The sequence below is a fragment of the Sceloporus occidentalis genome, unplaced genomic scaffold (assembly GCF_023333645.1).
Source record: "Sceloporus occidentalis isolate IW3139 unplaced genomic scaffold, rSceOcc1.0.p SCAF_133, whole genome shotgun sequence".
NCBI classification, from domain to species: Eukaryota; Metazoa; Chordata; class Lepidosauria; order Squamata; family Phrynosomatidae; genus Sceloporus; species Sceloporus occidentalis.
In genome coordinates, this window is record NW_028317113.1 from 1,956,751 (window position 1) to 2,028,839 (window position 72,089).

General features: G+C 40.0%; 4 protein-coding genes across 4 annotated transcripts; 1 reads left to right on the forward strand and 3 right to left on the reverse strand.

The window, feature by feature from the left end:
- Positions 1–6,242: 6,242 nt before the first annotated feature.
- On the reverse strand, positions 6,243–8,361 carry LOC149281395 (ciliary microtubule associated protein 1A-like). Its single transcript, XM_089499347.1, has 6 exons — positions 8,253–8,361; positions 7,924–8,124; positions 7,391–7,492; positions 7,056–7,177; positions 6,784–6,924; positions 6,243–6,353 (listed from the first exon to the last, which is right to left on the reverse strand). Exons 1-6 carry the CDS (start codon positions 8,359–8,361, stop codon positions 6,243–6,245), a joined length of 786 nt encoding a protein of 261 aa, XP_089355473.1.
- An 8,800-nt stretch (positions 8,362–17,161) lies between these two features.
- On the reverse strand, positions 17,162–19,280 carry LOC149281396 (ciliary microtubule associated protein 1A-like). Its single transcript, XM_089499348.1, has 6 exons — positions 19,172–19,280; positions 18,843–19,043; positions 18,310–18,411; positions 17,975–18,096; positions 17,703–17,843; positions 17,162–17,272 (listed from the first exon to the last, which is right to left on the reverse strand). The coding sequence occupies exons 1-6, from the start codon at positions 19,278–19,280 to the stop codon at positions 17,162–17,164; spliced, it is 786 nt and encodes a 261-aa protein (XP_089355474.1).
- Positions 19,281–23,660: 4,380 nt separating this feature from the next.
- Positions 23,661–31,464, forward strand: LOC149281397 (lethal(3)malignant brain tumor-like protein 3). Its single transcript, XM_089499350.1, has 18 exons — positions 23,661–23,808; positions 24,636–24,692; positions 25,752–25,840; positions 26,008–26,112; positions 26,935–27,070; positions 27,149–27,240; positions 27,401–27,552; positions 27,791–27,867; positions 28,563–28,648; positions 28,805–28,915; positions 29,061–29,175; positions 29,484–29,583; positions 29,671–29,835; positions 29,963–30,064; positions 30,294–30,349; positions 30,594–30,760; positions 31,135–31,197; positions 31,336–31,464. The coding sequence occupies exons 1-18, from the start codon at positions 23,661–23,663 to the stop codon at positions 31,462–31,464; spliced, it is 1,950 nt and encodes a 649-aa protein (XP_089355476.1).
- Positions 31,465–32,810: 1,346 nt separating this feature from the next.
- LOC149281398 (ultra-long-chain fatty acid omega-hydroxylase-like) lies at positions 32,811–54,523 on the reverse strand. The gene is made up of 12 exons (XM_089499351.1): positions 54,302–54,523; positions 47,917–48,061; positions 43,199–43,252; positions 41,511–41,638; positions 40,547–40,668; positions 39,657–39,924; positions 38,597–38,663; positions 37,526–37,655; positions 35,559–35,692; positions 34,383–34,447; positions 34,203–34,285; positions 32,811–32,976 (listed from the first exon to the last, which is right to left on the reverse strand). Exons 1-12 carry the CDS (start codon positions 54,521–54,523, stop codon positions 32,811–32,813), a joined length of 1,584 nt encoding a protein of 527 aa, XP_089355477.1.
- Positions 54,524–72,089: the final 17,566 nt, after the last annotated feature.

Here is a 72,089-nt window from a genome sequence, read left to right on the forward strand (position 1 = left end):
ACTGCCCATAAAAACACACCTGCCCGTACACACACATTTACACTACCTTTCACACACCTGCCCATATACACACACATATACACTGCCTAACACATGTCTGCCCATTCACACACATATATGCTGCCCATATACACACGTTGCCCATACACACACACACATATGCCCATACACTGCCCATATACACATGCCTGGCCATACTCAAACATATACACATGCACTTACACATACACTGCCCTTACACATGTCTCCCAATACACACACATATACATAGGTCTAAAGTGACTTCCACCTCTTTCAGTCTGCTGATGTCTATGTCTCATCAGCATCTCTACTAATACTTCTGTATGGGATGTTTTGTACACATTTGTCTAGTTCCTTTTAGGAGTTATCATCTCACTTTCTTTCGCGGTTGGGTCAGTGGAGCGTAGCGCAAAGATTACAAAAAGAAAAGCCACAAACTTTCCTAGGGTTCAAAGCAGGCAGTGGTTTTAATGAAGCAAATAACACCAAGGTAAGGTAGTTAAAGAAGAAAGCAGAGTCCAAGTGTTAGCGGAGGTCAGGATAACAGAGTAACACAAAGTCCAGGTACTTAGCTAAGGTCGGGTCAACAGAGAATCACAGAGTGCAGGGAGAAGCAAGGTCAGAAGCCAGGAGGTCAAAAAGGTAAATAGGGATCCAACAAGTACTATAGCTTTAAGGGAACAAACTGGTAGGAGTACACAAGGTAAATCACACAGCATGCAAAAAGCAAACACTGAAGGTGCAAGCTACATCAGTGCGAGCGGTAGATGGAGGACTCCCCTGGAAGGTAGAAGTAGATTTGTTTTAGTGAAAGTTGCTACAAACTTGTTTTTATTTTACATATTTTTATCTTGGGCTATAGAAAAGCCATTCTTATTCATTTACTATTCTACCATTGTTGTGTTAGTTGTGTTAGATATGTTTATATTGTATTCATGTTGCCCCAGACTGTGTTATACTGTTCTTAATAATGCTTTAATACAAGTGTTACTTGCTTACTGATGTTTAGTGTCATTTTTCTATAGTCTCTGTTCCTGTATAATTCCTTATCTCAGATAACATTGGTTGGCCATATTCATAGCTGTTTCCTTATATTCTTGATGCTATATGGGTGTTATATTAAGTTGTTAAGTAGTATCTTATATTTGTTAACATTGTTATTTCCCATGGGCACTCCAACTTTATCTGGAGACATTTCCTTTGTATGTATGTGAACACATTTGATTGAATACATTTGATTGATATTATAACCTTTTTTATATCCACCCCTCCCCCCCTTAAATTTCAGTACATGGAGTAATAGGTCAATATAGGCCATGTTTTATGAACTCTTTCAGAAGCATTTATCCATTGCAGTTATATTTCTTCATATATTTTATTCACTTTTATTTGTAATCATTTTAGATATAATTCCCTATTCTGGTTGAAATTTGTAAAAAACAAGAAGATAAAAATCCAGTCTACAGTGCAAAACTTTAACTGATAGGCATTATGTCCTTATTCAGGAAAGTGCGTGAAATGGATTTATTGAATGAAATGGAAGATGAATGAAAAGGAGGACAAGATAGATATGAAAATTTTTGTTATCTTTATACCTCTGCCTAGAATGTATTGCTTATTGTTGATCGCCTCCTAAGCCCTTTAAAATCAGTCATATTTTGCCATATTATATATGGTGCACCTTGATTTCCGGGGAGGGGCCACACAGGGCTTCTGCTGAGGCTTTCACATCAAGGCATTACAGCAACACCATTTGGGTGAACAAAGCGATTGTAGATCGCTTTCTACACCTATTTATAGTCATGACGTGTCTGGCACATCCATCCTGGATTGTTGTGAAAGGGTTGATACTTTGTTAAAAGACCCTTTGCAGGCAACGACTACTTGTAATATGGAATGCATGGACATCATCAAACACTGGGTTTCCTCCTGTGCTTTGCCAGGCCTTTAGTGCAGCTGTCTTTGGTTGTTGTTTGTGGGTCTTTCTGCCTTAAGTTTTGTCTTCAGCAAGTGCTGCTCGATCAGGTTGAGAACTTTAATGAACCCACTATTAAAAATAACGGTACAGGCCTGGAAACTGGCAAGGTTCTGTTTCTTATAAAACTGGAGGGTTTCCCCCTTTCAGCCCTGGATCAATAACCCAGATTGTCAGGGAGGAAGGGCATGGGCGTAGGAACCGGGGGGGGGCGGGGGGAACAGATGATCAGATCCCCCCCAGTAACTCATGTGGGGGGGAGCGATAATGAAGAAATCCCCCCCCAGGGCCATAGGAACCCGCCCCAATAGAAACGCCGCAGGAGGAGAGAGAGGGGTGCCGAGCGGTCGTTTTCCCCGACTGCAGCGCTGCCCCGACTGCAGTGGTGGGAGCGTGAGGCGTCTGTCTCGGTGCCGGCGCTTCACGCTGAGCGCCGGCATATGACGTCATTTGCCGGCGCTCAGCAGTGAAGCCGTGCTCCCACCACAGGACTGCAGGGTAAGTGAACCTACAAAGGGCTGTAGGGAGAGGGTAGCTAGTGAGAAGGGGGGTAGGGTAGCTAGTGAGAAGGGGGTAGGGAGAGGGTAGCTAGTGAGAAGGAGGTGGGGAGAGGGTAGCTAGTGAGGAGGGACAGTAGGGAGAGGGTAGCTAGTGAGAAGGGAGGGTAGGGAGAGTGTAGCTAGTGAGAAGGGAGGGTAGGGAAGGGGTAGATAGTGTGAGAAGGGGGGGTAGATAGTGTGAGAAGGGAGGGTAGGGAGGGGCAGATAGTGTGAGAAGGGGGGTATATAGTAAGAAAGTGTGAGAAGGGGAGAGGGGGTAGATAGTGTGAGAAGGAGGAGAGGGGGTAGATAGTGTGAGAGGGCTTAGATAGTGTGAGAAGGGGGAGAGGGGGCAGATAGTGTGAGAGATGGGGAGAAAGTGGGGATCTGATGGGGAAAATGCTGTCCCCCCAGATTTTTAGGGGTTCCTACACCCATGTATGCAATGTTAAATTGATATCTGTTACATTCTGAGATATTCATTGTATTTTATAAGTGTATTTTCATATGGTTTGCTTTAAATTGTGTACTAGACAAATAAATATGTATTATTACAAGCATGGGCGTAGGAACGGGGGGGGAGAGAGAGGGGTGCTGAGCGGTTGTTTTCAGCAACTGCTCGGCGTCCTTCTGTCTCCTCTGTCGTCGTCGCCGCCTGCCTCAGCACTGCCCCGACTGCAGTGGTGGGAGCGTGAGGCGTCTGTCTCGGTGCTGGCGCTTCACGCTGAGCGCCGACATATGACGTCATAGAGGCCTCGCGCTCCCAGCACAGGACTGCAGGGTAAGTGAACTACAAAGGGCGGTAGGGAGAGGGTAGCTAGTGAGAAGGGGGTAGGGAGAGGGTAGCTAGTGATAAGGGGGGTAGGGAGAGGGTAGATAGTGAGAAGTGGGGGAAGGGAGAGGGTAGCTAGTGAGAAGGGGGCGGTAGGGAGAAGGTAGCTAGTGAAAAGGGGAGCGGTAGGGAGAGGGTAGCTAGTGAGAAGGGAGGGTAGGGAGAGGATAGCTTGTGAGAAGGGAGGGTAGGGAGAGGGTAGCTAGTGAGAAGGGGGGTAGGGAGAGGGTAGATAGTGTGAGAAGGGAGGGTAGGGAGGGGGTAGATAGTGTGAGAAGGGAGGGTAGGGAGGGGGTAGATAGTGTGAAAAGGGAGGGTGGGGAGGGGGTAGATAGTAAGAGACTGTGAGAAGGGGGAGAGGGGTAGATAGTGTGAGAAGGAGGAGAGGGGCTAGATAGTGTGAGAGGGCTTAGATAGTGTGAGAGTGCTTAGATAGTGTGAGAAGGGGGAGAGGGGGTAGATAGTGTGAGCGATGGGGAGAAAGTGGGGATCTGATGGGGGAAAATGCTGTCCCCCCAGATTTTTAGGGGTTCCTATGCCCATGAGGAAGGGCTCCTTATCCATATTAACTGTGACATACGATGAATGTATACTCAATATCTCTTGAACAGAGTCACCAAACCATCTTTTCCTTTATAGCATTTAGGGAGATCTTTTCTGAACATTTGTGATGTAGTATATATATACCTAATGTCAAGCTATGACTTCCACTACATATAGTGACATGTTCCTCAAAATTACCCATTATACGTATTATTCCCCCACCCAGTTATACAAATAACCTATGTAGTAAGTGCAGAACACAGGGAACATATCCATTTCATTGTCTGTGGCAGTGTTCCATGATCAAAACCTTTTGGACTGCCACATGTACATTGGACTGGGTCTATACAGACGACTGTAAAGACCCAGAGTGCCCAAAGATGGAGTTCAGGAGTTGTTGTGCAGTAGCGGAGATGGAAAGGGCCTGGTGCAGGGCAACTGCACTCACCCGGGTGGGCATCTAGGGTTGAGCAGCCACATACCAGCAATCTGACATAGCGGCTGATGTTGTCCAGAAGGTGGAGATATCCTGCAGGGACCCTGGAGTAGGCATGAAACATAGCACTGGAATCATGTGCAGGATGCTACAGGCTGGGACTACGGAAGCTAAGCAGAGTATCAACAGAAACGTAGCAAGCAAGGGGGACAGAGCAAGCAAGGGATAGGGAGACCAAGCAAGGAACATAACCAGACAAGACATACATGATTCAGGGCACAACAAAGGACAAGGAACAAGGCAAGGAACACAGGGGAAGGAGTGAAGAGCCGGAATCCACGGACACTTCTCCATTAAGCAAGGATAGGACATCTTAACTGGGACATAGGGAGAGGAGAGAGGAACCGAAATCCTCAGAAGATACAGGGTAGGAGGGCAAAGGTACACAAAATACTGACACACATGGATACAGGACTAGCCTAGGACTATAAGATAACTATTGGAGATTCCGTCACATCATATGGCCATAGCATGCTTAGCCCACCACTACGCCAAAATACTCCAATATTCGGTGGGTCCTAACGCTAAACCCTGCTTACAGAGGTACTAAACAAACAAAACAAGAAATCTAAACACATAGCAATGAGACATACGTTTAGACTGCAGACTGAGACAAACATAACATGTGGGGCACACCTTATAAAGGAAACAGAGCTGAAGCAAAGAGCAAGACTGGAATCAAGGAATCAAAAGCACAGAACAGAGCATATGGAAATCCAGGAACGGACCACAGCAAACCATGGGAACTGAGGCAGGGAAAAACAGAGATATGCAGCTCTGCAGCCTGGATGGCCTGGATACCGTAGACTCATAGACATCTCCAAAACAAATATGACATCAACTATCTATCTTAGGGGTTATTGAAAATACCTATAGAGGGTGCGATTCTCACCTCCAACAAATTGCTGTACATAATGCAGATGGATTATTTTGGAAGCCAGTCTTGACAAGAGATTCTTCCAAATCTGCAAGGACTTTATTGACAAATTAGATAATGCCCTAAAATTAAAGATCCAGTAAACATTCCAATACTCTTTCTGGTACTGCAACACATCAGTTGTGCACCATCCACCTACAAAGTCATCTAGCTGATCTGGTGGCTCCTCAATGCCTCAGGCTTACATAGGGCCGGATCCTTAAGCAGCCCTAAGGTTAGAGACTTACTTTAATAAAGTGAGTGAAAAGAGATGCTGTGCAGTTGGTTTTCACAAGTTTTATTTTTTATTGTTTACTGTTTTTGGAACGTATTAATACATGTCAAAGAATATATACAATTTTTGCACTTTTCTAACACTCAGTTTACGTTACAACTTTTGTAAAAATTATGACAGGGAAAGCTGGATTCCATAGCCTTTCAATCATATAATCATAAATGTTATAGATTTATATAGAAAATATATATATGTATGATGAAGATATTGGACAGTTTGTTCCATGCACAAATGCTTCTATTTTATGTACATGCAGATATCATGTTTGTATTTGCAGAAACTGTCTGTATACATATTTGATGAAATTCCTTCTCTCAATAAAATGAGTATTTAAAAATAATAATAATAATAATAATCATAATAATAATAATAATACAACCATTGAAAAAGAGCAGAAAGGCTTTTCCTTACTAGGAGGAAATGAGTTTGTTGTGTCAGTTACGATCACATTCACACAATTAGTCAGTCATCATTTTAAACATAGGATTAATTAAATGCACACAAAGTTGTAGGATAACATTCCATTTATTGAATCAATGCATTAGACATCAAGATAACATCATCTCTTCTACTTGGCCCTCGCTCTAAATCCCAGGATAAAAAAAAGGGAGAGCTGCCAAGTTGATCAGTTATACTTTTTTGGCTTATCTGCCAGATCCACTATAAGTGACACAACATGTGGTGAGTGGCGGATTCCAAAGGAGAATTTAGGCGCTTGAGGCCGGGTCAGGACAACCTACAGGGAACACAGGAAGACTTCTGATAACGAGGACACAGATTACAACCACACTCTGTATCAACAATACACAAATGAACTCTAGCAACTACAATCTTTCAATAATCAAGCAGCAGGTATATCCCTACAATATCCCCCACAAAAAACAGTAACCCCCAAAATAATTTTTTCTAGCTCTCATTACTTACTTACTATGACTAACCACCAAAACTGCTGGCTATACCACACAATAGCAAACCCAAAATACAACTCTAGTGCAATATATGTTAATGCCCAGTATTTGGGCTTTTTATTAATCATGCTCTAACTGTAGCTACCATTACCCAACATTAAATCTCTTGAATGTTTTCTTCATCTATACCCAGCCATTGTAGGCAACTGATTGGTTTCCAATCATTACTCCCCTGAATTTATTCCCCCCTTCTCTTACCTTCTCAGGTTTGTAGGATGCCGGGCTGGGTTTTTTTGCTGAGTCCCCAGGCATGGCGTTTCTGGAATGCATGCTGTACTGAGGAGGCCTATATTGATATTTATTTGGATCCACAGAGCCATAGGTTCCTGGGCCAGGTGTCTAAAGAAATTAAAGATGAGGAGAGAATGACTAATATAAGGACACTTTGGATTAACATGTCAGTTAAAAAAAAATCCAGAAGATGGAACTAAAGGATTGAAGGATAGAGTTTGGTATAGTCAAATACTCACTTTCCTCAGGTCTTCATAGATGCTTCCAATTTCCCTCCTGCCACCCACAGACAGGTTTGGTACAGCATATCTACTAACCAAGTTTGAACCCACTATAGGGGGAAGCTTATATGCCGCTGGACCTGGGGGAAGACATGTGGTATAAAATTGGTAATTATAAAGTTGGTGGTTCATGAAATAGAGGACAATTCACAGCTGCAGAAATGTATAAAACAAATAATGCAGCTAAAAATGAAGCTGTAAAAAACAATGTGGAGGATGCTTAATGTTTGAAAAAGCATCACTATATATATATACACAGCAATCACTATGATTTATGATGATATGATTTATACCCGGTGTCTGGTCATTGCTGAACATCTTTGTTCTTGCTCCAAATGAAACCGCTGGAGCAGAGCGGTAAGGTAATTTCTTAGCAAGCTCAGGGGCGTAATATCCTGTGAAAAGAGAACACATTGGTGGGATTTACAAAATGTGATTTAGAAATGTGAAAATGAGGAAAAAAAAACGCAAAACTGCTTTTATCTTAAAATTTTCAACAATATGGCACAGGAAACACAGACTTGTGAATGAGAAGGCACACAATAAACATTAATTTTTTGCCCAAAACAACAAAACCACCACATCTCTAGTGCTGGTACCACATTCACAGCAGAAATATACATAAAGTTTGGTAATTCCCTTATGAAAGATATGGACTGTAGGGGCCTATGGGAAAGCTTGGTTAAGAGGCCATATTTCTTGGGGTTCCACCAATCAGTAATCTTCCTACAATAAAAGCCAGTAGTTTTCTATGTGAACATAAAGGAGCAAGTAAGGGTGACTAAACATTAGGCCAACATTCTCTTATGTATTTTTCTCACTATACCTGGGCCAGGAGTTTGGAAGCTACTAAGGTCCTTGGTTCTTCCATAGATGGAGTAAGACGGGGTGCCATCTTTGCCCTTTGCCGTTATGTTGGATGGAATAAAATGTACTGGCCCTGGAGAGCCATTCATGATCTTAAAACGGCGTGAGCCAAAGCTGAATGCAGGAGCTTGAGGTTGGCACGGGTCATGGTTAATATAGCCTTTGAAGGAAACAAAAACAGACAGAGACATTAAATACATAGACATGTTTCTTACATCAACAGAGCGTGGATGAAAAAAGAACAGCAAATATGAAGCAAATATATATCTAGAGTTATACACAACTCACCTGTACTCCCAGGCAAGCCATACTTGGGTCCTGGGCTGTTGTACGTGGCTGAAAGTGGGCCTCTGGGTCTGTGAGGTTTCCATCTTCCAATTGGTACCTCGGTACTCATGATGAGATTAGGCCTGGCACAAAAGTGACCAGCCTGACTGCGTAATCCAAACCAGATCAAAGCACACCTGTCAATAGATATATGACTTGTTGTCCCATGTTCTCTAACTTTGAGCATAGTGCTTGTGGAAAGTATTATCTGTCATTTATTACTACTGCTCTTAAAAGTACATCAGCTTGTCATGATTCTGCTGAACGTCAGTACCGGATATCAGAAATAAATAATAAAAATAACAATGATAGATCGCTGCAAATATAATTAATATTTTCCAAGACAAAACTACAGTAATTCTGGGACAAAATGCTTAATTCTTAACTGATGAAACAAAGATAAATGGAATCTGTCTGATGAGTTTTACCTGTCAGGTTTGGTGCTGTGAATCCAATGAATTTCCCAGATTCCTGAAGCACTGTTTTCACTGCAGTGTAAACACTATCACAGTTCATACAGAAAATACCTAAACTTGTAATGCCTGAACCTTTAGAATCCAGCTTATGGCATCACAGGATTGTGACGTCATACTCCTCCACTCACACACATAACGTCTGTCCCCCTCCTTCCTTGTAAATCTCTGTTCTTATTAAATGTACTACTACCCTTTAATTTAACGCACACTGCTGGGTGTTTCACATTTCCACGTGTCTGATATATTTAAAAATGAGACATGGCTGTGGTATAGGTTAAATAAGCCATGGCCATTGCTTACTTGTGAAAAGGACTTGTTTGCACCATAGAATAGATCCTAGTGTTTATTTGCAGAAAAACAATCACATAGATAATATTTCTCATATAGACGGTTTAGAAGGACAAGTCACACTCGAACTGAATTTGTTACCATAATTATAAATATTCCTGTGTATTTATAATCATGGAGAGCATACAAACAGGAAGTGAAGGTGGCTGCTTCCATCATATATAAGCCTGGTTGGTAATGAATATATGTTGCTAGGAGATAAGTGTACTTTAATACCAATATTCACAAGACAAGGACTAAGTACTAATACAGTAATATAGTAATAATGTATTTGATTTACATAAGTTGGTTTCCAAGCATTGTGTCTTGTCGAGCCGCTGAACACTGGGATACACTCATGCCCAGAAAAAAAGACATTGGGGAGGAATTTGGGTCTCAAAGAGGAACCCTTGGGAGAGCAATTTGAATATGCCTTATGAGAGCCTTACAAATTGCCCTGTGGCATGGCGGATCACGGATAACACATAGTTAAATCCAACACCAACCTACAACCATACTCGTGGACACTTAGTTTAACCCTGGATATTAGGGATCTTATTCCAACTACAGGATAATTCTACAGTCATTTTATAAACACATTGACATCATGTTTTCTTTTACAGCACAACAAAAGTATTTATTTCATGCTAATCTTTGATATGATTTTGTATCGATCTTTATTTAATTTACATCATCTTCAATTCCTGACATTTGTTAAACTGACCTTTATTTTAACCATTTGCGTGCCACCATTAGAAAGCCAACCAAACAGTCTTTGTTACAGAACAATTTCTTTATAATACAGAGAATAATCTCGTGGCCATCTTATAAAGTTTCCGAATATGCTTACGCTCATTGGTGTGAAAAGCCTAATTGTTTAACCACGCAAGAGTAATTATTATGTATTTATATAGCACCATCATAATCCGCAGCGCTGTACAATGGATCAAAAATGATATGGATAAGTGTATATATATATATATATATCAGATATTGCTGTTGTGACTGTTGACAAATAAGGTAAAAATGCAAGGTCTAAAGGGAAAAAAAGTTTAATAAATGTGCTCTTGTAAAGCCCAATCCCTTGTCCGTTCTGGGACCACGTGATACAGCAGAAGGAGGTTGGATAGATAGATTTAACAGGGAAATCTTCTCAGAGGCTCAGGCTAACTCTTATTGCGTGCAAGTAATTCATTCCAGATCATAAATCGATTGTCAAATGATGTTTTGCATTAAAAGTTAGTATAATAAATTAAAGTTATTCGTGGGGAACAAAACACACACAAAACTTACATCAATTAGTGATGCATGTTGTAAAAGCAGCAATAAGTATTGCATTATTGTAATAAAGCACTTAGTATACTAAGCCACATAATTCGATTTATTTAGACATTTATTTGAACGTGTCGATGACCTGTTGGATTGGCTTATTTACATCACGGTCATCATCATAATCCTCCCCACCATGAATCCCCCCCCCCTATAATTATCACCCCATATTGCACCCGAATTATCCCTTTCTATCTCTACTCTCAGAGATTATTTCCCCTTCATACCCACCCCAGCATGTCACAATTCATATTTCTGTATATGTGTCGATTTACTTACCTCCCTGTCCCTGGCCTATGAATCTGCCCATCAGTGCCACAACAGATATGTCATGTCCAGTATGGTGCTAACTGGCAAATATGCGGTGGATTGAAGATCTGTGCCACAATCAACGCAGATCTCTTTACGACTACTGCTGCAGCACAGCCCCACATATTTTCAGATGGCCGGTCTTGATACATGTACACTGCCCTTACATACATTTACACTTCACATATACACTGCCCATAAAAACACACCTGCCCGTACACACACATTTACACTACCTTTCACACACCTGCCCATATACACACACATATACACTGCCTAACACATGTCTGCCCATTCACACACATATATGCTGCCCATATACACACGTTGCCCATACACACACACACATATGCCCATACACTGCCCATATACACATGCCTGGCCATACTCAAACATATACACATGCACTTACACATACACTGCCCTTACACATGTCTCCCAATACACACACATATACATAGGTCTAAAGTGACTTCCACCTCTTTCAGTCTGCTGATGTCTATGTCTCATCAGCATCTCTACTAATACTTCTGTATGGGATGTTTTGTACACATTTGTCTAGTTCCTTTTAGGAGTTATCATCTCACTTTCTTTCGCGGTTGGGTCAGTGGAGCGTAGCGCAAAGATTACAAAAAGAAAAGCCACAAACTTTCCTAGGGTTCAAAGCAGGCAGTGGTTTTAATGAAGCAAATAACACCAAGGTAAGGTAGTTAAAGAAGAAAGCAGAGTCCAAGTGTTAGCGGAGGTCAGGATAACAGAGTAACACAAAGTCCAGGTACTTAGCTAAGGTCGGGTCAACAGAGAATCACAGAGTGCAGGGAGAAGCAAGGTCAGAAGCCAGGAGGTCAAAAAGGTAAATAGGGATCCAACAAGTACTATAGCTTTAAGGGAACAAACTGGTAGGAGTACACAAGGTAAATCACACAGCATGCAAAAAGCCAACACTGAAGGTGCAAGCTACATCAGTGCGAGCGGTAGATGGAGGACTCCCCTGGAAGGTAGAAGTAGATTTGTTTTAGTGAAAGTTGCTACAAACTTGTTTTTATTTTACATATTTTTATCTTGGGCTATAGAAAAGCCATTCTTATTCATTTACTATTCTACCATTGTTGTGTTAGTTGTGTTAGATATGTTTATATTGTATTCATGTTGCCCCAGACTGTGTTATACTGTTCTTAATAATGCTTTAATACAAGTGTTACTTGCTTACTGATGTTTAGTGTCATTTTTCTATAGTCTCTGTTCCTGTATAATTCCTTATCTCAGATAACATTGGTTGGCCATATTCATAGCTGTTTCCTTATATTCTTGATGCTATATGGGTGTTATATTAAGTTGTTAAGTAGTATCTTATATTTGTTAACATTGTTATTTCCCATGGGCACTCCAACTTTATCTGGAGACATTTCCTTTGTATGTATGTGAACACATTTGATTGAATACATTTGATTGATATTATAACCTTTTTTATATCCACCCCTCCCCCCCTTAAATTTCAGTACATGGAGTAATAGGTCAATATAGGCCATGTTTTATGAACTCTTTCAGAAGCATTTATCCATTGCAGTTATATTTCTTCATATATTTTATTCACTTTTATTTGTAATCATTTTAGATATAATTCCCTATTCTGGTTGAAATTTGTAAAAAACAAGAAGATAAAAATCCAGTCTACAGTGCAAAACTTTAACTGATAGGCATTATGTCCTTATTCAGGAAAGTGCGTGAAATGGATTTATTGAATGAAATGGAAGATGAATGAAAAGGAGGACAAGATAGATATGAAAATTTTTGTTATCTTTATACCTCTGCCTAGAATGTATTGCTTATTGTTGATCGCCTCCTAAGCCCTTTAAAATCAGTCATATTTTGCCATATTATATATGGTGCACCTTGATTTCCGGGGAGGGGCCACACAGGGCTTCTGCTGAGGCTTTCACATCAAGGCATTACAGCAACACCATTTGGGTGAACAAAGCGATTGTAGATCGCTTTCTACACCTATTTATAGTCATGACGTGTCTGGCACATCCATCCTGGATTGTTGTGAAAGGGTTGATACTTTGTTAAAAGACCCTTTGCAGGCAACGACTACTTGTAATATGGAATGCATGGACATCATCAAACACTGGGTTTCCTCCTGTGCTTTGCCAGGCCTTTAGTGCAGCTGTCTTTGGTTGTTGTTTGTGGGTCTTTCTGCCTTAAGTTTTGTCTTCAGCAAGTGCTGCTCGATCAGGTTGAGAACTTTAATGAACCCACTATTAAAAATAACGGTACAGGCCTGGAAACTGGCAAGGTTCTGTTTCTTATAAAACTGGAGGGTTTCCCCCTTTCAGCCCTGGATCAATAACCCAGATTGTCAGGGAGGAAGGGCATGGGCGTAGGAACCGGGGGGGGGGCGGGGGTAACAGATGATCAGATCCCCCCCAGTAACTCATGTGGGGGGGAGCGATAATGAAGAAATCCCCCCCCAGGGCCATAGGAACCCGCCCCAATAGAAACGCCGCAGGAGGAGAGAGAGGGGTGCCGAGCGGTCGTTTTCCCCGACTGCAGCGCTGCCCCGACTGCAGTGGTGGGAGCGTGAGGCGTCTGTCTCGGTGCCGGCGCTTCACGCTGAGCGCCGGCATATGACGTCATTTGCCGGCGCTCAGCAGTGAAGCCGTGCTCCCACCACAGGACTGCAGGGTAAGTGAACCTACAAAGGGCTGTAGGGAGAGGGTAGCTAGTGAGAAGGGGGGTAGGGTAGCTAGTGAGAAGGGGGTAGGGAGAGGGTAGCTAGTGAGAAGGAGGTGGGGAGAGGGTAGCTAGTGAGGAGGGACAGTAGGGAGAGGGTAGCTAGTGAGAAGGGAGGGTAGGGAGAGTGTAGCTAGTGAGAAGGGAGGGTAGGGAAGGGGTAGATAGTGTGAGAAGGGGGGGTAGATAGTGTGAGAAGGGAGGGTAGGGAGGGGCAGATAGTGTGAGAAGGGGGGTATATAGTAAGAAAGTGTGAGAAGGGGAGAGGGGGTAGATAGTGTGAGAAGGAGGAGAGGGGGGTAGATAGTGTGAGAGGGCTTAGATAGTGTGAGAAGGGGGAGAGGGGGCAGATAGTGTGAGAGATGGGGAGAAAGTGGGGATCTGATGGGGAAAATGCTGTCCCCCCAGATTTTTAGGGGTTCCTACACCCATGTATGCAATGTTAAATTGATATCTGTTACATTCTGAGATATTCATTGTATTTTATAAGTGTATTTTCATATGGTTTGCTTTAAATTGTGTACTAGACAAATAAATATGTATTATTACAAGCATGGGCGTAGGAACGGGGGGGGAGAGAGAGGGGTGCTGAGCGGTTGTTTTCAGCAACTGCTCGGCGTCCTTCTGTCTCCTCTGTCGTCGTCGCCGCCTGCCTCAGCACTGCCCCGACTGCAGTGGTGGGAGCGTGAGGCGTCTGTCTCGGTGCTGGCGCTTCACGCTGAGCGCCGACATATGACGTCATAGAGGCCTCGCGCTCCCAGCACAGGACTGCAGGGTAAGTGAACTACAAAGGGCGGTAGGGAGAGGGTAGCTAGTGAGAAGGGGGTAGGGAGAGGGTAGCTAGTGATAAGGGGGGTAGGGAGAGGGTAGATAGTGAGAAGTGGGGGAAGGGAGAGGGTAGCTAGTGAGAAGGGGGCGGTAGGGAGAAGGTAGCTAGTGAAAAGGGGAGCGGTAGGGAGAGGGTAGCTAGTGAGAAGGGAGGGTAGGGAGAGGATAGCTTGTGAGAAGGGAGGGTAGGGAGAGGGTAGCTAGTGAGAAGGGGGGTAGGGAGAGGGTAGATAGTGTGAGAAGGGAGGGTAGGGAGGGGGTAGATAGTGTGAGAAGGGAGGGTAGGGAGGGGGTAGATAGTGTGAAAAGGGAGGGTGGGGAGGGGGTAGATAGTAAGAGACTGTGAGAAGGGGGAGAGGGGTAGATAGTGTGAGAAGGAGGAGAGGGGCTAGATAGTGTGAGAGGGCTTAGATAGTGTGAGAGTGCTTAGATAGTGTGAGAAGGGGGAGAGGGGGTAGATAGTGTGAGCGATGGGGAGAAAGTGGGGATCTGATGGGGGAAAATGCTGTCCCCCCAGATTTTTAGGGGTTCCTATGCCCATGAGGAAGGGCTCCTTATCCATATTAACTGTGACATACGATGAATGTATACTCAATATCTCTTGAACAGAGTCACCAAACCATCTTTTCCTTTATAGCATTTAGGGAGATCTTTTCTGAACATTTGTGATGTAGTATATATATACCTAATGTCAAGCTATGACTTCCACTACATATAGTGACATGTTCCTCAAAATTACCCATTATACGTATTATTCCCCCACCCAGTTATACAAATAACCTATGTAGTAAGTGCAGAACACAGGGAACATATCCATTTCATTGTCTGTGGCAGTGTTCCATGATCAAAACCTTTTGGACTGCCACATGTACATTGGACTGGGTCTATACAGACGACTGTAAAGACCCAGAGTGCCCAAAGATGGAGTTCAGGAGTTGTTGTGCAGTAGCGGAGATGGAAAGGGCCTGGTGCAGGGCAACTGCACTCACCCGGGTGGGCATCTAGGGTTGAGCAGCCACATACCAGCAATCTGACATAGCGGCTGATGTTGTCCAGAAGGTGGAGATATCCTGCAGGGACCCTGGAGTAGGCATGAAACATAGCACTGGAATCATGTGCAGGATGCTACAGGCTGGGACTACGGAAGCTAAGCAGAGTATCAACAGAAACGTAGCAAGCAAGGGGGACAGAGCAAGCAAGGGATAGGGAGACCAAGCAAGGAACATAACCAGACAAGACATACATGATTCAGGGCACAACAAAGGACAAGGAACAAGGCAAGGAACACAGGGGAAGGAGTGAAGAGCCGGAATCCACGGACACTTCTCCATTAAGCAAGGATAGGACATCTTAACTGGGACATAGGGAGAGGAGAGAGGAACCGAAATCCTCAGAAGATACAGGGTAGGAGGGCAAAGGTACACAAAATACTGACACACATGGATACAGGACTAGCCTAGGACTATAAGATAACTATTGGAGATTCCGTCACATCATATGGCCATAGCATGCTTAGCCCACCACTACGCCAAAATACTCCAATATTCGGTGGGTCCTAACGCTAAACCCTGCTTACAGAGGTACTAAACAAACAAAACAAGAAAACACATAGCAATGAGACATACGTTTAGACTGCAGACTGAGACAAACATAACATGTGGGGCACACCTTATAAAGGAAACAGAGCTGAAGCAAAGAGCAAGACTGGAATCAAGGAATCAAAAGCACAGAACAGAGCATATGGAAATCCAGGAACGGACCACAGCAAACCATGGGAACTGAGGCAGGGAAAAACAGAGATATGCAGCTCTGCAGCCTGGATGGCCTGGATACCGTAGACTCATAGACATCTCCAAAACAAATATGACATCAACTATCTATCTTAGGGGTTATTGAAAATACCTATAGAGGGTGCGATTCTCACCTCCAACAAATTGCTGTACATAATGCAGATGGATTATTTTGGAAGCCAGTCTTGACAAGAGATTCTTCCAAATCTGCAAGGACTTTATTGACAAATTAGATAATGCCCTAAAATTAAAGATCCAGTAAACATTCCAATACTCTTTCTGGTACTGCAACACATCAGTTGTGCACCATCCACCTACAAAGTCATCTAGCTGATCTGGTGGCTCCTCAATGCCTCAGGCTTACATAGGGCCGGATCCTTAAGCAGCCCTAAGGTTAGAGACTTACTTTAATAAAGTGAGTGAAAAGAGATGCTGTGCAGTTGGTTTTCACAAGTTTTATTTTTTATTGTTTACTGTTTTTGGAACGTATTAATACATGTCAAAGAATATATACAATTTTTGCACTTTTCTAACACTCAGTTTACGTTACAACTTTTGTAAAAATTATGACAGGGAAAGCTGGATTCCATAGCCTTTCAATCATATAATCATAAATGTTATAGATTTATATAGAAAATATATATATGTATGATGAAGATATTGGACAGTTTGTTCCATGCACAAATGCTTCTATTTTATGTACATGCAGATATCATGTTTGTATTTGCAGAAACTGTCTGTATACATATTTGATGAAATTCCTTCTCTCAATAAAATGAGTATTTAAAAATAATAATAATAATAATAATCATAATAATAATAATAATACAACCATTGAAAAAGAGCAGAAAGGCTTTTCCTTACTAGGAGGAAATGAGTTTGTTGTGTCAGTTACGATCACATTCACACAATTAGTCAGTCATCATTTTAAACATAGGATTAATTAAATGCACACAAAGTTGTAGGATAACATTCCATTTATTGAATCAATGCATTAGACATCAAGATAACATCATCTCTTCTACTTGGCCCTCGCTCTAAATCCCAGGATAAAAAAAAGGGAGAGCTGCCAAGTTGATCAGTTATACTTTTTTGGCTTATCTGCCAGATCCACTATAAGTGACACAACATGTGGTGAGTGGCGGATTCCAAAGGAGAATTTAGGCGCTTGAGGCCGGGTCAGGACAACCTACAGGGAACACAGGAAGACTTCTGATAACGAGGACACAGATTACAACCACACTCTGTATCAACAATACACAAATGAACTCTAGCAACTACAATCTTTCAATAATCAAGCAGCAGGTATATCCCTACAATATCCCCCACAAAAAACAGTAACCCCCAAAATAATTTTTTCTAGCTCTCATTACTTACTTACTATGACTAACCACCAAAACTGCTGGCTATACCACACAATAGCAAACCCAAAATACAACTCTAGTGCAATATATGTTAATGCCCAGTATTTGGGCTTTTTATTAATCATGCTCTAACTGTAGCTACCATTACCCAACATTAAATCTCTTGAATGTTTTCTTCATCTATACCCAGCCATTGTAGGCAACTGATTGGTTTCCAATCATTACTCCCCTGAATTTATTCCCCCCTTCTCTTACCTTCTCAGGTTTGTAGGATGCCGGGCTGGGTTTTTTTGCTGAGTCCCCAGGCATGGCGTTTCTGGAATGCATGCTGTACTGAGGAGGCCTATATTGATATTTATTTGGATCCACAGAGCCATAGGTTCCTGGGCCAGGTGTCTAAAGAAATTAAAGATGAGGAGAGAATGACTAATATAAGGACACTTTGGATTAACATGTCAGTTAAAAAAAAATCCAGAAGATGGAACTAAAGGATTGAAGGATAGAGTTTGGTATAGTCAAATACTCACTTTCCTCAGGTCTTCATAGATGCTTCCAATTTCCCTCCTGCCACCCACAGACAGGTTTGGTACAGCATATCTACTAACCAAGTTTGAACCCACTATAGGGGGAAGCTTATATGCCGCTGGACCTGGGGGAAGACATGTGGTATAAAATTGGTAATTATAAAGTTGGTGGTTCATGAAATAGAGGACAATTCACAGCTGCAGAAATGTATAAAACAAATAATGCAGCTAAAAATGAAGCTGTAAAAAACAATGTGGAGGATGCTTAATGTTTGAAAAAGCATCACTATATATATATACACAGCAATCACTATGATTTATGATGATATGATTTATACCCGGTGTCTGGTCATTGCTGAACATCTTTGTTCTTGCTCCAAATGAAACCGCTGGAGCAGAGCGGTAAGGTAATTTCTTAGCAAGCTCAGGGGCGTAATATCCTGTGAAAAGAGAACACATTGGTGGGATTTACAAAATGTGATTTAGAAATGTGAAAATGAGGAAAAAAAAACGCAAAACTGCTTTTATCTTAAAATTTTCAACAATATGGCACAGGAAACACAGACTTGTGAATGAGAAGGCACACAATAAACATTAATTTTTTGCCCAAAACAACAAAACCACCACATCTCTAGTGCTGGTACCACATTCACAGCAGAAATATACATAAAGTTTGGTAATTCCCTTATGAAAGATATGGACTGTAGGGGCCTATGGGAAAGCTTGGTTAAGAGGCCATATTTCTTGGGGTTCCACCAATCAGTAATCTTCCTACAATAAAAGCCAGTAGTTTTCTATGTGAACATAAAGGAGCAAGTAAGGGTGACTAAACATTAGGCCAACATTCTCTTATGTATTTTTCTCACTATACCTGGGCCAGGAGTTTGGAAGCTACTAAGGTCCTTGGTTCTTCCATAGATGGAGTAAGACGGGGTGCCATCTTTGCCCTTTGCCGTTATGTTGGATGGAATAAAATGTACTGGCCCTGGAGAGCCATTCATGATCTTAAAACGGCGTGAGCCAAAGCTGAATGCAGGAGCTTGAGGTTGGCACGGGTCATGGTTAATATAGCCTTTGAAGGAAACAAAAACAGACAGAGACATTAAATACATAGACATGTTTCTTACATCAACAGAGCGTGGATGAAAAAAGAACAGCAAATATGAAGCAAATATATATCTAGAGTTATACACAACTCACCTGTACTCCCAGGCAAGCCATACTTGGGTCCTGGGCTGTTGTACGTGGCTGAAAGTGGGCCTCTGGGTCTGTGAGGTTTCCATCTTCCAATTGGTACCTCGGTACTCATGATGAGATTAGGCCTGGCACAAAAGTGACCAGCCTGACTGCGTAATCCAAACCAGATCAAAGCACACCTGTCAATAGATATATGACTTGTTGTCCCATGTTCTCTAACTTTGAGCATAGTGCTTGTGGAAAGTATTATCTGTCATTTATTACTACTGCTCTTAAAAGTACATCAGCTTGTCTTGATTCTGCTGAACGTCAGTACCGGATATCAGAAATAAATAATAAAAATAACAATGATAGATCGCTGCAAATATAATTAATATTTTCCAAGACAAAACTACAGTAATTCTGGGACAAAATGCTTAATTCTTAACTGATGAAACAAAGATAAATGGAATCTGTCTGATGAGTTTTACCTGTCAGGTTTGGTTCTGTGAATCCAATGAATTTCCCAGATTCCTGAAGCACTGTTTTCACTGCAGTGTAAACACTATCACAGTTCATACAGAAAATACCTAAACTTGTAATGCCTGAACCTTTAGAATCCAGCTTATGGCATCACAGGATTGTGACGTCATACTCCTCCACTCACACACATAACGTCTGTCCCCCTCCTTCCTTGTAAATCTCTGTTCTTATTAAATGTACTACTACCCTTTAATTTAACGCACACTGCTGGGTGTTTCACATTTCCACGTGTCTGATATATTTAAAAATGAGACATGGCTGTGGTATAGGTTAAATAAGCCATGGCCATTGCTTACTTGTGAAAATTACTTGTTTGCACCATAGAATAGATCCTAGTGTTTATTTGTAGAAAAACAATCACATAGATAATATTTCTCATATAGACGGTTTAGAAGGACAAGTCACACTCGAACTGAATTTGTTACCATAATTATAAATATTCCTATGTATTTATAATCATGGAGAGCATACAAACAGGAAGTGAAGGTGGCTGCTTCCATCATATATAAGCCTGGTTGGTAATGAATATATGTTGCTAGGAGATAAGTGTACTTTAATACCAATATTCACAAGACAAGGACTAAGTACTAATACAGTAATATAGTAATAATGTATTTGATTTACATAAGTTGGTTTCCAAGCATTGTGTGTTGTCGAGCCGCTGAACACTGGGATACACTCATGCCCAGAAAAAAAGACATTGGGGAGGAATTTGGGTCTCAAAGAGGAACCCTTGGGAGAGCAATTTGAATATGCCTTATGAGAGCCTTACAAATTGCCCTGTGGCATGGCGGATCACGGATAACACATAGTTAAATCCAACACCGACCTACAACCATACTCGTGGACACTTAGTTTAACCCTGAATATTAGGGATCTTATTCCAACTACAGGATAATTCTACAGTCATTTTAAGAATGCAATAAAACAGAATGCAAAAAAACAGAAATACGGCTACCCCAAACTACAGTACAGTCATTTTATAAACACATTGACATCATGTTTTCTTTTACAGCACAACAAAAGTATTTATTTCATGCTAATCTTTGATATGATTTTGTATCGATCTTTATTTAATTTACATCATCTTCAATTCCTGACATTTGTTAAACTGACCTTTATTTTAACCATTTGCGTGCCACCATTAGAAAGCCAACCAAACAGTCTTTGTTACAGAACAATTTCTTTATAATACAGAGAATAATCTCGTGGCCATCTTATAAAGTTTCTGGTTATGCTTACGCTCATTGGTGTGAAAAGCCTAATTGTTCAACCACACAAATGTGCCTGAGAGTAATTATTATGTATTTATATAGCACCATCATAATCCGCAGCGCTGTACAATGGATCAAAAATGATATGGATAAGTGTATATATATATATATATATGTGTGTGTGTGTGTATATATATATATATGTATAAAGAGATTGCTGTTGTGACTGTTGACAAATAAGGTAAAAATGCAAGGTCTAAAGGGAAAAAAAGTTTCATAAATGTGCTCTTGTAAAGCCCAATCCCTTGTCCGTTCTGGGACCACGTGATACAGCAGAAGGAGGTTGGATAGATAGATTTAACAGGGAAATCTTCTCAGAGGCTCCGGCTAACTCTTATTGCGTGTAAGTAATTCGTTCCAGATCATAAATTGTTTGTCAAATGATGTTTTGCATTAAAAGTTAGTATAATAAATTAAAGTTATTCGTGGGGAACAAAACAAACACAAAACTTACATCAATTAGTGATGCATGTTGTAAAAGCAGCAATAAGTATTGCATTATTGTTATAAAGCACTTATTTGAATGTGTCGATGACCTGTTGGATTGCCGTGGAAAACCTGTATTATTTACTGACTCTACTCGTGCAACTTACTTACGTGTACAAAATAACTATGTGTGCCATGCTACCGTAAAACGCTTACAATACTGTCCCAAAAATGAATAGCGATCCCCCATCCCAGATGATCGGATGTATTAATGTTTATTTTATTTTGCTGCGTACAATTCATTACTTGCATCTAATTAATAAATTACGTGTATGCCTGTTTTACGAGTAATTTTTTGCACTTAAATAATTCTTACGTATTGTACAGTGGACGACCGTTTTATGTTTGTACGAAATCTAAATATTCCACCTCAATTCGCAGTACGCTCTATATGTACATAAATACATATTTGTTTGGATGGCAACACGCGAGAGTGAATGTTGCCAACCAATATGGCGAGTTCCTGCACGTTCTGGTTGGTGATAGGCTATTTTTTTCTAGTTGGGTGTGACTAGAAAAGTGGGCGGGAAAAAAATGGTTAAGGGGTGTGATTAAAGGTAAGACGGCCCTCGGACGCCATTTTAACGTAGAAGAGGCGGTGCCGGGAAGGGAGAGTGGTGACCCGGGATGTTCTCCAGATTGACAGAGAAGTAGCACTTTCCAAATGGAAAGGGGGTGATGCCCTTTAAACGAAACGAATTGTGTTACTGTGGAGAGAGGGCTGCCGTGCTGTCAGAATGGGTGGGTAGCGATATATATATATACAGTGCTTTGAAGAGGAAAAAGGGATGGATCGGGAGTGATATCTTACTAAAGGAATTATTACAAAGTCTTAGCCTGAACATAGAGTGATGGGAGTGATACCTTGCAGAGATAAAATTGAGATATACCTTGCAAAATATAAAAATGTTGTTAAAACAGGTTAAAATTTGACTGGCTTCCCCCCCACCGCTCCACAAAGATACCCCCCACCTGTTACTCTGCATTTGGAAATTCCCTGGTCCCCTCATGTCAGAGCTGGGTGTTATAATTAAGTGACATGATGCCCTAACCTGGCCCTTACACTGATCTATATGGGGTGTCTTATAATTGGTAAGCATTTATGGCACATCCAAGGGGTTCTTATTAAAGTCCAAAATCATTGGAGACTTGTGAATACACATATATATATATATATATATATATATATATATATATATATATATATATATTGTAGTGTGTGTGTGTGTGTTCTAGCTGCCAGATGCTGGCTGCTGTATAGACCGATCTTCTGTCTAAGTATGTTGATAAAATAAATACCTCTTTGTTGCCCAACAGATGTGCATAATGGTCTTTTTAGCAAATGTCAAAACCAAATAGGTTGACACATTTCTTGTTTTTTTTTTCTTCCTAGGTGGTGCAGGGAGATGTCTCGGGGTCCTGTTGCTGATTTTGACCTGATGAACGCATTGGATTGGAAGGAAGGCATAGCTACTCTTCCGGGGAGTCACATTCGGGTAGGACTAGGCTTGGTTATGGTGTCCTAACTTTTGTGCTTCTGTCTCATGTTTCCTGTTTGTTTTACTTCTGTTAAATGTCCTAATCGCTTTCACTTTTATTTATTTTCTCGCTTTTCAGTTTCGTCTCAGTGAATTTGGGACTTTAGATCTCATCACAGATTCTGACGCCACTTCATCTCCCTTACCAACCACCAGCACCCACAATCCTGGTGCAACACCACCCAGTGTTAGAATTCCTTCTGCTGACAAAGGTACATTTGAGTGACCTTTTCACTTGGTTTAAAAAAAATAAAATGAAGTATTGCTGAGGTTCTGACTTCTTTCTTTTGTAATATTTTGACACAGACACAAAATACATCATTGAGGAAACAAAGCAAGAGATGGAGAAGAAGGAGAATATGGAAGAGAGGTGAGAGCAAATGTCACCTTTTGTGTGTTGGGAGACTGCATGCAACTTAGAGCGTGAGATCTGTGTAAAAAGAGTAAAGGTGGGCGAGCCAGCTACAGCAGGCCAAGACCTTATTTTGGCTCTTGGTGGTCCTCTGTAGGCACCTGCGCTGTTTGGAAAGTTCACCACAAGGTTGGTTCTGGCTCATGCTCCTCTCCTGCCATAAATTCAGGTGTCTTAGGTAGGAACTTCTATACTTGACACATTCTTCCTCCTATTCTGAACATAGAGAAATCAAGGCTACCTCTGGAGAGGACCAAACGATGACACAAACTCATCCCACAGTATCATCAGCCACTGGTGCGAACATAGACAACGAGCGTCCACAGAGGCTGCGCAAAAAGAGGAAACTTCTCATGGACTCTGGGGATGAAGAAGAAGGTGTGGAAGAAGAGGAGGTAAAGCAGTGGAAAAACATCTTGTTACATACATTTCATATACTTATCGAGCCTCACTTCTTTTCCTGAAGATACTGACATAGCTTGCACCATACTTACTGCATCACCCAATCTTATCTGGTTAATATAGGGAGGAAATTTATACATATATGAGGAAATCCTGAATATAACACAAGACCGAGTACAGATAAACTTTTGAGCACTTTATAGCAGGAGCCAAAGGATAGACTTGATGGGTCAATGATTCTTATTAGCTATCAATAATTGTTTCTCCATGTACTTGTTCTTTATAAATAATCTCTCAGTGTAACACTTTGTATAACTAATTATGTTTTGTGTAGTCTCTAATAAGTCAGTTTGAGTATTTTGATGTCTCAGTGTTACCTGTTAAATTACTTTTCCTTTTTCTCCAACGCTTTCCTCTGTGTTCTGTGACACGCTATCTGATCATAGTCCTCAAATTTGATTATTCAACCATCTCTCTGTAACTCATTGTGTGTGTGTGTGTATGTGTGTGTGTGTGTATATGTATATATATATATATATATATATATATATATATATATTATTATAGTAGTAGTAGACGTATTTTTAAACACTCACCTACAGACACCAGATTTTCCCTCAGAAATCTCATGGTGCTGTCACAACCACAAGGGATTCTGGGTAGGCGCATGCAAATAAGGTTAACAATTATCACCTTTGCCTCTATATCCACTTTATAAAAAAAATAAAATAAAAATTATATATATATATATATATTGTTATATAACTTCTCCTTAATTTCTATATTATGACTATGCGTCCATATCCTATAACTTGCACCCTTGATGGTTTTCTAGGAAAAGTGCAAGGTGACCCTGAAGGGTCGAAAACCTTCAAAGCAAAGCAAATCAGGTAAACTTACACTAATATAATACATCCTAATACACCCAAGTAATTGTGGATTTCCTGTTGCAATCTCTCATATAGATGTATTTTTTTTCTTTTCCCCAAAAAAACCTGCGTCATGTGGCCATGGAGAATTTATGTTTAATAATGTTGGTAATATTCAGCCTGTTAGGGGTGTTTTATTGAAAAGTATAGTTGTTTAGCAGGCAGGTTTTGTTTATTTTTTGGCATGCTCATATAACTAGTAAATGGCTCTGTTCCTTCATAGTAAGTTTTTTGATTCTTATACAAAAATCCTGTTAGCTGAGGTTTAGCGTCTAGCTTCTACCTTATATCAACTTTATTAAATGGCTGGCACTAGATGCATCATGAATAGTCTCAGGCTGATACCCCGTGTTCATACAGTAAGACAAGGAATCGGTGCACACCCAGCAAATACTAAAAAAAAAAAAAAAAGCATAAACATCAGCGATTCTGTCACATTACATGACTATATTGTTTTGCTGTATGTACGTGTTGGCGTATTGGAATCTGAATTTAAATGCTTTTTTATGGGGTACTTCCCTTTTCTGTATTTCTGTACTTCTCTGTATATTTGATGTCCTGACCAAACCTTATGGTTAAGCACCCCACCTACCACACAGGTGCCTCACTATTGGTGTCCAAAGTGGTCCTTACATCGAAGGAGAATCTCAGTGGATTAAAAGGCACTTTCAGTTCCACTGATTCAGCTCCTTGGTAGGCAATATAGCCATAAAAAAATGACATGTGACTTGCCAAAGTTGGGTTAAAGCAGGCTAAGCCGTGTATGGCCATGTAATGTGACAGGTGCCCCAATATTTAGGGGATATCCCCAGGGAGGGGCTTTTAAATAGTATTTACTTAAGTGTGCGTTGTGTCCTTGCTTTGCTGTATGTACACATTTGGTCATTTGAGCAGCACCTTGGAATCTGAATTGATATGCTTTTTAGGGTGTGCTTTCTGTGTTTTGTTAACACATGTTTATTATACTGTGATCTGCCACACTGTTTCACCATCTCACGTTCTGGCTTTCTCTTCCATCAGCTGCTTCATCAAAGAAAAAATTATGGAACTGGGTTTCATACCTTGAAGAGGAGAAGGCACCTGCTGCTCCTCTCAAACTTTTCAAAGAGGTATTCTCTTCTTTCACTAAGACTGTTAATCCCATCCCACCTATTACCCTTTTTCGCAGCTGGTTCTTTTAATGATGGCTCTAATAAGAAACTGACGATACTCCCCGGTTCTTTTTGTGTCCCATTCTTTGGTTATCGTTGAAGTTTTGTCTTTCTTTTCTTTTCAGCACCAGTCTTTTCCTCAGTCACGGAATAGTTTTAAGGTGGGAATGAAATTGGAAGGCATTGACCCCGAGCATCCATCCTTGTACTGTGTTCTGACTGTAGTGGAGGTGAGAAGGATGAAGACTATAACCTTTTTTATGGGTTTTGCATATTCTCTTATTCTAGGGATTATTTCAGAATGCAGGTTGCCAGTATGAGTAGGATAGAATGGGTGGGTTTTTAGTGAAAGCCCAAATAATTGGGGAGAGTCTGACATAATGAGCTATGGAACTTTAGAGAATATGTACAGCAAAGGGGGGATCCTGGAGGCTTAAATGGGAGAACTTATAACAGAGAACAGCAATATGGGTGGCACAGTAGTGGTAAGGGTTCTGTACACAAGAGCCAGGAGTTTAAGCGGGCATTGCCGCCATCATATGCACTTTATTGTGCATGGTAGCTGCGTGGCCCCTTTACATTTTTGTGTTGTACGTTTTGCAAATGCATAGGCCTTTTCCCCATTTCTACTCCCTAGCTAAATGCACTGCAGCAGATATGTTCAGCTGCATATGACATATACACATATATATATTCAGTTCCAGGGCTAGGTCTGCAAATGTATGTGGGGGTCTGTGTGCATGCATTGAAAATGTTATCGTAGATTTCCATGGAAACACTTTCCTGTGACTGAGTGACTGCTTCAAGTAGCCAATCAGTTGCAAGAAATGTTAAGTCATGGAGGAGGAGGGCTGCTGCACATCCAACATGGCAACGCAAGGAAGGATTTTCGAAAGCCTGTTGAGAACTTCAAAATTCTATTAATTGTTGCTGTTTTTTATTTGAAGAGTGCCAGCAAATTCTATTATTGCGTTTTTAATTTTATTAACTGGATCTAGCCCTTCTACTCATAAAATTAGTTCTTGCGTCATTGAATACCTCTTTTCTAACAGGTTCAGGGTTACAGAATGAGGCTTCATTTCGATACATATGCAGATTGTTATGATTTTTGGGTCAATGCGGATTCCCTTGATATTCACCCCGTTGGTTGGTGTGAGAAGACTGGACACAAGCTGCTACCTCCAAAAGGTAACCCGTAGAAACAAATGGGAAGTAAATGCTCTGGTTTCATGGTATTTTTTGGCAAATAATGTATTTTCTTTTTAGGTTACAAAGATGGGGAGTTTAATTGGGCTTCATACCTCAAACACTGTAAGGCCCAAGCTGCTCCAAAAACTTTCTTCAAAAGCTGCAATACGGTAAAAAGGCAGTCAATGTTCATTAGAACCTTTATTTTCTCTCTGCTTTGATTTAGTAATAAATGCATCCCCTTATTTTTGCATTCTTTTTCCCTTCGTTTCACAAGTTATATCTGTATATCATGTATTTTCCTTTATACCTGCCGTCTTCTTTCTGCAGCCTGTCACACCATCTGGGTTCCGCATGGGTATGAAGCTGGAGGCTGTGGATCGAAAGAACCCTTCCTTGCTGTGTGTGGCCACAATTTCAGATATTGTGGAGAACAGATTGCTTATTCATTTTGACAGCTGGGACCATAGCTATGATTACTGGTAAACATTTTGGACTCGTACAGTCATGAGACACGCAAGTCATGAGACGCAGGTTCTAGGGGGAATCACATTTGGAGAAAGCACAGGAGGCCCTCGCAAAGTTCATGTGACTAGCTAAAATTATTAACTGAACTTGTAATGTTAGGTTTTGAAATAATGCTACAGTACTAATGCTCTATCGCTGAAGAAATACTGTTCTGTTGAAACTATTATCTGAAATTGTACTTCTGATTGACAGGTGTGATGCCACCAGTCCATACATCCGCCCAGTAGGATATTGCCAAGATTATGAAATAACTCTGACCCCGCCACCAGGTAAACTAGGTCTGTGTATTTGTTTAAAAGCTGGAAGCCACTAAGCACTTTCACTAGCCTTTAATGATTAACTATGTCTACAGGGATCAATAAGGTAAATTGTTCTTGTCCTCCTTCGTCTTGCTTTTTTTTAAAAAATTTTTGACCCTTCCTTTAAGTTAATAAATATAAATAAGTATTTTTTCTTTCTAATTAGATGAGTTGAGGATTGCAGTCTCTTTAATAAATGTATGTGAAACCCTTCGTTCTGTCACTTATGATCCCGTGGATGTATAAATGTATACTGACAGGTTGTTAGAATAATCATTGAAAGCATACGTAGGAATCAACTATGGGTCATAGTTGTCTTTGAATATCCAGATATACCAGTGTATATCTGCCTCCTTGTAAGATAAACTATTTGTTTAAGGCCCCAGAACTCTCAGTGCTTGCACGTTGCAGGCTAGTTCAGTAGTCTCCATACAGCACATTCAGTTTCAGATTCCTCAACAAAGGGCTGGTTATGTGAGATCAACAGGTTCTCGCTCCCGCTGGAAGACCCGCTGAAAGTGGTGACTTTTGTTTGAATCATATCAGCAAGTGTCATTTTAGTTAAAACTCCAAAAGGCGGCATATTTCTAGCTGGAAATATATTAGGTCTAGATTACATTAAGCAACCGGTCGAGTGTATCATATTAATGTGTTTTTCTGTTTAGCATATAAAGAGCCAAACAGTTTCTCCTGGGAAACTTACTTGGAGAAGACTGGAGCCCAGGCAGCCCCAGCAAGAGCCTTCAAGCCAGTAAGTGCACACCAGAGTTCATTCCTACATCACATCTGCATTGTATTTAGCCATATAGCATTGCTGGATCCTTTCTAAGTTATACTCAACCAACTTTCTACTCCGAACCCTACCTCTGCTCATGCTTATGTAATGTCTTTCTCTTTTTCTTACTAGCGGCCTGTGCACGGATTTCAGCCTCAAATGAAGCTGGAGGCAGTTGACCGGCGGAATCCAATGTTAATTAGAGTTTGCACTATTGTCCAAAGAGAGGAAAACTCCATCAAGGTGACTACAAAACATTGTGGCATTTAACAGGTTTCCTGGACATTGGAAACAAACTGTCCTGGGTGTGGTGAGAGAGCTTATAGTTTTGAGTGTAACCGCACAATGAAGCACATTTTGCGTACTGATGTCATCGTCTTCATTGCAGCTGCATTTTGATGGGTGGAGCGGCATATACGATTACTGGGTGGATGCGGACAGCCCAGATATTCACCCTGTGGGGTGGTGTGCGAAAACTGGACACCCCCTCCAGTTGCCTCCAGGTAAGGATAAGCAACTTAAAGGAACACATTTCCCCTTCAGTTCTAATAAGTCGGAAAGACCTTAAATTTAAAAAAACCTCTCAGCTCAGATCGTATTATGAACATAATGAAGTCATATTTGCACACTTAACTAAGGCTTATATTAAAGTTCACACCTTAACTTAGTGGTGGATTGAAATGAATTCCCTTGCTTCGTGGGGGGAATTGTTCAAAATATTGGTAGACAATACAGGTATATAGTTCTTCTGCCATGATGGTAGTTAAAGTTGTGCATGGGCATGGTGTTTTTATCATTTTGTTTTGTTTAGGTGCAGCAGATGCCGCTTCAGTCCCTGGACAGGGTTGCCCCATTGCTGGCTGCAAAGGAATTGGGCATGTGAGGGGACCCAGATATGGGACACACTATACGTGCGTTTGGTATTCCAGTAGTACACGCGGGTACATCTGTGCGTCTCCAATGAGATGATTAAAACGTCCGCTTTTCTGTCTTCACAGCGCTGTGGGATGCCCTTATTCAGACGTTAATATGAGCAGGGAGAGCATTTTACAGGATCGCCTCAGTGGAGAGAGATCACTTGCAGGACAAAGTACATCTAAATCTAAAAGACCTGGCACTCCCATCCCTACAACCGACCACCCACCTGAGTTTCCTCCATCTAGGTGATAATGCAGATCAAATAAAATCACAGAACCTCAATCATTCCAGATAGAATCACTTGGGCATTTAGCTTATGCAGTTTGTGTTTAAAGGTGAGCTACTTCTAATGTATGATGTCTTGCTTTTCAGAAAGTCTCCACTTCCTATAGAGGAAAGATGGGGTCAAGGAAATGTATGGGAAATGGCCGAGTGGCTAGAAGAAGAGCTTGAGACTAAACCACAACTTAAGAGGTATGCCACCTTTATTTCTGCTTTCATCCAACTTCCTATGAGCAAAACATGCAGCCATCATATAGGCATTAAAGTGCATATCTTAGTGCCATGTAAGTACTTTATTATGCATTGTTATTTGATGGGTCTACATCTGGAGTGTCCCTTTAGTGGTAGGCCATTATAATAGGAAAAAAGTAGTTACACCTAATGTAAAGTTAGTAGTAACAAATGTCCTTGTTTGCCCTAGGGGTGGCAACGCGTATATCCGGTTACAGCTGGTCAAACAGGAGTCGGATGGCACTGGTAAGTAGTGTTGTGCACAACAGATAGCTTTCTATGCCTACATTGAATATCACACATTCTAACTTGCTTTCCTGGAAAATATCTTTGCTTTCTATCCTAGATAAACCAGTCTTTTCCATTTCTGCTTTCTTGTCCACTTGTGCTAGAAAGCAAAGCTAGCAATGTTTATAGCCCACTGTTAATTTTGCTTTAAACAGAATAACCGGGTATCTATTGATTTTAGCATACTTTTTACCTCCATTAGACTGCGAAGTTAGTTTGGAACAGGCCTTGAGCCAGTCTGTGTTTATGACATCCCTGAATTCTGATCCTGGTCACCGGATCCACCTTTGTTGGCAACAGCAATGTCACCTCCTTCCTGAAGTGTCTTCTTACACTGCCCATGTTGTCAGCAAGTGGAGCGCAGAAGAGGTGAGGTTAAATTGCATGATGTAAAGGTTGGCTAAGGCTGCGATAGAGGTGACAGTGAGGCAGATCTTAACCTGACAAGATGACACAAGGAAAGTGTCACTCCCAGCATATTGAAACGGACACATACCATCCTCTCCTAAAATAAAAAGCCTAACACTAATTGGAAAATAAAAACCCAAAGAAAACTCATTTGCCATTAACCTAACCTCCTATAGGTAAAAAAAAGAACAGAATTGCATAGGGGATGCTGGGTCCTCTAGTTCGTATCTTGCTTTCAGAGAAAACACATGTTATAAGCCAGATGCCCACACTTCCTGGGGCTCCAAGAGAACAAATGTCTCCACTGTGCCTGAGTGTTTTTCCTTTTATATCAGGTGTCTCGATTTGTACAGCAACTCCCTGGTTGTTGTGAACAAGCATCTGTGTTCAAAGATGAGGTAAGACTGGTTTGTACTACCTTCCTATATGTATGGTTTCATTTCCCATCTTCTCCCCTGTGCTCTTATACGATCAACTCTTTTACTTCTAGTCCTTTCCTTAAAACTCACATTTTTCTCTGCTCTGCCTCATTGTAGCAGATAGATGGCGAGGCTTTCCTGCTGCTGACGCAAAGCGACTTGGTGAAGATCCTGGGCCTAAAACTTGGACCTGCTCTGAAAATCTACAATTCTATTCTCATGTTCCACAATTTGGCACAAGACTGATACTGTTCGACCCTTTAAGCGAGCGTAGAATATTACGAACACTGACACATTATAAATTCAGACAGAAAAGTCTGCTGGCCAGTAAGTGTGTGAGGATTGTGACAGATCATGAGGCAGATCCTGTGAGGATTGTGTATATATTTATATATTTGTACATATGTTTGTATGTATGTGTACCAGGTTGAAGTCTAATTACATAATAGTATACCATGAACTGATTTTCTTGAGATTAAGACTGGTTACCAAACTCATGGTGCCTTATTGATTTTTTATTTTTTTTTATTCACTGATGACTATCCATGCAGAACACGATCTTGTAGATTAATTCTTGGTAAAATAAAAGCATTTTTTGGCTCTCATCAAGCTGTTCTGATGGAATATTATCAAGAACATTTTGTCCATTGCTCTCAGTTAATCTTGAAACTGAAATATTATATAAATGCAATATATATTTTTGTTTGTCTTACTCTCAAGCCATGAACCAAAATCTGATTATGCAGTTTATATCTTGGAGGATTCTCTTGTTGATATAATGTATTTCTGCTAATGCATAATCCTGGTGTAACAACTGTATATTGTCGCTGACAGAGATTTATGTCAAATCATAAGAATAAAATCCGAAAGAATTCACACATTAGCAAGACACATGCACCTCTCTAATTTCTGCACAGGTAACCACAGTGTGTGTGTGTGTGTATATATATATATATATATATATATATATATATATATATATATATATATATATATATATATATATATATATTGTGACAAACCCTGTAGCGTAAGGGTGATAAATATATTATATTATAGGGATCTTAACCACGGCCCTCTATATGCATAGAAAGGGGTTACATTTGATATTTGGCCGAGCATTATGAGCAAAGTGGGCTCAGACTGCAAGCTGTGTATCTCCTACGTAGCTGGCACTTTAGTGGTCAAATAAGAATATCACTTGAAGTCACCCCTAGGCTGTGTTTATCTGATGATCTGCCCATTTCAACGAGACCCTGAGATCAAAGTACAAACTACGAGGCTCAGGGTCAAATCCTGAGGTTTCCTAGGAATGCTTATGTGATATATTGTAATTATATCGTATACCAGTCCAGTGGGGACTGTAAGCACGGAGTACAGCCACCAGTGGTCTTCTGTTGTAGGGTTTACTCCTGTTTCTTTTTCTGCAGTGCCTTAGCAAATACCTACATATTGATGAGCAGCAAGACAAACAGGTTTTCCTATATAACACAATTCACAAGTCATCATGTACAAAGAAAAATGCTAGTAATGATTAACTTCTCACGGTGATTGTTTTAGTTCTGAAAGAAAGTTTATTAGCGACAGCGTAATTACAGTTTCTCTACTTTCAGCCACAGTCCATCTTCGGCACGTAGGATTAACTCAGGCTTCCTGCGCACTATCTTGGTCTCGTCCAGGGTCACCTTGAATCTCAGCAGTGTAAGAGCGGTCATAACTTTCATCTCGGCCATGGCAAAGTTCTGCCCAATGCAGTTCCTGAGACATGAGAACTTAAAATTGTGATGCGGCTTCGTACACCCATTTCCCCCTCGTATCCTGTTGACACACTTTTGTGATGGCAGAAAAAGCAAACTGGTTCATTTAGTTTGCCCTTTCTGAGTCATTTTCTCATGTCTTGGCTGGGTGCTGCCCTAGGCCTGAATACGCCACTGGTATTACTACAACAAATTCTATATAGTAGTAGTAGTAGTCATTTCTGATGTGTACTATGTACCGTTTTAGCTTCCCTTATTCTCTTATTTATGCCTTTCTGAAGCCACGGCCTTCAGAGCTAGACACATTACTCTGAATGAGGTCGAACCAGTGATCTATGAAGCAGTATGAGTATATCGGCTTTTTCTAATACTGATACCTCTTTCATATTGTTTCACTAGACCACTTGCAACAAACCCCCAATTAGAGTAATACCTCACATACAAAGGATTTTTTTTATGAATTAACTACTAACTACTCTATTTTTATTAATACTTTTTAATAGGGGGCAGGGAATCTTCAGATTTCTAGTGGTAGAGGTATGCCATGTTGGGGTACTTTTAATAGTTATTTTTCTTCATTTCTTTCTTTCATTTATGTATTTTTATTTGGGGGGGTTGCACTGCTTGAAGTGCAACATTAGTGGAGATTCCCTTATGGATCTCTGTTGTATCATGGTGGGTTCCAAAACATGTTTTTATTTACTGAAACATCTCTAAAAAACAGCATTAAATAATGCTCAGCTATAAGCACATGCACTCATAAACAACAGCTCACAACAGTTTTGGGAAAAAGGATCTGGGTTATCTATGGCAAAGACTGATTATTTTTAGTTACCGCCTCCCATTATTAAATTATTATGATCTCACGCTTTCAACTTTTTTATGCTCATTATATTAATTTTACAGATGCATCACTTGTATTCCCTTTCCATCTACATAATGTATTTTGATAAACCCTGTTCTGAGCATGTGTGGCCTGTTAGGAGCATTGTCAACGCGCCAATCTGCCTTATAACTGCTTACTTTGTTGGTTTTGCAGTTGTTAATACATTAAGACAAAGAAGGTATAAAATAAAAGAACAAAAGGATGGATGGATGGAGAGAGAGAGAGAAAAAAAACACTAAAGGAAAATGAAATCCTTCAATGTTTGAGCTGCAAAAAATATAATAACATTCAGTATGTTAATGTATCGCAGCAAAGAAGGTTTATTCTTAAAATGTCTTTACCTGGGTCCGGCTGAGAAAGGTACAAATGCATGGGAAGATCTCTCCTGGGAGTTCTCTTGATCAAAGCGGTATGGGTCATAAACCTGGAAAAATAAAAGGGCTCACCATAGGATGTAAGTTCTCTCTGGGTAGGGAATAAGCAGGATATAAGGAGATAAATAACGTGTTATAACCACATACCTCAGGATTGGGCCAAACTACTGGGTTATGGTGGGTTCCGTAAATACTTATAAGACAGGTGTTTCCTTAAAACATTAAAAGAGGACATGAAAAGACAAATAAAATACAGCGAACAATGATTCAGAGAAAACCTGCCCCTAGCTTTTCTGAATCCCGTCTTTAATGTCCATTCATTAAATGTAACAAAGATGTAGTTTTACTGAAAACATAACAAAATAACACAACAAAGGTAATTTAAAGCATTGAATGCAAACACAGACTTGCAACATTACATGGGTATAACATTGTGTGAAAACCCATGTGGTTCTGCCATGAACATCCTGCCTCCCTTATCCGATGAAAACCGACGCTATGCATGTGCACCTTCTGTATCAACTGGGCCAGCTGGACAACAGGGGTCTTTTCTGTATTGGAACATGATTATTTGCCACTACGAAAACAATTGGTCAGCATACAGATACACTTCATGAACCTAGATATTAGACTTGTGTGGATTGCCATGAAATCGAGGCCAGACCCCCCCCCCCCCAAGAATCGGGCGAAGATGCATCTAAACGCTCAGAATTTTCAACCGAAATGTTTGGGTCCACATTCACTCACACTTTCTCCCCCTCTCTGTTTCCCTACCTCCTCTATCTACCACTTCCGCATCTTCTTATCTCTTCTATCTTTGTCTGAATGGGCTGGGAACGAAATCTCGTTGCCCAAAAACGAATGAATGGGCCAAAAACAACATTTGCATTGCCTGCTACATATACCCCAGCATGCTGTGTCCTACAACAAGACTTTTGACACTGCAATAGATTAGTGCTGTTTTTCAGTAGGGTAGTGTGAGGTTAATAGACCAGTTTGTGGTGCAGTTCAAGGGCTGTCTTTCTCTGCAGTACAGCTACAGATTCTTAAGCATATAGATCCCTAAGTGATGACCCAAAGTGGTTTGTAAGCATTATTAAAAAGCTAACATTATAGGTCCTCCATAATTAATATGCATTCATTAAAGTTAGCCTCTCCCCTTTTGATTCAATTTTAATATCGAAAAATATTGAGCCCTTTCCTTTTGTATTACAAAAAATCATTTCTTTACATTGGGTTTATTTAGAAAGCGCACCTAAAGTGCCACATAGAACCGTAGGCAACTAAGTAACATTGAAAATATTTGTCAGGTCAGAATTTTACCTTTTGGAATAACTTTGCCATCTGGTAGTTTGATGTCTTCAGTACAGGACCTGGACACAGCTGTAACAGGAGGGTGAAGTCTAAGGCTCTCCTTGATGCACATGGTGGTGAATGGAATCTGAGAGAGGTCATCCCTAGAAAGCAAGACAGATGTTTATCCAAGAGAACCAGATCCGACATTATGTTCAACGACAGGTTTGAGATTTTTTCCCCCTAGACTGGAATCACCAGGATTCAATATAAGTAAAACATTTTTATTGTATAAAAATATAATCTTTAATACCCTAGCTGTGATTGCAAAGGACATGAAATTCAAATAGTTTGACTAATGCGTTCCAACCTAATTCCAGGCTCAATGTACAAACTACTATGGCAGCGTACACCACTATAGTACCCAAAATGTAACAGATAATGGTTGCAAGATACAAAAGCTTAAAGAAATATGCCCAGAAAATGTGGAAAATTAAAAACAAAACAGTCTTGATGCAGTAAAAAAAGTTTTAAAAGCAATCATTGCAAAGCTAGCAAATTTTACAATTTAAACAAATTATATCCAGGCAGTTTATTATTGATTTATCTATTGCATCATGTAATTGTTAGTCACATATGTATGCAAACACACGCATGACACCATCTGAACCAAATAAGTTTATCTTCGTCACATCTGACCACAGGACATGGTTCCAGTACTCCATGTCCTTAGTCTGCTTGTCTTCAGCAAACTGTTTACAGGCTTTCTTGTGCACCATCTTTAGAAGAGGTTTCCTTCTGGGACGGCAGCCATGCAGACCAATTTGATGCATTGTGCGGCGTATGGTCTGAGCACTGAAAGGCTGACCCCCTCCACCACTTAAACCTCTGCAGCAATGCTGGCAGCACTCATACGTCTATTTCCCAAAGACGGACTCTGGATATGACACTGAGTACGTGCACTCAACTTCTTTGGTCGACCATGACAAGGCCTGTTCTGAGTGGAACCTGTGCTGTGAAACCGCTGTATGGTCTTGCCCACCGTGCTGCAGCTCAGTTTCAGGGTCTTGGCAATCTTCTTATAGCCTAGGCCATCTTTATGTAGAGCAACAATTCTTTGCCATGAGGTGCCATTTTGAACTTCCAGTGACCAGTATGAGAGAGTGTGAGAGCGATAACACCAAATTTAACACACCTGCTCCCCATTCACACCTGAGACCTTGTAACACTAACGAGTCACAAGACACCGGGGAGGAAAAACGGGCTAATTGGGCCCAATTTGGAAATTTCCACTTAGGGGTGTACTCACTTTTGTTGCCAATGTTTAGACATTAAAGGCTATTAACTGTTAGTTATTTTGAGGGGACAGAAAATTCACGCTGTTATACAGGCTGTACACTCACTACTACTGCCAAGGCATTTAGGGGGCTGAAGCAGTGGAAGAGTGCAGTAGGGGGCCGGGACACATAGAGAAATAAGTAAGGGGGGCTGAAGAGGGCAGATATTGGGCTGAGGTGGCTGAAGCGAGCAGCCGGGGAAAGAGGAGAAAGATAGGGTTGAAGGGAACAATTGGAGGCTGAGGTGGCTGAATGGGCAGTTCTGGTGATAAGAAGTCTGATGATGACAGCTGGGGGACTGAGGTGGCTGAAGAGGGCAGTTGGATGCCTAAGGAGGCGAAAAGGACAGTTAGGTGTAAGCTGTATATAGCGGGTCAGAGGGCAAACCTTCCTACATTTTGGACATGCACATGTTATGTCTCAATACTCAAAAAAGAAAAGGAAATTCAATTGCAAAAACTTTTAGTTACTACCAAACAATTTCTTGTTTAAAGCTAAAAAGCTAGAAAACAAGATAAAGTACTTTGAAATTAAGTTCACCCCAAAAGTGCTTTTGCTAATGAGATCAGACTTGATATCACAAATTACATCATCAATGAATGAATGTGGAAACCTAAACAGGTCACTCAGTCTGGCCCAATGTCTGAAATAGGAACTTACCAGTTCAGGTGCTCAGAGTCTTTCCCATGGACTAACTGTCTAATCTCCTCTCTGCATTTGTCTTGGTGTTCAGGGTGACATGCCAAATTGTACAGTATCCAAGATAATCCACTGGCTGTGGTGTCATGTCCTTGAGAAAGAACATTTTGGACACATGTTAAACAATACATTATCAGAGTAAACAAATGTTTTGAAGTATTGTTCATAAATCCATCTCTTGTAAATAATGCTCTCTGACATGCACTAAAAACACGCATGTAAAACATGTTAGCTAATAATTTCTGATGTCATGATTGGTCAAGAAATGTATTGTGAGTATGCGTTTGTACTCAGGAATGTAACACAGGCCAGTGAAGCTCCTGTAGTGCAGCAGGGTACCCAAGGCTTCTTGGTGCAAAAGTAAGCCCTTTGAAACGGACCCTAATTTCGTGTTAGAGATGCCACTGGCTCATATTTTGCAAAATTCTATTTATTTCCTCCATACATCCATTTAGAAACAATACAGGATACACACACTATATGGACAACAGTACTGGGACAGTGTTTATGTGGGAGTTTTTGCCCATTCATCCAGTAGAGCATTTGTGAAGTCAGCCACTGATGTTGGACGAGGCTGTGCAGGGCAGTCAAGTTCTTCCACAGCAAACTCACCCAACCATGTCTTTAAATAAAAGACCCCAAGACTACAGCCCTAGGAAAGTGCTTCTGCATATAACAAAAAACTCTAGTGGGCAGATAATACTCTTCCTTTCCGCCATTTAAGGCTGTCTCAATCCCGAACTTTTAGGGAAACTCAATTGAAGAGAATGTATGTCCAAGAGCTGTGCAACAAAGAGCAAGACTAAAATGAAGAGACAGCTGTCAGAAAGATAAATCAGTAGCACTCCTAGGTGAAGTTCTGCTCTGTTTCCGGAAGAGGAAACTGTTAAGCAAACACTGCCTGCTTCACTAAACCTGGAGCCGACCATTTTAATTAGAGGCTGCTTCCATGTTTGGTTTTTTTTTTTTTTGTTTTTTTTTTAATTACCATATTACTTCACTTGTGTCAATGGAGAAAACATGACATATTACCTTCAAACATAAATGTATCTACTTCATCTCTCATTTCCTCTTCAGATAACTGGTTTCCATCTTCATCCTGTTAATATAAGGAATCAGAATTATTATTATTGACCTATTAAACAGGTGTTTATGCTTGTGTCTTGAGATAAGGGTTAATTCAACTAAACTTGACTGAGGTTGCATTAATTTGCATATTCACAAAAATGTGAGTTGTGGGCCAGTGCCTAAAATTTCACATTTCAATAGTGTCATGTGTCTTTTTTTTATATTATTCTTTTTTGGGCGGTCACCTTTTCTTGACCATGACATGAGGACTGATCACTTTGCAGATCATTGATGGATGGGCCCTAGAAAACAGGCGATAGCCTTTTTTTTTCCACCTACAGGTTGCTCCCTTTGAGTTCCAGAAGGGCAGAAATTTGACTTGTGAGTCACCTTGCAACCCTCTAAGTAGGCAAGATGAAAATTTGGAACCTTTTTTTTTTTAACTTGCATTCACTCGAGTCTCCTGCAGGCAAGTATATGCACATAGTTTGCTATATTTTCAGTGTTAGCTAATGTGAGTTGGCTTTAGTGAATCCGCAAGTTAGACCTGGCTGCTGCAAACATGCTTTTTTTCGCCAACTCACAAACACTTTAGTGGACAAACCAATGTGTTTTAAAATGGTGGTACATTTCACTCTTACATTTAAGAAAGCTCTACTATCGGAATAAAACATAGCTCAAATGTACAAGAATTAGTTTGATGAAGCTATGAGCCTTTTTTTAATTAAAATTCTAAACATAAGAGCATCTGAAGGTCATTGTATTATAAGAAGTGCTGTGTAAATTGTTGACGCTATATGATTAAGTGATAATGATACTAATAATTATATTGATATGATGTCCAGATTTACAGTTCATGGGAACTAAAGTTGGATTGAGTGCAAAGGTTGTCAATTGATACAGTATGCCATTATCTGAATATAATATGTATATATTATCAATGTAATAATTAGTAAAAGGTATGGTATTTTTCTTACATGGCATTTTTTTTTTCAATAAAATACTTAAAATTGTGTTTCCTAACCTTTGACAACAATAAAATGTCAATGAAGTCTTTGGTTTTCCCTTGTTTGGACTTAATAAAGTCTGCAACACCCTTCTCTTGCAAGGCTTTCTTCCTCTGTTTAACCACTCCTGCAGTGAAATCATGCACAATCTTGCAAGCTCGTCGGAACTTCCTTCCATCAGACGAGAAGTAGTATATGAGGTCAATGTGATGGGGCAGACAATGTTCACGTTTTACCACCAGGGAACTCAGCTCATAAATTGCAGCAATATAGTCACTTGGCTTCCTATAACAAAATAAATACACCAGATTATATCTGTATTTAACATTTAGTATTATGCATTTGTCCAAATAAACATACTTTTTAAAAATATACCGGTACTTTTTTTTCTCCAATGAATCATTCCTTATGTTACTAAGCGATTGATTGTTGGCAATAGCCCCAGAGATCCAGATCTCATCCAGAAGCCCATTTTTTCATAGCAAAAGTGAAACTATTCCAGCATAAATTCTAACATAGGGGACTCAACAAAGCATTTCTTGGTTCCCATGGGACCTACTCCAAATATTACCTACTGCCTGGTACATATGAAATCTAGAACCATAAGCATGTGAATTTGACAGTGTTGTCGCTCCACTGAGAATCTTCTTGTACATATTGCAATATGAGATAAATATGTCCTTTGTACTCAAGACTATTCCTCAAAATATGACTCAACAATACTTTTCTCAGAAGTCCTGTTCCACTAGAAGGTTTAATCACAATATTGCCTGGAATACTATTTGGATCAATGAAACCAACTTAATAATGTATCCTTTATTGTTTCTTTCAAATGCCTATTTTTCTGTATTGTAGGATTTATGCTATCTGTCAGTAATATTCAGTCGGGACAAAAGAAGATACATACTCTTGGCAGTCGCTGTCATAGCTGAAGGTACATTTCAAAAGTGTGTCCAAGGTCATTAGACTGATGTGTTCAAACATGTCCAATGACACCGCACCATCTGCTGCTAACCTTCGCCACTTGGCCTACAGAGTCAGAGAGGGATAAATGATACACGGTACTTGTCATTAGTAGCTGCAAGGTTGACGATGACACATATAGTGACCACTTCCTCTTTCTCAATAATCTACACATGGAGTAACCGAGGGAACTGATACTCTCAGATTGATTCCAAGGAAGAGCCAGTACTGGCCAACAGCCACAAGTGGTATTTTTATAAACAAACTAATTGTATATTCTTTACATCCCAAGTAGCCACTTTGGTGACCAAGTATTGTAAAATTTCTAAAACACACATTTGTGTGTATATATAATACTGGATGTACACAGGAAGTATAAATATCATCGCCATTGTTGTGCTATATTTTTTGTTTTGTTTTTTAAGATAAGAACTGAAGGGTTGCCTCCTATTGATGACAGAAGTGGTCGGCCTATCAAAATTCCTCAAAGAGAGCAAAGACCACTCATCCCGGAAGTCACAAAAGAACCCAGGCCAACATGTAGACAACTGCAGGACTCACTTGCCCTGGTTAAAGGTCATTGTTCGTGGTTCCACATTAAAAAAGAGAGATGCAAGGCAAAAACCACTGCTGACAAACCATTACATTTTAAAAGCAGTTTTCTGAAACACTGACCAAAGATTACTTTAATATGCATTCCTTATTAGAGGGGGTGTTTCACGAACATAAGACCGTCCATTTTAAAGAAACAAATTAAACGTGGAAGAAGAGTATATTATGTATATTTCCTGCTCACAGCTATATTAGGGTTAGTATTATGAGCCTAGCTAGCTTGTAGAATAAAGGGCACCATAAAGGATTGTGACCTGGTACTTAACCAACAGTATAATATTATAATTAAAACTTACATGTAAGATGTCCGTGCTCTGGTTGAAGATCTGCACATACTGTTTAAGGATATCAAAGTGAAAAGCAGGGGTTAGCAGTCGGCGATGCTGACCCCATTTTTCACCTCGACTGAGTAAAAGGCCATCTCCTATAAAATGAAGTTAATTACATTAAACGATTATTGATACAAAGCTTAGATCCACTTGTAATGTGAAGTAACATTCTGCACAGACAACTTCTGAAATGCAGTTGTAAATGTTGGAGGTCATACAACATAGTCTGAGCGTAAGCTAGCCTAATTCCAGATGTCATTGTGTGTTCTTGTTACATTCTGCATTACCAGTACTCCAGAAATGACACAGGTGGTGCTAAACAAACATTTTGAAATGTATACAACGTATTGCAAAATAACAGGCCAGTTACATTTCCACTATTTCTATGATACATATGTACGCTTTAATAAATAGATTGAACACCAGCTTTAAATCAACAGCGTTAGACAAGATGATCACATGGAAATGTGTATTATTATTATCCTTTGTTTATGATCATAATTTACATTTAGAGAGTATTCAAAGGATCATTGTGGAATAATTGCCACCATGTGTGCAATATACCAAACAGGAAAAAATACTCGACGATAACATTGTCATCAACGTGTTACATTTCTAACTTGGACATGGTTTCTTTACACAATAATATACCTCATGACATTGGAATACAAGTCGTTCAGTTCTTTTTGGACTTTGTTGCTGTGAAAATGTTTTATATTTTTTGCATGTTTGACAGATTTAAATGTTTCAGATCATTCGGCTTATTTTAATATTAGACAAAGATAACACAAGTAAACACAAAATGTAGTTTTTAAATGATGTCATGTACAGGAGGAAAAAAGCTATCCAAAGCTACCTGGCTTTATGTGAAAGAGTAATTGCCCCCTTACTAAACTAACCAATTAACCAAGTTTTATTGATAAGTAGGATTTCACTAGACACGGCCAGGGCTGGTTACTGCCAGTCCTGTTGAATCTCAACACCAATTAAATAGAAACTGTGCAGCATATGATGCCGTGATCTAAAGAAAGTCAAGAACAGATGAGAAACCGTCTGGAAAGGGTTACAAAGCTTATATAATATTATATATTATGTAGTATGTCCAAACTATATTTATTTAATATCTAGAATATTTATATTTGGACCATTAAAACATCATTACTACAATTTCGTATATCTACAGAATTCATCCAAAAATTAGATATATTTATAATAAAAAAAAACAATAATTTATTATGTTCACAAAACAATCCACAGCAATACGTTTTTCAAGTTTTTTTTACATATTATTTGGATTATTCATATCTTTAGCATAACACTTCATTCTGGTCATCATAATTCATATATGCTGATAATAACTTTGTTTAACTATACTACTGATTTAGATGATACACTGTATACTCAACAACATTTTGAATTGAAACATTGTATCCCCGGGGGTACATCTTTGAAAGGGAAGCTGTAACCATAACTTTTTAATTTTCAGTTCCCACAATGTATTTTATTTTAAATAAAATAAATTTTTTGAGACTTAACTCTACTGTAAATCAAAGATAATACTAGGTTATGCAAGTGAAAATAGAGACTACATAAGACATTAAAAGCGCTGCAGTTGCTCTTTGCAAGAATTACATAAATAGTAAAAAAATACTCACCCAACCAGGGTCTCAGAAACCCGTAAAACAATTCATCTTTAGGTGCAATGGCAGCTTAAAAACAAAAATAAGAATATTAACTGCATTGTGTGAGAATCCATTCCCTCTGACACTAAAAGGTAGGCTTTGTGTAAGTGATGCCCCCTTCTGTCGCTAAGCAATGTTCATGGGTACTCCATATGTTCATACACTACATGGATAAAGCAATTGGGGCACCTGACCATTACACTAACAAAGACTTTGATGACTTCACCTTCTAAATACATGGGCAAAATACATGGGCATTAATAATATGAACAGCTTCCACTCTTCTAGGAAGGTTTTCCACAAGATTTTGGAGTGTTTCCGTGGGATTTTGTGTGTATTCATCCAGTTGGGCATTTGTGAGGTCAGGCACTGATGTTGGACGAGAAAGCCTGTCTCGCAATCTCTGTTCCAGTTCATCCCAAAGGTGTTTGATGGGGTTGAGGTCAGGGCTCTGTGCGGGCCAGTTAAGTTCTTCCACACCAAACTCATCCAGTCTTTCAAAGTCCCTGTTGGTTTACTGGTCAAGTGTCCCAATACTTGTGTCCATATAGTGTATATCCCTCTGCAAATATATACTTATACAGATTCAATAAATGTAAAGTTTATATCCCTTTTTGTGTTAGAAGTAAAATAAAATGGTTATAATATACAGTATATAATAGAAGTAAGTTAAATAAGTCCTCAGTAGAAACTGATCATGAATATTGTAGGCCATCTTTACAAGCCCTAAACAAAGTTCCATCAGTAACTGACTTAGCAAAGGTTTTTTTCCAAGCTTATGTACATTTTTATTTTTAGTTTTTAAGGTACAGCAGAGCTGTCAACAATGCAAACTATTAAGCATTGTCCATTATTAGCCCAGCTAGTCTCAGATCCATTTTCATTATATATGCATTCTCCCCACATGTGTTTATGAAAGGCAGAAAGAAATACTTTGGACCATATATGCATCCTGAATATTCAGGACAGAGATTTTTCAGTTTTGCAGAAATGTTGAAAGGATAAAGCAATAGCACCTATATGCAAGATTAAGTTCAGTTTTAGAAACTGAAAATTACAGCACCTGTATGCACCAAAGCTATTGCAAAATAAAGCCCATTTGTTAAGAAGCTTTGAGATCCCATACATTGGGGCAATCTATGCATTAGTCCAATAAAGCACCAAGCGATAGATATCATTAGCATTTTATAAGACTAGACTACCTGCCACCTGAAGCACAGGTTTAATGCTATTCGGGTGGAACAGCCTCACGATTGGATAAAAAGGACTAAACCACCAGGAGCAGGCATAGATGTTACTCTTCACCAAACTGTCCACCACCAACAATCCTTCTTCAGTATTCCTGATCTGAACCAGGGTGGAATGTAGTGTCAGATGTGTTCATATACATTAACATATCACATGTAATGGAGTTCCATGCAGTTAATAACCCAAGTTACACAGTGTTGGCAGTTCATGAATGAAGACGACAAATTATATACAGAGTTGTATATAAAATATTTTTTGGGGGGAAAAGTGTGTCAAGTGGTCTAAGCAGCCAAATGAATGTGCTTGTGTTTTGGTTCAATTGGTTCCATCAGATCTATTGGTTTCTATGGTTATAAAACCACTACTTACTGACACTTTAATAACTTTTTTTTATCTATAACATCCATTATATTATTTTTAGTGGTATTTTATGCTAGCCATTCACATACTTTCTTTGTTTTTAAGAAGCATAGTTAAAATACATATTTAAACCTCAAGAGAGTGTCCCTGCCCAAATGCTGTTGCACCAAGTCAATGGTGTCTATAGGGCATTTACTGAAATATCTACCAAAAAACAAATTTCTTAGTCCTGATAACAGTTGTATTTGTGATAAAGGGAGTATCTACAGTTCCTGGCAACTATGGATTTCCTTTAAGGTACTTATTCTTTCCTCAGACGGTTTACTCTCATGAAACCAGCACATGAAGCTTTTATCAGCTCCTATGGCAACAACAATTGAACAATTAAGTATAACCAGCAAAAATAAGCTAAATTTTACGAGTTTAAAGAATTATTTCTGGGCAATGTGTTTGAACTCAATATTACTAGGAATAATGTTTCTGACTTGTGTAAATGGACCAAATACAATTCAAATTATTTGCTTTGTTTTTGGTCCATTCATTTTCAGACAACAATTCTGAGGGTTTTTTTCCAAACTCACTCATCCTCACTCACATTCTTTCGTAGTCCCTTACACTCATTCACTCTCTCACATGCTCGCTCGATGTCTCCTTATCTTCTCCGCTCCACTTCTTGTTCTTCTTCTTCCTTCCTTTTTTTCCCCTTGTCCACTTCTCCCAGGTGTCAGCTAAGTTATGCAAGTACTTCCACAAAAGTGTGGAGTCTCTGTGAACACCCTGTCCCTGATTGGAGGAACAAGGGAGAAGCTGTCCCTGTGGTGCCATGGCTCCACAATTTTGTGGAAGTACCCCAAGAAGCCAGAATAATAATATAATTTTATTATTTTTCTGGCCACACTGGTCATACAGTAACAGCCCATACTTGTAATAATGCTTGCCCACTAAACATTGTGAATGGAGTTGCACTATGGCAAGTCATCCGGCCTTGTATGATAATAACAATGAATGTGCATTTGTGTTCCACATATCTGTTAAATATACGTACGCATATTTTATTGCATATGCGCCTTCTTCCATGCCCACCTCTAATATTTGTTGCTAAATGTTGCTGTGTGAATTGGGCTCAGTGAAATATAGGGCTAGTATACAATGATTCCCAGTCCTGTTTTTTCAGTATGTGTTACAAGCACTTATATGTATCACACATTTTTTAAGTTACACTGGCTCCATCTTAACTAAAGGCCTTTCCCCTCACTGCTTCATATATTTCCGAAATGTCCTACCACAACATCTTACAGCAGGAAAAAAATAGCCAGAATACACATGGAATAGTTCTTATTGGCCGTCAAACACCATGTTTCACTATGTGTCAAAACTTAAAAACACAGACAATGTAGCTCCGTAGGATTTTGTGAGGTAAGTTGTGTCATGATTAACTCATATAATGTAGTGGATGCATGGAAGGGTAATCTAGCAGAGGTGGTTTGTTCCTTTGTATTAGCATTCAAGGAGTTAATCTGAGGTTGATTTAAATGTGTTTCTTTGGGCATGCCCTCTGTATCTGTTCTGGCTAGAGGTGTCATCTTCCCAAAGGACCCCTGTGGTGATTCAAGGACCCTGAGTTATAGAAATTCCATTCCTATCTTAAGTGGAGGGGTTTCCATCACCTTTACCCCACCATAACTTGGAAAAGGTGTCATATAATTGGTCATGTGGTCAGAGGGGTGTTTTCTTAAAACAGAGTCTGATATAGGGGCAATGCAGCGACCTCAAAGCAGAACTCCATGATATACTCTGATCAGAACAACATCATAAGAAACCGTCTGGACTTAAGGAGTTCCCACAGGCCTACATATTGGAGAAACTCGTGAGTGAGGGGCCTGCGTTTAAGTCCTATTGTTTTTAAGAACGGTTTGCTGTTTTATTTTTCTTTTGTATGTCTTGTTTTTTGTAATTGTGGCCCTGTGTAATCTTTGTCTTTTTGTTATTAAAATATTCATAATCCAAGTCTGTCTTTGGACAAACCCTAAAACAGGATAACACGTTAACATATTGTTATTAACTTCTACAGGCTATATATATATATATATATATATATATATATATATATATATATATATGAGAGAGAGATAAATGTTCTAATTTGGATTTCTCACGAATCCGGTATCAAAATCGTGAGTGGTGGCAGACTACCTGGGGGGATACAGGCAGGATTTGGGGGTTAATTTGGTGTAACTGAAGCCTTGTTAAGGGGTGAAGTTAGTAAATCCAGAGGCCTGGTGATATTAACCCCTTCATGCCCACGCCCTCCTCACAGTCATTAGTCCTGACCATGACAAGTTGTGGTACTTTAGAAGACTTTTTTTGTTTTGTTTTTTTAACACATTTCTTTAGAATTTATATGAACTATTTTTATGCAAAAATAGGAAGTGCTACTTGTTTTATAACAGTTGATGTAACTGTGATGTCTAGACGGTGGGCATGAGAGAGTTATTCAATATAATTAGTATAGTGTATAGACTACATAGAGTATAGAGTTGTTTTTAACCGTGTCTTTCATTTATATATATCTTTCGCACATATCGACTTTTGCTGATTGCATTGAGAATGTCATTTTCACTTGAAAGCATGGATGAAACATGTATACTTTATATTATAAATTGCTCTTGTCACTATTAATTTTTCACTTTCGAGAATGTGAAATCCTGTCTATGCAATTAATTTGCACATGTATTCAATTTATACTAATGGACATTAAAACACCTCACAACTTGAAGTGCTGAGCCTTCCTCTGTTTATTTTTAATTAGTATAGGACACTGCCCAGGGGATACATCTGGTAGTACTTTACCGGTTTAATACAATTACGGAATTAGGGGATTTTTTTTAACCCCATCCAACCCAATAATCACCCTTTTTTTCTACTTTCTCCGCAACTGATCAGAGGGTTGTTGGTCTCAATCAAATATCCACATGTACAGTGGTCTAGTCTTACCATTTCTTATACACTAAAATACTGGATTCTTCAGTTATTTGCAATGGAATAACCATATAGTTATACACGATGCCCTTCAGTTACCGTACCTGGAGCTGCAACCATAGGTTTAATGGTATCTGGATGAATAAGTGATATTATAGGGATGGTGGGTCCAAACCACGTCACGAATGATTGAGTAAAACGCTTGAGTAAATTGTCAATTTCTTTCATTCCTTCTTCATTTGGCATGACCTATAGACAATGACAGGCAGTAGGCAAGTGTTACAGCGAAGTGCCCGCAAAGCAAAGCAAGGTTACACACGGGGGCAGCTCAAGGAAACTGAAGCTAAACTATTAGATGTGGTGGATTCTTCATATGGTGAACTAGGCACTTAACTAGTGCGATTTAGTATTTTGTTTCAAGGGAATGACACTGGAGACAAGCAGGTGTGGCATCATATACAATATAGATATCCTACTTTACAAAACTAAAGAAAAGATTTTTAAATGCACAATAATGTATTATATCTAATAATATAATTTTTAAGATGAAAACCTTCAAAAATACTGTAGTTTACATTAGCACAAGGCATCAGCGAACGCACAGAGTTAGAGGCAGGATAGAGCTCTATGTCGTAGGAAGCACAGTTTTAGCAAGATGTAAGCTGCATTAACAGACAGGAAGACAGGAGGGCGCGTACACAGACATAGCTGGACTGGGGGGGAAAAGCTGACCCTGACGCTTGAAGACCACTGGTCGCCTAATGATGTAAGGGTGGATATGACATGCCACAGATTGCACATTTATGCTGCTGGGCATATCTAGCTGGTGGCTGAACACTACAGCACCGATCTGCAGCTGGAGTGGCAGATCAGGTACATATGGAGCGATGTTGGCCATGCTGTACTGGTAGGCAAACAAGGTTCCTAGTCAGTTAAAGAAAATAAGAATGTAAAAAGAAGGATTGAGGTCTAGATTATCATTCTCTACTCAATAACAAAACAGTATTCAGCCACAGAAATTTAGCCAGTGAGACACCATAAGGTGTTTTTTTTCTAGGGAATCTCCAAGACGAACAATTGTCTCCTTTAAACCCTTTACCGCAGTTGGCCATAAAAAAAAATCAATGACATAATGTGCTGGGAACATAGTTCCTTTTTAAAGCCATCATTTCAAGGTCTATTAGATCAAAGTAAATATGAAGTCAACTGAGCAAACTTGATAATCTGGCCATTCACTTCTACACCCCAATACCGCAGAGAAAAGGAGTTCCCAGGTATGGCCACCATTCCCCCAACTAGCTAACAGACACCTAGCATTGATATTCCTGGTTGCCAACCTTTAGATCTGTAAAGGCAAGCTTAATATTATGATTTATTTATGGTATGAAAGCCATGAAAAAAAAATATTTTTTTAAATATATCTGATTATGTAATTTTTGGATTAGATCCAAGATGGAATACATGGTGCAGGGTCCCATGGTTATATATCATCTGCACAAATACTAGGAAGTAGTAAGTACAGTAAGCAATGTTGTAAGTATAGGCGATGCTACGTTTCAACCACACACATATAATGTCATTGGATCAACATCTTCTTGGGGCCACCCCTGCATTGTTTACTTCATGTCTGCACATTTCCTGAAACTCAATCTCTCCACAACCAAACTTCTCATCTTCCCTCCCTCCAATGCTAAGACTCCCCCATCAGTTTCCCTCAATGTTAATGGTGCTATCATCTCCCTGCTCGCTGTCTTGATGTCACCCTTGACTCCGACCTTTCGTCACCCCCCACATTCAGTCTGCCTCTAAAAACTGCCATCTCCATCTTAAAAACATTGCACGCATCCGTCCCTTCCTAACACTGGATGCCACCAAGGCTCTTGTCCAGGGGTGGGCAATTAATTTTCCCATGGGGCCACATGAGAAATTGGAATGGTTTTAGAGGGCCAGACCTCTACAAACTACAAACTCCGAAGCCTTGTCCATTTTGTTAACTTATGTGCTGTTTAATAAAGTTATTCAAGCCTACGTCATTGGTAGAGGTGCTTGAATAAGTAAGGCCTGAATAACTATTAGCACAGCACAGAAGTGAACAAAATGAACAAGGCTTCGGAGTGCATACCGTATTTTTCGCTCTATAAGACGCACCTGCTGATAAGACGCACCTAGATTTTAGAGGAGAAAAAAAAGGAAAAAATATTTTGAGCTAAAAAATGGGCTAAAATATTTATTACAATAACTGAATAAGCTATGAACACAGTAAGACACACGCAGTAAGACACACACAGACACAGTAAGACACACACAGACACAGTAAGACACACACAGACACAGTGAGACACACACAGACACAGTAAGACACACACAGACACAGTAAGACACACACAGACACAGTGAGACACACACAGACACAGTAAGATACACACAGACACAGTAAGACACACACAGACACAGTGAGACACACACAGACACAGTGAGACACACACAGACACAGTGAGACACACACAGACACAGTAAGACACACACAGACACAGTAAGACACACACAGACACAGTGAGACACACACAGACACAGTAAGATACACACAGACACAGTGAGACACACACAGACACAGTAAGACACACACAGACACAGTAAGACACACACAGACACAGTGAGACACACACAGACACAGTGAGACACACACAGACACAGTGAGACACACACAGACACAGTAAGACACACACAGACACAGTGAGACACACACAGACACAGTAAGACACACACAGACACAGTAAGACACACACAGACACAGTGAGACACACACAGACACAGTAAGACACACACAGACACAGTGAGACACACACAGACACAGTAAGACACACACAGACACAGTAAGACACACACAGACACAGTGAGACACACACAGACACAGTAAGACACACACAGACACAGTAAGACACACACAGACACAGTGAGACACACACAGACACAGTAAGATACACACACACACAGTAAGACACACACACACAAACACAGTAAGACACACACACACACAGTAAGACCTCCCTCCCTAACCCCCCTTCTCAGTATCTCCCCTCTAACTCCCTAACCCCCCCTTCTCAGGATCTCCCCTCTCACTCCCTAACCCCCCCTTCTCAGGATCTCCCCCCCCGCCCCGGTCACTTACCTTAAACTCCTGTGTTGGAAGCGTGAGGCGTTTGTCTCGGGTGCCGGCGCTTCACTGCTGATCGCCGGCGTCTGACGTCATATGCCGGCGCCCAGCGTAAAGCGCCGGCACCCGAGACAAACGCTTCCAACACAGGAGTTTAAGGTAAGTGACCGGGGCGGGGGGGGACACCGGACTCATTGGTGAGTCACCAGGACACTCTTTGCGGGCCGGTCCGAGCTATTCAGCGGGCCGGATGTGGCCCGCGGGCCGTGCTTTGCCCAGGTCTGCTCTTGTCTATGCCCTTACCATCTCCTGCCTTGATTATTTTAACTCTACCTTAGCTGGTCTTCCTCTTAACCGTCTCACCCCTCTACAATCCACCATGAATGCTGCTGCCAAAGTTAACTTCCTCTCCCATCGCTTTACTAACACCTCTCCCCTCTGTCAGTCTCTTGACTGGCTGTCTGTGCGTTTCAGGATTAATTAAGATCCTGACTCTTACTTGAAAGCCCTTCACAGCAGTTCCCCTCCCTCCACTCATCTCTAAATACACTCCTAACCGGTCTCTCCAATGATCTCCTTCTCCTCTCCTCTCCTCTGATTTGTAGCTCTCATGCACACTTAGAAGATTTCTCAAGGGCTGCCCCTATTCTCTGGAATGCCCTCCCCCGGCTTTCCCCCTGCCTTTAGTCCTTCAAAAAATCCCTCAAGACCCACTTATTTAAGGACGCTTATAATATTGCACATTGACACCCCCCATATTCCCTTAGCTCAACTTCCTAGTCCCTCTCCTGCAATACTTACACTACTGTGGCTGGTACATCCCTAACATTGGCACTTTTACACCTTTACCCTAACTCCCTCTAGATTGTAAACTCCTTTGAGCAGGGCCCTCCTCACCTGTTGTTTCTGTAAGTCAAATTGTTATGTTACATACTACTTGTTATGTCCTGTCTACCCATTGTACAGAGCTACAGAATTTGATGGTGCTATATAAAACAATAAATAATAATGTCTGTCTGCCAATGTTGCACCCATATGCTGCCCAGTTTGTTCATACACGGTACCAAAACTATAATTTAATCCAATAGTACTATGATGTGCTCAAACAGGTAAAGATTTGTTGTTGCCATAGAAACTCAAAAGGCAGCTTAAATGTTTTCAGTATTTCAAACTGGGTGACTTTTTAAAGAGTGTTCATTGTATTAAAATGCACAGATGCAACGATATTCTTTATTAACCAAGGGTCAGTGGGTATAAATAAACCCTTGGGTGTGTTACAGCCCAACTATATATACCCTCCCTTACGAAAAAATTACTGCAGTTATTGGGTTTTTGTCCTGCGTTTTTTTCTTGATGCGTTTTAGCCTTTCTGTGGAAATTGCTTTTTTTTAAAAAAAAAAAATAAAAAAACCCACATGGCTTTTTCATGGCGTTTTTTCTCTCCCATTGACTTCTATTGGAGAAAAACGCCAAGATTTCCTTGCAAAAAACGCCAGTGTCAACATGCTGCGATTTTGAAAAACTGCCACAGAGCCCAAAAAAGCAGAAAAACGCCAAAGAGGACTGAAAAAACGCCAAACAAAAAAACGCCAAGTGGATATGGCATTCTGCGATTTCCTATTGAAGAACAGCTAACATCTGGCTGCAGCGTTTTTTCACAAAAAAAACGCCAGGTGGCGCTATTGGCGTTTTTAGGCTAGGTTTCCACTTGGTTTTTTTTTGCTAAAAACGCCCATAAAAACGCCAATAGTCATGTGGGTTTTTTGCCTTGGCGTTTTTTATGGCGTTTTTTTCCACAGTTACAATGCAGAGGATGGACCCAGTATCTGTGTGTCCTATGAGAAATAGGCTGGAAACAAACAGTTTCACACAAAACAAAGTTCATATTGAATTTTACACCATTTGGAACAAACATACCATTACAAACAAACCAACTGGATCCTGCCTGCCAAAAGCAACAGCAAACAATTTGCACCATCATTTGGGGCCAATCTTCCTAGAGGAGCAGACATTCGGAATGAAGCATGCCTTACAAACCACAGAAAAGAGACAAAAGGGTCCGCCGGGGTGTTTAAGTAGAACTCTACCAAGTAAATGGCATCAGGAGGGGGCAGATACTTGCCATTTATTCTAATCCCTTTTAGCTGGGTGAAACTTCTAACTTGTAAAGGCTGGAAAAACTGCCTAAGGTCAAAAAAAGCAATTTCCACAGAAAGGCTAAAACGCCAGAAAAAACTCCAGAAAAAACGCCAAAACGCAGGTAAATGCAGTGGCAGTTTTCTTGGCGTTTTTCATCAAGAAAAAAAACGCAGGACAAAAACCCAAGTGGAAACCTAGCCTAATACTGCTGTTTTTTGGACATGAAAAAACTGCAATACTGCACTTTTACTGCAGTATTACTGCACATTTACTGAAGTTGTACTGCATTTGTACTTCACTGTACTGCAGTTGTACTGCAGTTATTTTTGTACGGAAGTACAAATGCAATAAAGCTGCAGTACATTGAAGTACAACTGTAGGTTTGCAATATAAAAAAAAAGTGCAGTAAATGTGCAGTAAAACTGCAGTACAGTGAAGTACAAATGCAGTACAACTGCAGTAAATGTGCAGTAATACTGCACTAAAAGTGCAGTATTGCAGTTTTTTCATGTCCAAAAAACAGCAGTATTACTTCAGAAAAACTGCAGTAATTTTTCGTAAGGGCTCTCTTTCACCTGTGACCTTCCAGTATGATCGGAGTGTGAAAAATAAAACTTGATATCACATAGGTGTCTCACGCACAGTGGGCAAAAGTATTAAATAAATAAAATACCCCTACCCCTCCTTCTCAAATCTATATTATGCTATATACATGAACCCATTTTTCAATAAAACTTAGCTTTTACTCAATACTTAAATTAAATATGCAAATAAAATGTCATATTGATAAGTGTAAAAAATTAGCTTAAACTAAAAGGGGAATACATGACAGATAGGACATTACTATGCAGATCCTGAGAACATAAAATTAAGATATCCTGGTATTAGTTTATAGCTAATTACTGTCAAATCGGACATATAAACATAGCTCTAAGTTACGCAAACATATTATGAATGCATATTGCAACCAACATTTTAGGGTATCTATGTGGCACAACTAGTCTGTATACATGTGGTTTAGGTACATTTACCCTTGCCATGTTCTAATGTCATGAAGCATAATGTATTGTCAGAACAATAATTTGGGATTTTCATTAATATTTAAGGCTATTATTACGGCAGTATTATCATGCTGGTACAACAGATATATTATAAATGTAAATCTTAAAAACTTAGTAGTGGTTTTAACATCCTACCAATCCCAAATGTCCTAAAAGCCAGCTGCGTCTTGGAGGCTCCGGAAAACAACGCAGGCGTTGTGCATTGAGTGCATAGTCATGAATATAGAACACTGCCTTGATCGCTGTGCGAATAATTATTAGGAGGACGAGGAGAAGCAACGCAGTGACAGCATAGACACGAAAAGTTGTGTTTTCCAAGTTTAAGGTCACCAGGAGATGGTCCACCAAGGACAGCATTCTGTGAAGAAGAGATACACTAACTTGCAATATTGCTGTTGACCACAAAAAATACAAGGAACTCAACTTTTACCTATTTACATTCACATTAATGAAAACCAATAAAAGTTACAACTACTACTGAAAACAGAAAATAAATATAACAAAAAGCTGGTAAATTAATATTGTAAATTAACTTGCGTTAAAAACACTTTAGTTTGTTCAGTTCAGCAATGGAATTAGTTTGCTGGGCTGGTAAGTGCACAATTGATAGATGGACCCTTCTCTTGCGCTTTTTTTTTTTTTTTTTTTTTTTTTAATTATGTTCCACACTGGTCTGACCTACAGCTTGTTGGCAATGGCTTACTTTTTATAATAACAACAATAGGCTGGGGCCATCACAGCATGTTTTGTTTTTTTATGGGCACTGCACTTTTTATTTATGTGCAAGTCACTTTTTTATATTTGTGCAAGCGCTCCCTCTTCCTTCCTCCCTTTTTTTTGGGGTGGATTTATGCAATACGTGGCTATGGGATAAAAAGGTGTTCAACGCAGGTCCCATGTCTTCATTCAGCACCTTTGCAGATGTAATTTTGCATTTCTATGGTAATTCCCCTTTTTTCCCCAGGTTTCCTCGGTTCCTGTTTTGTAGACCTATCTCTGCCTCAGGATCCTGGATTTCTGCATACCTGTTACAGGTAATTCTGCTTCAAACAGCCAATCAGTGGCAGAAAAAACCTCCCATTGTAATTAATGGGAGCGCTTTTCATGCATGTGCATGGGGAGTGGTCTTGTTAGGCCCCACAGCGCCATTCACCAAGCCAGCAATCAAGCTGGATGGCAGTAGGTAAATATTGTCATCCAAACACATCTCCTGTCCAGGTAATAGTTGTGGGGTGTGAAAAGGGGCAAACACATATGAGGGAGGGGGTCTGCAGAATCCCCTCACTCACTTACAAGGGGTGGCACCATGTAAATGTGAAGGGACCTTTCAGCTATCACATGCATTAAAGTGCACTTAACTGTAAACTACCTATCAGCGTGTTGAGTTGCAGGGGCTTATTTGTTACAGACAGGGGGTGTTAAGAGAGTTGCATTTTCATTTACCTTACTCCACTGTGTATCATTTTATGCTGAATATATAACAAGGATTTGTTAAAAAATTAATCTTTCCAGCAGATGGGCCATCAGATTCTGTTTCTATCATGAAGAAGGGTTTGACCCTATATTAGACCTTTGTTGTTGCTTTGCAGATAGTATGATATATGTTCAATAGCATATTTTTTGCTTATAATCTGCATTATAAACTTAACTTGCTTAGTTGTTATCCTGCTATGTATCTGGGTTGTATAGCTTTGTAATGGAACTGTAATGCAAAGTACAAAGTTCCAAAGTCTACTTCTGTTTTACTGAACCTAAAACATAATGTATGTACTTTGAATTCAAACCTTAAAAAAAACACTCAAGAAGCTGTGATTTATCAAAGGGACTGCATAACTACATGTGTCAAGAACACTCCCCTCTTATACCCCTTCATAATGATATTTATACATCTTCATCAGTTATTATGATTTTAAAAGTTATACCTGGGAAAACATCTGTGCATTACTGCCTGTTTAATATTTATTGTGTTCTAAACATTAAATAAGATGCCAAAAAGGCATGTAACCCTGATTTCAAGACTTCGAGCAACTACCATAAGGCTTTTTACATGCAATTTCATTTAGCTTAACATGAGGGTTAGAGAACCTTAGGAATAATTACACCATGGTTGGATGCTCTCTGTGCTTCTATCAATGTTCAGTATTGGCACACTTGGCTGTAATGACCTTTGTGTCATCTTATAAATGAATGTAACATTTTATTAAATTAAAAAAATCTATTAACTTAATTATTACACTTCCATTGTATAGTATACATTTACTTTGAGTAACAATAATAACAGTAATTTTTATTAACAAAGTTAATATGCTAAATAATCAGTGCTTTAATATTGAAAAGCAGTTTCAAATTAACCCCTTAATGACAAAGCCCGTACATGTACCGGCTCAAAATACATTGTTTTCAATTGGTTTAGAAACCGCCTATTGTCCTTAAGGGGTTAAAGAAAGATAAGAGTTCATTTTGTGATATGCATAATCAGATAAGTTATTTAAAATGAACATACAACATAGCTTGCTGAAGCAGACTGGTGCATTGTCATATCCAAGTATATTAGTAGTAGAGAGCTAAAATGACTTTCTTACCTGACACCGTGGGAACTCAAACTACTAGCACGCAATATAACCAATAAGTCTTAAAACACTTCCTTATTTAACCTACAAAGGGCTATTGAGCATGCTCTAATTATAACCAATCTGAGTGAAGTTTGTAGTGGCCTTACATTATTGATATTTTAGTTCCTCCTAGTGGTAAACTAAGGCAATTTCAGACTATTATAAAAATGCAATGCTTGCATGGTCTCAAAAGAAAATAAAAATCTGACTGGACTTATAGTCACCATCTTAACTGCAAAGCATATAGAGGAATTATATTGCATTTTGTATGGATATACAAAAAACTGTTTACTAGGATAATCAAAGCAGTATTAATACATTGTATTTACATTTTATTTAAAGTTTACCAACAGATTCCATAGCACTATTACCAGGTGGCAACAATTCAAAATAAGCATTAAAAATATACAAGATAACTCACTGATTGTTTCCATTCAATGTATGGATATTAACGCTAAAATATTTATTTTAGTTTTGTGAATGCAAGCACATCCCTGTACAACCCCTCCCCATCCCTGGCCAAACATCTAGTGCTTCCTCAATCCCGCATGCTGAGTCCGAGTGCTGGGATATGATGCGGTTTCCCGGTGCTCAGATGTAGCCAGGGTGTGAGGACTGCAAGAAAAGCACCGGATGGTAGTGTAGGGAACCCTAGAGGAGTTCCTCAAAAAATACAGGTGGAGACCGGAACGCAGGAAGCAGGCTGAGGAACAGGAGCCGGGTCTGGTACACGAAGGGTTAATCTTGAACAGGCCGGGTCTGGTATACAAAAGGGTCAATCTCATACAAGCCGGGTCTGGTACATAAAGGGTCAATCTCATATAAGCCAGGTCTGGTACACAAAGGGTCAATCTCATACAAAGCCGGGTCTGGTACACAAAGGGTCAATCTCATACAAAGCCGGGTCTGGTACACAAAGGGTCAATCTCATACAAAGCCGGGTCTGGTACACGAAAGGTTAATCAGGAACGAAAAGAGAGAAACTCACGAACTGCACTGCACAATAACTGAGCACTGAATCAGTCTCAGTTCTCAGTTTTTGAATTGCCCGCTCGTGAACGCCACACCTACGTGCGCGACATCACTCAGGCGCTTAAAGTTTTGTTGTGACGCGCGCGCGTCTAGTAGATGGCTTGCCGGAGGAGGAGGAGCCACCGCGAACGGCGCCGGACTAGCCGGACCGGACGGGCGTCCCGGTAGGTGCCGAACCCCGGGACCCTTACAGGTAGACAACAAAGGTAGGATGGTGGGGGATGAGTTGGGTATGTTTTTTAAGCATGTTAGTGTTACTTTGTGTTGGTGTGTATGTTACTGTGCGTTTAAGTATTTTTGTTAGTGTTTGTGCTTGTTACAGTGTATTTAAGTAAGTATGTTAGCAAGGGTGTATGTATGTTAGACTTGTGCATTTGGATTTGTACGAACTGGAAATTGACCAAATTTTGGCAAATTCGGAAATTCGTATAAAGCCACAAAAATGGGGCCACACCCCCCACAAAGAAGACAAAGACGAAGCAAAAATCTCAGAATTTCCCTCCAAAATTAGCAGGTCCTTTTACTCACACCCTCTCACATTCTCACTCACTCTCTCATTCTCATTCACTGTCTCTCTCATGCCCTCATTTTTCCCTACCTTCTCTATCAACCACTTCCGCTTCTGCTTCCACTTCTGCATCTTCTTGTTCTTCATTCTTCTCATAACCTGATGAAATCCTCCGTCAAAATGGTGGCGCTTCTGGTGACATTCTCTTGCCCAATCCTCCAATCAGGACAGAGGACAACCAAAAGCGCCAAGATTCTGGCTTAAGTTCACCTTAGGACCAAATGGCGGCGCTTTCTGTGATGTCCTCTTACCCGATTGGAGGATCAGACATAACCTGATGCTTCTGGTGATGTCCTTTGCCACAATCCAATTGAGACCACAGAGGTGACATCACTGGAAGTGCTGACATTTTGCTGGAAGTTCGCGCCAGGTTATGTCTGTAGGGAAACATTTAGAGAGTATGTGAGAGTGATGGAAAATGAGAATAAGAGTGAATGAGAATTAATTTGAGCACCGGGCAATTAATCTTTTTTTTCCCTTTACTTTCTAAAGTTACTTTATTTTATTAATACATTAAGTCATAACACATTAATTCAAGACAGGACATAAAAGCAAGTACATAACAGACACAAAAAATAAATAATAATAATACACATACATATAGACTGTGTCTTGATATAAGCGATTGCTTTGAGAAGGGCCATATTGGGTTAGCAAAAAGTATTATGTTATCCAAAAAAATGAAGTAGGGTAGTTTATTGTTCTTGATTTCTCTACTCTTAGAGAGAAAAAAAAAAACAAAAAGAAAAGAAAAAAAAAAAACCTTACAAAATTATTTTTCCTTAGCCATCCACCCCAGATATTGTAGAATACTTGAAGTTGGCAATGAATCTTGTTTCCGAATGTGATTTTTGTCCGAACCAAATGGGTAGGGAACATAATTTGTTGCTTTTAAAACAACTGGGCCAAAATTATGTTACTGTGTGTAAATAGCATTTTTTTTTAAGGTGCTGTTTCACCTATTGGACATCTTAATGTAGAGAGAAGTTAAAGAAACCCATATATATATATATCATTTGGTTTTCTCCATAATATTCTGAACAGCTGTGTTTAAAAGTTTATTAAAATACTACAGTTGCCTAGAAAGCCTTGTTGTTCTTCCAAAGCCTTCATCTTTGTATTACATCATAGCAGTCTGATCACTTACAGTGACTTCTACCTGCCATTTCATGCTTGTGCACATGAAACAATGGTACAGGAAGGCTGTTTTGGGCCAGAGATATCACAGGCAGGTTGTTTAAGGGCAGAGGTGGCACAGCCAGGTTGTTTATTGGGACAGAGGTTGAACAGTCAGGCTGTCTAAGGGCAGAGGTGACACAGGCAGGCTATTTAGGTGTCAGAGATAGCACAGGTAGGCTGTTTAAGGGGTTAGAGGTGGCGCAGACAAGTTGGGGCAAAAATGGCACAGACAAGCTTCTTGAGCCACTGACATGCTGCTTGGGGGAAAGATGGGACAGACAAGCATGGGAAAACATAAGGATCTGAGTGACTTAGACAAGGGACAAATTGTAATGGCTAGATGACTGGGTTGGCGCATCTCTAAAACTGCAGCTCTTCTGGGGTGATCCCTGTCTGCAGTGGTCAGTACCTATCAAAAGTGGTAAACTGGTGACAGGGTCATGGGTGGCCAAAGCTCATTGATGCACGTGGGGGGCGAAGGCTGGCCCATGTGGTCAAACAGATGAGCTACTGTAGCTCAAATTGCTGAAAATGTTAATGCATGTGGGGCTACCAGTCAGAGTGCCCATGCTGACCCTCATCCACTGCTGAAAGCATCTACGATGGGCACGTGAGCATAAGAACTGGACCACAGAGCAATGGAAGAACCATCCCTGCAAAAATGGCTCTCTATAATGACAGTCAGGGTATACAACTTTTCAGACCAGTCAAAGACTAGACTCTTGGAAACCCTAGTCTAGGGGGAAATCCTCTGATCTTCCTAACCAGCCCATTCTTACCACTGCCTATAAAAGTGTGACAGATTGGTAGGGCAGAATTATCCCACTCACAATGGGACCCTTTGAAGGAATGTAAAAGCTTCCTTGAAGTAAGACTTCAAGCCAATTCTAATCAACCCACATCCCACTGAATATTAAATATTTAGGTCTGCATGAGATCCACTGCCTAGGCAGCAAAAATTATAGCCTTATACAATATACAATATTCCCTCCTTGGTTCTCAAAAGCAACAATGGATTCAACTGCACAACATAAAATGGTCACTCAAGGCTTACAGGCCTCAACAAAATGTATAAAATGCAAAGTTGTGGCCTCAAATTTGGGACAGTTCTCCTTCTTAGTGGGACAAGCAAGGTAAGACACCATTCTATGGGATACACTTTGTACTCTCCCTTATATTGTATATTATTCCAGAGGCCCATTAACCATATAAGGATTGGTAGCTGAAAAAATAAATAAATATTCATATGCTATTATATACATATATATTTATATATATATATATATATATATTTACGATAAAATATAGTATAATTTGATTATATTAAATAGTTAGATTATATCTTGCTACATAAGGTACATGTATATACACTGATTTTCTACAAAAGAAAATACATAATAAGAAATAAGCAGGAGTTTTGACACAAATAAGGGAATGTAGGCTTCAATATTTCATTTAAAAAAAGACGTTTTGCACTCCGGTCTTGAAGAGGTTAACTAGACACATGGAGACTTCAGCATTAAAGAGGTTAATAACACACAAGATGTTAAATAGACACTCCAGTGTCCCAGGTAGTCCCATGAATAATGACTTGTAAGTGCTTGTAAGTATATTCATAAGCATCCATTAAACATACAAAAAAGAGAAAAATATAACTGTAGCTTCCATACGCTATGTGTCTCAACATTTCATGCCACCGATTGGCTGCTTGAAGAGGCCAATCAGTGGCAGGAAAGTGCTCTAATTGAAATTAATGGGATCACTTTCAACACATGCACACAAGGATCTTGACAGACTCTAGCCTGGAGTGTTTGCTGAGCCAGCCCTGGAGTTGACTGGTGGCAAGTATGTCACATGTCAGGAGAGGGTGGGTAAAGGGGCAAATGAATATGTGGGGATTCTGCATTGGAAACATCATGAAAAATTAAGGGGACTACTGCGCTATCATATACTTTAAACAGTAATTGCACACACACCAGAGGATAGTGCTTCGTAACAATTTACAGTATTTATGTTACATTGTATGCAGTCTACTGACAGAGGTGAGACAGCTCGATGAATTCCATTAGGGACAATGCATTGTGAGCTTGCACATGTACGGGTTTTGACGTGAAGGTGTGAGATGTAACAGTACACTTTGAAAGCGATGTTTCATTCTATCTGTCACAAGGGAAGACCAGGCTGCCAGAATATAGCTTTCTCCCTGCCAAAACATATCAAGGCTTTTAAAAAGCGGTCCAGCCGGTCAAATATCAGCCATTCTACAACTGGTATACTATACATTGCTGTACATATTATTCTTAAAGTATATATATATATATATATTAATTTTTTTTATCTATTTTTTAAACAATAGCAACTGCCACATATTCTTTAAACAATAACAGGTGGTTAAGACAACCTATATTTCTTTCTAATATGTTTTTTAAACTCTAGCTTAGTTAGATATGTGCATAACAAACATATTGTAAAAACGAATCATCTCTTTCTGATAAAGAATGCCCTCTCGGTGGGTAGCTTTTAAAAAAGGGGAACTTTAAGGGGAAATATGAATCTTACAGTTTTTACGTAACATTGTTTATTAAAGCTAAATAAGACTTGTGGTTTTGTTAGTCATCTTGTTTTGGGCATGTGGTATTTAGCAAAGTTAGTATTTTTCATATCAGATTTTGTAATTTGCACTTCGGTGGAGCAACAATAATCATTTGTACAGCAGTCTCAACCATCCAGTCATATTTTTGAACTAATAACTACCCATTTAAAAGTGACAAACCAAGCATATTGGAACACTCCAAAAATATCATTAACAAGGCCCATATTGTCTGTTTATTTATTGTGAGGAAGGTATAGCAGTAAGACAGCCTGAGAAAAGGAGAATAGTCCCAGCCACTGACATGGCCATTTAGACCTAAAGCATTACACCGAACCTCGCCTCAAATCCAACTAAAAGATTATTAATTAACAACCAGCCCGAACTAAATAGAGTACCATGCTGGCTGTCATTCTAGCCATAACACAGTGAGCATTAGCCCCCATAAAACATCTAGAGAATCTGGCTACCCAAGGCTATTTAAGTGGATTTTGTAAGTACTGTATATCACAATCACTGCAGCATATTTATCGGTTTGCCTAATGCTGGATTCTTTCATTTGCAGAGTGAAATTACCTCAATAAAATATCAAGCCCATCTGCAGAAAAAAAGCACCAGTCTGCTTCTCATGATAATTATTTTCCTCATGCTCCATGCGCCTTGAGGCTACCATGTCATTTATGCCACTGGCAAATCTGAAGACGGCCAGACAAAGACAATGTCTCACCAAACATCTTTATGCATAGCACATAGTCTGGAACTAACTTACTTAATGCTTAATTAATTCTATTGTACTTAGTCACACTGTGTAGTTAAACCCTATAAGAACAAAAACTAGAGTAGGAGGAAAAAAATATCTGCCCATACTTCACCCATCTAACATTTCGAACCACACATTTTTCTCATCTTGCGTGTAATGTTACCTGATATTGTGTTATGGCCCGAACGGGACAAAACATGGATGTTTTTAAACCAAACGTTTTATTAGCAAGTATTAATAGCAGTAGTTGAGGTTGTCAGTGGATTGAATTGCACACAGAAGCAGTGTCTAACACAAGTGTATTGTGTTCTTGCACAATCACATACCTATTACTCTATGTCATGATATTTACATACATTCTATGACACTTGACTAGCAGCCATGCTTTAATACAGGATTAACTTTTCTAGAGATGGCTTGCCTTGGCTTTCATATAATGTGAAACTGATGCTCTAAACAGAGTTTGTATACATCTATAGAAACAATATTCCCTTGTTGATTTTTGTCAAATTCACCAAGAGTGTTAAAAACAGTGCCATTTATATCCATTCCCTCAACTGCACATACATTATCAGGGAGCCACTGCACTTAAAGTGCTAGGCCCACCCCAACATCATCAGTAAACCTGCGGATTCACTAATATGTGAGTTTGTAATTCACCTAGCAACCAGATGAGTAATCTCTCTAGGACAGAAAAGGCTAGAAAGAGTAGGCAGGTTGTGATGGTAGGGGAATCAATTATAAGCAAGAACGATGGGGAAACCTTGAATGCCGAAAAAAAAATCACATTTTAACTGGAGAAAGGGGTATTTGGAGGGGGGGTTACATTTTCATCTTTAAATTGATGCAAGGTAAATGTACCACCAAATAACAAAAAATATAATGAGAAATATAAAAAAAACAAGTTAAGCCCTAATAACTAAGAAGCCTGGCAATCACTCCTTCTTGCCCTATCTTGTGCGCAGTGGGGCATCCATGAGTATTTCAAATAAACCTTGAAAAGTATGGGGCCATTGAGAGGTATAGGGCCCTTTTCCTGCTCAGGTGGATGGAGGTTATGACAAAATAAACAATGGGACACACAATCCCTATCCAGTCCCTCTCCTTCATCACAATTCTGCTAACAGTGGGAGAGAGTAGTTCAAATTAATTTAAAACCTTGCACACCCTGGTGTGAGGTGGGGTTAAATTGCTTTAAAACCTCTTTGGAGAGACATAGGCTATATCATACATCTCTCTTGCCAAACAGCTCTACTTACCCACTCTCATATCCTCCCTTTCTTTCGACCCACAACACCTTTTTTTACCCTCAACTCCCTTCTCTGTCCCTCCATACCCACACCACAAACCTCTCTCACTGACCAAGATCTTGCTACCCACTTCAAAGACAAGATCGAGGCCATCAGACAAGACCTCTCTTCTTTACAACCCCCTACTACACCACCCACCACCACTCTCTCCTCTCATTCCCTACTAACTGCCTTTTCCCCTACAACTGAAGAAGAGATGCAAACTCTTCTTTCTTCCTCTCACCCAACAACCAGTCCCCTTGACCCCATCCCTTCACACCTCACAAAGTCTCTGTGTCCATCCCTTGGTCCATCACTTACCCACCTATTTAATCTTTCTCTATCATCTGGAACTGTACCAACAGCCTTCAAGCATGCGCTAATCACACCAATTCTAAAAAAACCTTCCTCAGATCCCATCTTTCTGACTAACTACCGCCCTATCTATAGGTTTCCTTTTACCTCTAAGTTGCTTGAACGGATTGTGTACAATCGCCTTACTAACTTCCTCTCCTCTAATTCCCTCCCTGACCCTCTACAGCAGGGGCGTCCAACATGCGGCCCGCGGGCCAAATGCGGCCCGCGTGACCTTGAGGTGCGGCCCGCGTGAGATCGGCAGCCAGGATCACATAATCACAAGCCCTGCCGCTTACTTGTGGGAGGGTCTATTCTCTGCTCCAGTCCTGCTTCCTCTGTGGGGAGAACGAGGGAGGCTGCGCCCCCTGCTGAAGTCTGTGAGCGGCATCGAGAGCTGTAGTAGGTAAGGGGGTGAGGGAGGTTGTTTGAATGAGTATGCCTGTGAGGGAATGAATGTGTGAATGAATGAGTATATGAATGAATGAGTGTGTGTGTGATAGCATGGATGTGTAAGTGCTGGAACCTAGGCATGATGGGACTGTGATTGCTGTTAGCAATCACACTCCTATCATGCTAAGTCAGCCAGTACATGCTGAAACCTGGCTAGCTTCCCCCCTTGTGTATTGATGCTGCCAGCAGTATGGGGTCTGCACTTACAGCCACCCTGTACCAGCATGTACTGGCTGACTTGGCATGATAGGAGTGTGATTGCTAACAGCAATCTGCTAACAGCAATCACAGTCCCATCATGCCTAGGTTGCAGCATTTACTGGTTGCCTGGGTATAAAAAGAGTGTGTTTGCTGTTAGCAATCACACCCCTATCATGCCAAGTCAGCCAGTACATGCTGAAACCTGGCTAGCTGCCCCCCTTGTGTATTGATGCTGCCAGCAGTATGGGGTCTGCACTTACAGCCACCCTGTACCAGCATGTACTGGCTGACTTGGCTGTTAGCAATCACACTCCTATCATGCCAAGTCATATTGTTGATTTTTTTTGTCCAATTGTGGTGTGTTACTTTTAATAAAAGTGTGGTTACACACTAAAATTGGACAAAAATTACTGGTACAATGCCCAGCCAACCAGTACATGCTGGAATCTGGGTATGCCTGAGATTGCTGTTAACAATCATAATATATAATTTTTTGTACAATTTTGGTGTGCAACTTACTTTTATTAAAAGTATGTGGGGGGTCATTTTCAGTTTTGGCTAAGTGAACCATGAATTTTCGGTTTTGGTCCAGAATTTTCATTTAGGTGTATCCCTAAAATAAATAGAACTATTTCATTTTAACTTATCCAGAATTCTGAATTTGTAGTCACAAAACTTTCTAGGCCCAGAAATCAGTGAGAGGAAAAGTAAAGGTTTTGTGTCATATCTGTTTAATCGTTTCTTCTCTGTCAGCTTCTCTGGCAAGACATCATCACCCCTTCCACTTTCAGTTGGCATCCCCCAAGGTTCAGTCCTTGGCCCACTGCTGTTCTCCCTTTATACTTCATCTCTTGGCACTAATCAACTCACATGACCTCCAGTATCAGCTATATGCAGATGATACCCAAATCTACCTGTCTTCTCCTGATCTCTCTTCATCTCTCATGTCTCATATTACCAATTGCTTGTCTGCTATTTCTTCATGTATGTCACAATGCTACCTGAAAATTAATCTTTCTAAAACCGAACTCATTATCTTCCCTCCTTCCATCTCCACTCCACTACCTGAATTCTCTATCACCATTAACAACACGACTATCTCTCCTACTAACCAGGCCCGATGCCTTGGGGTCATCCTTGAGTCAAACCTCTCCTTCATACCTCACATTCAGTCCCTCGCCAGATCCTGCCACTGGTATCTAAAAAAAATCACTCGCATCCGCCCATTCCTCACCAAAGAATCCACAAAAACTTTGGTTCATTAACTTATCATTTCCCGTCTTGACTACTGTAACACTCTTCTGGTTGGCATTCCACTGTCTTGACTCTCTCCTCTACAGTCTTTCCTAAATGTTGCTGCTAGGCTTATATTCCTTGCACACCGCTCCTCTTCTCCTTCTCCACTCTGTGAAACCCTCCACTGGCTCCCTATTACCTTTAAAATTAAATTGAAAATCCTGGTGCTAACATATAAGGCCCACTATAACACACTGCTCCTCCATATATTTCTGCCCGTAAGCAAATACTCTCCTACTCAATCCTTACGTTCTTCCCATGGGCTAAGGCTCTCCTGCTCACTTATCACCTCTTCCTTTTCCCGTCTACAAGATTTCACTCGGGCTGCCCCATATCTCTGGAATCTACTTCCACCGAACCTTCAGCATTCACCATCCCTCCCAACATTCAAGAAACTTCTCAAAACTCACTTCTTCAGAGAAGCATACCATTTTAGCTGCTAGAACTTCCTTGTCATTGATATAACCACCACACTACCTCACACTCTTTCTCTGCGCCTTATTTTTGACACTCCATTCCCTCAAGATTGTAAGCTTGCGAGCAGGGCTCTCTCCACCGAATGTATCTGTTTGTCTTAGTCTATGAATTCTCGTCTTGTCACACACCTTGAATATATGTATTGTTGATAATAATAATAATAAATAATATTAAAGTGATTTAAAAAAAACCTGATTCTAAAAAATAAAAAAAAAACAAATGAAAAAAATTATAATCACCTCAGTACCCAATAGCAGTAGATTTTATAATATCCCTTGGTTACACTGGAAGATGTATATATATATATATACATTATATATATGTAATTGTCTTAATTCAAGTCTATGTACCCCATTCAATCCATAGGGTCCATTCAAGTCAACAGAGGATGCAATGCATTCTCCAACCACTTGGGGTCACTGGTGCATGGGAGAATGTATACCTTGTGAAATGCAATCTATAATTTGTTACAAAATTTCAGGCAAGGAATTTTCATTCAACTTGCGTGCCCTTGTCTAAAATTCACAACATTTTTTGTCACATACACTCACAAACAAAGCTCGTGAACATGCAAGTTGTTAGCATGCAATGGCATGTAATCTCAGTCAGGGCCACTGAATATCCTAGTTAAGACATAAGAGTGTTTTATATATGGCTATGGTTTAAAATGAAAACACAATTTTCCTATAAAGAAATATATATGTTGAGTGGGTATATTTATTTATTTTTTAAGACAAGTTAAACTATTGATACATACTGTACGTAGTTTAGGGCTAACCATACATTATCATTATTATTATTGATTGTGTTATATAGCGCCATCAAATTCCGATACATCCTATAACATGATCTAATGAGATAGCTTGCAGCACGAGTGAAGTATTGTAACCGAGAAAAGGGAGAGGTGGTAAGGGCATAAAGAACTAGTAGTGTAGTATTTTGTTATGAAGGCAGAAATGTATGGGCAATATCATCGAGGGCTTTGTACTTTAGTATAAGAATTTTCCTCATAGTCCTCTTAGGTCTAGTAACCTTTCCTCTTAGGTCTAGTGTGAGCTACAATGAGATCTAAGATCAATGTGTTATAAACAAGTGAATGAAAGTGAATTCAAGGTGCATATACACTTTCCTAGGAACAGTGGTGTAATCTGGGTGATGCTCTAGGCCTGACCCAGGGCAGTGTTCTTGCTGCCCCAACCGTTTACCTCTGCAGCCTCGGTCTTCTATTGTGGGCACTGGAATCTGATATCATATCCTAGCATACTGCATTTTAAGGACATATGGCTCCAATAAAGTTTGGTATGGAAGCTGTGCCAACTGGTCTGCGGCTACGCAGCCCCATACGCAACAAACTGTGATGCACTGTGTGTTTTGACACCTTTCTATTATAACCAGCATTAACTTTTTCAGTAGGAGCTCGTCTGTTGGATTTGATCACAGGGGCCAGACTTCACCCCCCACATAATGCTCGGCCGCCCATGACCCTGTTGCTGGTTCACTGCTTTTCCTTCCTTGGGCCACTTTTGATAGGTACTGATCGCTGCAGACAGGGAACACCCCACAAGAGCTGCTGTTTTGGAGATGTTTTGACCCAGTCGTCTAGCCATCACAATTTGGCCCTTGCTCACATCTTTACGCTTTCCCATTTTTCCTGCTTCTAACACATTCAAACACCCTGTGTTTGAATGAGTATGCCTGATTGAGGGAATGAATCTGTTGTTGATTTTTTTTTTGTCCAATTGTGGTGTGTTACTTTTAATAAAAGCATGGTTACACACGAAAATTGGACAAAAAATACCGGTAAAATGCCCAGCCAACCAGTACATGCTGGAATCTGGGTATGCCTGAGATTGCTGTTAACAATCATAATATATAATTTTTTGTACAATTTTGGTGTGTAACTTACTTTTATTAAAAGTGTGTGGGGGGTCATTTTCAGTTTCGGCTAAGTGAACCCTGAATTTTGGGTTTTGGTCCAGAATTTTCATTTTAGTGCATCGCTAAAATAAATAGAACTATTTTATTTTTACTTATACAGAATCCTGCATTTGTAGTCACAAAACTTTCTAGGGCCAGAAATCAGTGAGAGGAAAAGTAAAGGTTTTGTGTCATTTAATTTATTTTAATCTGCATATTTTATTAAAGGCCATATTTTCTCACAGTGAAAAATGAGTGCGGCCCGCGCACGTATACAATTCTGATGAAGTGGCCCACTGCAGAAAAAACTTGGACGCCCCTGTCCTAGTGTGTCTAATAGATAATACTCCAAAGGGGAGTACCTAAGAATCAGTATGATCCTCCTAAAAAACTACAGTGATATTAACCAAGGCTGTGTGATTCTGTAAAATGCGAGTCAGCTATACTATAGATAATACCTTATTTAAACTGTTTTCTCCAGTTCCTATATGTTTTATATATGATTTAGTTGACTGCTTTATGATTGAATACACTGTCACATTCAACATATAGGCTATGTTATTTACACCTGATACTATATAAAAGTACAATATTATATCTTCCAGGTTCATTCAAGAACATTGTAGTCATATTCCAGTTTAATCCCAACTAAATCCTGTGCTTAATTTTCTTTGAATATACCTAACACCTGCAATTTGCTTCTTACAAGTATAGTTATCAAATACCTTAAGCTTTGTAAAAAAAACAAAAAAACAAACAAACATTTGTAGACAGCTATGCCAAACAAAATTTAGCAAGAACCTTTTTTAAAAAAATATTTGAATTAAAGTATTTTTCCACTATATAAATTTCATGCTTGTTTTGGCTGCTAGAAGCAGCCAATCACTTGCAGGAAGAAAGCAATGGGACTGCGTTTCGAACATTAATGCAGAGCTTCTATCTAAGGCTGTTGGGTAGTAGACCATGCATGACTAGTAGCGAGCAGCCAGTTTATATGGTTGTAATCATTTCCTGCAAAGAGGGAGAATATAAAATGTGTAGATGTGATCCTGCTGATTTCCTCTATACAGGAACAGACTGGTTTCGACAAGGCATCCAGGCAGGGCCGGCCGAAGACTTAACGCCGCCTGGGGCGAAGTTTAAAATGCCGCCCCCCCGCCGACGCCGGGGGGGGGCGGCATTATCTAACCCCCCCCCACCGGTACTTACCCTTAAACAGTCCTGCGGCGAGTCTCCCTGTGCTGCCACGGTGCCGGCTTGTAATGCTGAGCGCCGGAAATTCACGTCACTTCCGGCGCTCTGCATTACAAGCCGGCACAGAGACCGAACAGGGAAACTCGCCGCAGAGGAGAGAGAGAGGGGCGCCGAGCGGGTAAGCGAAAACCACTCGGTGCCCCTCTCTCTCTCCTCCGCTTCAAAAAAAACAAAAAAAAAAACGCTTGGGGCGGCAAAGTGCCGCCCCTTCTGAAGTGCCGCCTGGGGCAATTGCCATTGTAGGGCCGGCCCTGCATCCAGGGCACTTTAAAATGAGGCCAACGGCCGATTATATGTGGCCACACGTTATGTTTTTATGCTCACATTGGAGCTGCAGATCGGGTGAGTATGTGATGCAGTCGGCCAGCAGCCCACTGGCATTTACAATGGGTGCCAGGTGGCCAGTCTGGGCCTGCACTGTGCATGTGATAGCTATGCCTTGAAAATATACCAATTAAACACTAATATATTTATATATCTGTTGGAAAAACAAGTCTTCTTGTCTTCTTCTTCTTGTAAGTTAGTGTTTAGCAATGTATATCTATAAATATAGTTTATTTCAGCATCATTGTTCTCTTTTTCTCTTCTCACTTCCCCATTAATACGTTTCCTTATTGGTAGCAGCAATACATGTATATGGTTTTGTCATTGAACAGTACATACTCCACTGTTTCAAATTCACAAATCAATCCTTCTATAATTTGAACTAAACTTTAAGACTATTTAAAATGTTTGCAAAAATGTATTTGATTTTTTCAGGCAGAAAAAGTAAATAAACATCTTTCTTTTTGTATAATTTGATTTCGTTTTGATGATAAAGCCTTATTACAGTGAGATCTGAAACGAGAATAAGTAAAAAGGAAAACAATCGTTATTCTTGTACAGCGTCGAAGCCATGTATTACCCCTGAAGCCTAACTCCATCTGTCGTTAAATACATCAGATTCCCATCAACCATGTGTCACAAATGATTCTGTGTAGTGAAAACATGGAGTTTCAACATGGTGGTCTTAACAATGGACAACCTGTGTCTAGGTCAAGTAACAAGGGAAAAGTTAAATGAAGGTGTACATCGAGTGTAAAGGCCTTTTGTTTCAGTGATTTGTTGCCTACGCTATCCTTGACAGATAAAGCTACAGTAAGGGTATCATCTTACCAAACGTATAACAACGGAAATGTTGTGGGCGTGTGAAACATAGGGATACAGAAACAGAAGTTGACAGGAGATAAAAGCAGTTTGTCCTATTCAGTCTAATTTCGTAACTGCTGTAAAAAGCCTGAGAGCACTGTGGTACATCGGCACATTTTAGAAACATATTTCTGCATTTTTTTTGTTCATTATATTTTAATATATACGTTTATGTTCTTATAGACTGCTGATAAAAGTATGGTGGTCTGGCTTTCTCTGCTAGAGGTAGAGATCCATGAGAATCCTTGTGTGATATCCTTCTGTGCCTTATGATTATTTATTGATTTCTAAAGTGCCATTATATTTTGTAGTCCTGTACATGATGAAACCGGGCAAAGTACAAAAAATGTTCTATTTGTTTTATCTGTTTACTTTGTCAAAATGAAAACCACAAAATATATGTACCCAGTGATATATTTACCCTAAGCCCAACCTAGGACAGTCCCCCAGTTGGATCAGCCTATGTGGTCAGTGTCTCTGGTACAATAAAAGTCACTGTGCTCCTTTAAGAAACAGAGTGCTAGTATATGACGTCATATCCAGGCATGCCATATCTTAAAGGTGTGCAGCGCCTTTTAATGAAGTCAATGAAAACTGAACTGAGTCGGCACAGCCTCCATAGTGGAAACAGGCTATTTGGGGAGAACAAACATCTCCTATGTAAGTGTATGTGCAGCTTAACACTAGGCACGTGCCTAGGGTCTGTGATAGAAGGGTAAACACTGCTCTCAGTGGCTGATCAGTCAAAAAAAA

Excerpts from the sequence above, each read along its gene's own strand:
- LOC149281398 (XM_089499351.1), bottom strand. The coding sequence starts at position 54,523 with ATGCTGTCCTTGGTGGACCATCTCCTGGTGACCTTAAACTTGGAAAAC. Across the intron at positions 41,639-43,198 it reads GTTTCTGAGACCCTGGTTGG|GAGATGGCCTTTTACTCAGT; the intron begins GTGAGTATTTTT and ends TTCATTTTATAG. Across the intron at positions 40,669-41,510 it reads AGAGCACGGACATCTTACAT|GCCAAGTGGCGAAGGTTAGC; the intron begins GTAAGTTTTAAT and ends CTGACTCTGTAG.
- LOC149281395 (XM_089499347.1), bottom strand. The coding sequence starts at position 8,361 with ATGAGTACCGAGGTACCAATTGGAAGATGGAAACCTCACAGACCCAGA. Across the intron at positions 8,125-8,252 it reads TGGCTTGCCTGGGAGTACAG|GCTATATTAACCATGACCCG; the intron begins GTGAGTTGTGTA and ends TTTCCTTCAAAG. Across the intron at positions 7,178-7,390 it reads CAGCAATGACCAGACACCGG|GTCCAGCGGCATATAAGCTT; the intron begins GTATAAATCATA and ends GTCTTCCCCCAG.
- LOC149281397 (XM_089499350.1), top strand. The coding sequence starts at position 23,661 with ATGACACAAACTCATCCCACAGTATCATCAGCCACTGGTGCGAACATA. Across the intron at positions 27,071-27,148 it reads CAAGCTGCTACCTCCAAAAG|GTTACAAAGATGGGGAGTTT; the intron begins GTAACCCGTAGA and ends TTTTCTTTTTAG. Across the intron at positions 28,649-28,804 it reads CAGCAAGAGCCTTCAAGCCA|CGGCCTGTGCACGGATTTCA; the intron begins GTAAGTGCACAC and ends TTTTCTTACTAG.
- LOC149281396 (XM_089499348.1), bottom strand. The coding sequence starts at position 19,280 with ATGAGTACCGAGGTACCAATTGGAAGATGGAAACCTCACAGACCCAGA. Across the intron at positions 18,412-18,842 it reads CTTCCAAACTCCTGGCCCAG|GATATTACGCCCCTGAGCTT; the intron begins GTATAGTGAGAA and ends CTCTTTTCACAG. Across the intron at positions 17,844-17,974 it reads TCTATGAAGACCTGAGGAAA|ACACCTGGCCCAGGAACCTA; the intron begins GTGAGTATTTGA and ends TAATTTCTTTAG.